Source organism: Varroa destructor, unplaced genomic scaffold (assembly GCF_002443255.2).
Source record: "Varroa destructor unplaced genomic scaffold, Vdes_3.0 BEIS01000004.1, whole genome shotgun sequence".
In the NCBI taxonomy this organism is placed as follows: Eukaryota; Metazoa; Arthropoda; class Arachnida; order Mesostigmata; family Varroidae; genus Varroa; species Varroa destructor.
In genome coordinates, this window is record NW_019211457.1 from 21,591,899 (window position 1) to 21,663,987 (window position 72,089).

At 36.7% G+C, this 72,089-nt stretch overlaps 2 protein-coding genes and 1 long non-coding RNA gene across 25 annotated transcripts in view; 1 reads left to right on the forward strand and 2 right to left on the reverse strand.

The window, feature by feature from the left end:
* Nucleotides 1-6,008: 6,008 nt before the first annotated feature.
* On the reverse strand, nt 6,009-29,227 carry LOC111249345 (lysosomal Pro-X carboxypeptidase-like). Of its 3 annotated transcripts, none has more exons than XM_086987366.1 (8): nt 28,647-29,227; nt 26,492-26,593; nt 16,781-16,962; nt 16,357-16,514; nt 16,034-16,203; nt 15,647-15,802; nt 12,434-12,624; nt 6,009-6,657 (listed from the first exon to the last, which is right to left on the reverse strand). In XM_086987366.1, the coding sequence occupies exons 1-8, from the start codon at nt 28,902-28,904 to the stop codon at nt 6,645-6,647; spliced, it is 1,230 nt and encodes a 409-aa protein (XP_086843492.1). In that variant the 5' UTR covers nt 28,905-29,227; the 3' UTR covers nt 6,009-6,644. The 3 variants fall into 3 exon arrangements, with proteins under 3 accessions (XP_086843492.1, XP_086843491.1, XP_022658838.1); XM_086987365.1 differs by lacking the exon at nt 6,009-6,657 and adding an exon at nt 10,131-10,912; XM_022803103.2 differs by lacking the exon at nt 6,009-6,657 and adding an exon at nt 10,131-10,960 and having other exon boundaries at nt 28,647-29,226.
* Nucleotides 29,228-39,238: 10,011 nt separating this feature from the next.
* The window catches only part of LOC111250261 (uncharacterized), a 47,912-nt gene continuing 15,061 nt past the window's right edge, over nt 39,239-72,089 (reverse strand). For 5 of the 21 annotated variants that reach the window (XM_086987550.1, XM_086987555.1, XM_086987554.1 and 2 more), the window contains 8 exons: nt 70,318-70,468; nt 63,738-63,914; nt 61,715-61,890; nt 51,340-51,595; nt 50,151-50,393; nt 44,967-45,118; nt 43,829-43,920; nt 43,165-43,527 (listed from right to left, as the gene is read on the reverse strand). In XM_086987550.1, coding sequence (XP_086843676.1) covers nt 43,449-43,527; nt 43,829-43,920; nt 44,967-45,118; nt 50,151-50,393; nt 51,340-51,595; nt 61,715-61,890; nt 63,738-63,914; nt 70,318-70,468 — 1,326 coding nt within the window. In that variant the 3' untranslated portion in view covers nt 43,165-43,448. Of the gene's footprint in view, nt 41,138-41,691; nt 41,895-42,352; nt 42,437-43,164; nt 43,528-43,828; nt 43,921-44,966; nt 45,119-45,878; nt 45,934-48,853; nt 48,993-50,150; nt 50,394-51,339; nt 51,596-61,714; nt 61,891-63,737; nt 63,915-70,317; nt 70,469-72,089 lie in introns of those variants that run through there. The other 16 variants (XR_015326752.1, XR_015326754.1, XR_015326750.1 and 13 more) reach the window with 16 other exon arrangements.
* LOC147755959 (uncharacterized) lies at nt 47,763-49,620 on the forward strand. The gene is made up of 2 exons (XR_015326759.1): nt 47,763-48,259; nt 48,806-49,620. It is a non-coding gene; the product is annotated as an uncharacterized LOC147755959 (long non-coding RNA).

The window sequence follows — 72,089 nt, forward strand, 5'->3', positions numbered from 1 at the left end:
TAGTTATTTTCTCTAGTAGTTTCGTTCCTCTGGTAAAATTTAAGAAGAATAATAGGTGACATCAAAATTATCAAAAAAGCCTTTTATCAGAGCCTTTTTTTCTATTCAAGTAATTGATAAATAAGCAAAAAATACATTAAACCTTAAAACAATTATGTACCAGTGTTATGGAATCGCTTGCGAAAATAGCTGAATTCGTACTGCCTCTATAAGCCTTATAAGCTACTATTCGTAAAAAAAGATTCACTTTCATTAATTTCAGCTTGTTCCATCGCTCATTTTATAAAGCAGTATGTTATGGAACGCTCTCTACAACATTAAATTCTCTGATCTTGTCAGGTAAGTAGGGTCAATGATAAGCTTTTAAAGCGCCATATTTTAAAAATATTTTATTTTCCGTTTTAGGAAAGATATCAATGCCATTCGCAATTAACCAACTGAGCTGAGGAAGTAAGTTACCAATCAGTATATTACCAGGAGTAAGATACCAATCAATATAACTGTTTAGGCACCGAGAATACAGATTCTGTGCGCCTATGTGATACCTTTTTGAGCTGACTAAACAAAAGGACATCTACTTCAAAAATTTAACGAAAAATATTGATAAAAAAATATAATGCGTATTTTCAAAGACAAAGTTCAGTACGATTAAAGCATCCAGCTCTATATACTTCATTTTAAAGATACATGAGGCTATTTTATCCTTGATTTGTTTATTTTAGTCGAATCTGCTCAGGCCGTACAAAATGATTTACCCGTATAAGAAGGTGTATAACTTCTTATTTGAATATCTTTTCCACATTCCACCCATACATTAAAAGCCTATTACCCGTGACACGATGGATATCTTTTTGAATGGATAGTTATCTGAAGCATAGTACGACTAACCCTGGACAAACTTTACTTCGCAATACATCGATATTAATAAGTCAGCCTTCTTTAATTGCTGCGTTTTCGTTGTAATGATTATTAGTCCGGCACATTACACAACGACACGACGAAACAAAAATAATTCAATTTACTGGATTTAATTAAAGGGGTAAACACCCACAGTAAAACCATCTGCACCATCCTAATAGCGCTAAAATAAATAGAATGATAAAAGAATAATTTTGCAATGAAAACATTAGGATGATGATATATGATTTCAGATAATGAAATTTTAACCTTTAAACACAAGCCAGGCAAACATATTATGCAGTCAGTCTGCTTGAACCCGCATTCGAGCCGCTTCTTACAAAAAGTATTATGTTCGGTGTATATTTTGAATAATTTTGTCAACTAAAGTCATCTTTTTTACACTCAAAAATGCACTGTATTATGTGATTCACTTACAATTGCAACTCATTCTTCTCTAGCAATATTTCTATCGAATCTGCATTGACAAGTTGTTTGTATTTCTTTAGCACAAATTACCACAAGAACGTTGCCTAAGATGTTATAAACAGGATTATTTAATGTTTATTGTAAGCCCATAGTAGTAGTTTGTATTCCCTTTTTATTAATTAAATAAGATTACCAAAATTGAGGAAGACATAGTTTGCAACAATCCTCTAGAAGCTGCTGATAATACTGGGGTACAGGTGGGCCTCTGCGAAAGATGGAATTAAACATTTTGAGTCTATTCGTTCGTAATCCAACTATACATGATATTGTAGAAACTCGTCGCCCGAGTCCTTTATGTTCGATGTCGTAGATAGCCATTGCTTTATATAGTGGGTTTCCGAAAACGGAGCGGCGTACTTACGCTCAGTTTCGAGTATAGCCTACCTCACATATCTTTAAGTTTAGTAGGCAAGCACATTACCATTACGCCATCACGGAATAAAGATGCTTTAATCGGAAACGGCCGAAGTGGGACTCTGGCTCACCGAAATATTTGCTGTACTATATACAAAGCATTTGAGAATTGTTTTGCCTATGGGCGATGCGGATATGACAGGTTAAGTTCTAGGTTTAATAATATTGGGGTTTTTTGTAATGGGCATAGTCTTGCATAATTTAACGTTACCTGCACGAATAGTAGGTTGAACACTTTAGGAAGAACATTTTTAAAGCCTATAATATAAATACGTGGTGCTTGGAGGACATGACAAAAGTAGTAGCACCCCCAGAACTACTGGTTAAATTACTAGATGTTCTATCCAATTTCATTTCATTCAATTTCATCATTATGGGAGAACTTTTCTGTCCCTAACGAAAAACAAGAAAATGCAAAAAAGTCGAGTGTGTAAGAGATCACCAAGTCACACGAATAATTATTACCTTCTTGACAATATTACTGGTAACTAGACACTGTGTCCTACTTCGAATTGCTCTTCAGCCTTTGGATGGCTCGTAAGCTTTGGATGACCGGAAATATCAACAGAGCTAAAACAAAGATATATATGCTTCCTTTAAAAGGCAATTTATTTTTCTTTTATTTATAAATTTATAATTTTTTTTTAGATTTAGAAGATTTATAATCTTATGGACGTTTATACATTTCGTTTTGGATTGCGCAATCTTGGTTGCATCTGTTAAGAAACTATGAGTTGGTTTTCAAAATAAGGCCGCCGAAAAAGTTCGTGCAGTTAATAAACTTGATAAAATGTGTCCTGCGTTTGTACTATCTTGAAACGGTTCCAAGCTAGCTAAAAAGTCATGCTGTTCTTCAGGTAGTGGCGCCACAAGAAAACTATTGCTGCGTATACCGATTCTGACGTGGCCAGAATATTTTTGTCGGGCGTCCACTGGCTCGCTCTGGTGTGAAATGGATGCCACTACTGGTACGAGCAAAGCAGCAACCAAAATACGTAAATGTGGCTATTTTGAATTTTGTTTGCGCGTCAGCATCCAGCGCTTCTTTTACTCGTGGTGAACTGACCATCACGATGTCTAGGTGGATGTGCTGGCTTAGTGGAAGGTCGACACTGCGAATGAAAGCTATTCTCGATGATGGTGCCGTTGCGTTCCCCAACACTGCCTGACTAAGAATGGAATGAAGAAGCAGCAGCGGGCATCTCTGACAGCATTATCGTGGTTGCGTTAATATTTGATTTAGTTCTACAGGGTGTTGGCGCATGAGCTAAGGTATATACAAGAATAAAGCTTACGTTAATTCATCCCTCTATACTTACAAAACAGGCCTACATATTGCTCTAGGAGAAGCGTCCATAACTTCAGCTATATTATTTAGTTTGACGTACAAATTGTCCTTTGAGTTGCGATGCTGGTTGTGCATGCAACAATTAATTAATAATTAACCTAAGTTGAAAAAGTTAGAGACGCCACACTCCCCAAATGATTACAATGTAAGGCCCGATATCCGCTGTTATACATAGCATCTTAGTGATTATAAGTCAAAACAAACTTCCATTTTATAATTGAAATAATATGAAAATGGCTTATCTGTTCAAAAACGTTCATGGAGGCTTCATCGAGGTAAACTACCACAGTCAATAGCTTGAATATTCAGTGTCATTGGACTACAACATCTGGTCTGTTACATGTCTAGTAACTTTAATTTGTATTCCTTGAGCCTCAAGATTTGGTAAAAATAGATGTTGCATGTCATGCAGAAACCTCGTACGACTTCTATCCATTTGTGCCGTAACCTACGTTTGCTAAGTTTTATTGTCGACTAGCCTATAAGTACAATTTGCAGGGTCGTATTAGAGTTACTTCAAGCTGTGCTATTTATTTGTATTTTAGCAACTTGATAAGGTCTCAATTACATGTTGTTAATCTCTTATCTTCGTTGAGTATAATTAGGAATAGCAAAAAAATGTTAAACTTTCTGAACAGTTTCAAATTGCTGTGCTAATGTGCATAATATATTTTATCAGTTTTGATTGCTGTTAAAAAATCGCTAAAAGATATTTGAATGAAAATCGTTTAACCCGATTTTTAGCTTAGTACTATTTACGTATTGGGAAACAAAAAAACGTTTTTGTTTCTCTTAACTTTAACTTTTACAGAACTAAATATACGGAAAAAATCTACAGTTCCGGTAGCTTGGGCCACAGCCCATACCTGGTTTAAATCGGTAGATCTAACTTGGCATTTGTATACGGCCATTATTTATTCTACACATACTGATATTTATTATAAATATAACCTTTTGGGACTTTAGACTTATTGTCATGTTTACAAATGTAGGATATCTAAGTAAATCTATCTCTACTTGCAGTTAGTGGTACAGTCTCCTTGGCGATATCAGAATCTTCACATAAAATGTGATGAGAAGGCACCAACTTATAGGTAAATGCTTGAAGTGAACAGATGGCCCAACTTAGAAGTACAATAATAGTGTTTTAGTCCAATAGAAAATGACAAAATCACGATTAAGTCGAAAATTGCGTGATGGATCCTATATATAGCAAAAGCTACTAAAAGATGCTAAGCAAAAATTAGATATACTAAAAAAACATATAGCATAGAACATAATCCTCGAAAAGAAAAAAGGCACCGTTTGCGATAATATAATTTAATCCTTTTGGCCAAACTCTGTAACAACTAAATATCGGTCGTCGGTATCCATCATAAGTTACTGAAAAAGAGAGCGCGTAAGTCAAACCTTTGAAAATATTTTCACATAGAATTGACAAAAATCACTTGAAATTTCGGTTTTCAGCCATGCAATGCTGATTTTTAAATTCAAATGATCAAAACAGGAGCAAAAATTCAATTGAGCTGGTTTTATTATGTATTAAAGAACTGTTGATACGACACGGACGTAGCGCGATTTACATAGGTCAGCTTAAAACTTAATTTCACGGCCGCTGTGGTGCACAACACGGGTTGTATTGAACTTTTTATTGCGCCCACGGGGTGCTCTTATAAAACGCTTGTATTCCATTTGATAAAACCCCTTTATTTGGTAAATCTGAAAACTTCAAGAAAATACATATTATTTCTATGCATGGTACATTTCCACTATCACTTGAGTGTTTGTTTTTTTGCTGGTCTATTTTTGACCATTATTACTCCAAACTGCATAATCCAAGGAACTTAGGGATTCTATAGTTTTTTTTTGTGTTGATGGAAAGCTGCACTCGATAGTTATTTACACGTTAATGATATCAGCTGCAGCAATATATTTCAGAATATTGAGTTCGAGTACTATATGTACAATAATATTTGGTCGTCATTACCATTCTCAATCACTACTACACTAGAATTCTTTGATTACGATCGAAAAGTAAAATTATGGAAATGTGTGATAATCTTTATATTGTAGTGATTTTAGGATGTCTGTCTCAGTTTAATAGGCATGCTAAATTAGTTGTACTACAGTATTTGTGTGTCACGTTTAGCAAACTTAGCAAGTTTGCTAGCAAGCAGGGAGTGAACTTAATATTTTTTTGCCCAATTTCTAAGCAAAAACGGAAACTATCATAGTTATGCATTTCGCGTCAGAAAAGCTCTTCCGAACATACCCCTTTACTTTGGGTTTGACACCGAAGATAATCTATTACACACCTTAACACGTTGTCTGGCCCCATTGGAAACGCAAATCGCTCACCTAAATACGTGGGTAGAAACGGCTCAGAACAGAACAAGCTGACTTTGTATCTATACGATAGAGCATAAAAGGAGGTTGCCAAAAGTTTGATAGGGAACCATAGAGGCAAAAGAACGCGTGGCACAAGGTCGGGTGTGCAGAATAGCGTAGGGAACTCTCCTTCTATCCAGGATCGGACTCGTTTATTGCGGTGGAGAGTCCAACAAAGGAAACGCTGGCCAACATATATGGTGGCTAACACGACTCTCTTTAACTAATGTGTATTACTAAATACTGATCAGCCGCGTCAGCTCGGAGTAATGCTTAATGGAGGAATCGAGAATTTGCGGGTAGTAATTTCGACGAAGCTAAGTCTACCTGTCAAAGCTGAGGCCCAAGCTTGGCCAGCAGAAAATAGGTTTTGTCTTGTTAATATTCTGTCGTACTTTCTAAAGCTATTTAAATTGCTAACAGGTGCGACACAAATGCGGTAATTCGAAACCGGATTTTTTATTGAAGAAATTGACACCCTTTAATTACATAAGAAAGCTACCGATGAACTCTAACATCTATCATATACAAATTTAGAATATGGGCCAGTAGCAGATAGTACCATCATTATCAAAGGTATATTGTAACTGCCCTGTGAGACTGTGTTTAAAAGTTCTTGTCTCTGTATAATAATGGTGTATCTTTGTTGTACTGGCGAGTTCGAATGTTGCATTCTAAACCTATTTATATATAGATTTTTATATACCTCGTAATAATAATTTAGTATTTTATTGAACATATGTATTCTGATTTCAGTGCATATTACATTTGCTCAAGCCATATAGCGGGTTGAAAAACTTTTAAACCAGGGTGTTTTGATATATGTTAGATGTACTTCCCTTTCTAGTTTACATATTGACAACTCTGTACTTATGTTTTACATTACCATACCTAATATCGTCATCAACGACATATTAGAGAGTCAAGAATAAAATGCGTTAGGCAACTTATCACCATCCTTAAAGCATGGGAGCAACCGAATCGTACGAATTCGAATTTGCAGAACATGAAGGATGAAGTTGTCGCTCGATCCTGTTCTTTCAATCCAGGCTGTGCATGGTTATGTGACTGTATGTTGTTGAGTTACCCCACTAAGTGTTGTTGGTTGCTACACCACACACCTGAAAGGATTTAAAATTCGAGATATCTGGTCGCAGTGGTTGTTCGAAGCCTCAAACTAATATTCTATAACAGTTTGTTGTTATAATTTACGACTTATCTCCAATGACATATTGACAATTACGCTTATATTAACCTTCTAGAACACAAACACATTCAAATAACTCTAAAAGGTAAAATTACACCACAAAGGCACAAATTCAAGAACAATCGCTCACAAAGTTGGAAATGCTGAAGTCCATACGGTCTTCATGCACGGTAAATTCTAATTACTGAACAACGGATAATTTTATAGAAGTAACATTTATTTTTCACGAACGTACGATAACAGTCAGCTCACTTGATATATATATATATGATCTAGGATCGATAAAGTAATAGCTTCATATGTATACGCTATAATGATGCACTCAACAATAATTAGTATTATATTATTAGGTAAATATGGTCCAGATTAGAAACATAAGGAGTCGCATAATATAAAGTAAATCGCGATAACCCAACGATAGCTTTTTTATTGGTAGAAGTTCATGGTAGATGGACAAGTTAAAACAAGTGAGCGAAATGTTTGCCGCCAGTTGCGGACTGGAATAGCGCTTCGCTGACCTTGCAGCAAGCGTCTAGACAGAAGCAGCAAGGACGTGCTTGAAGTAGGTGCCAAACTCAAAGTTCGTATTGTCTTTTTCTTTAAGAACGTCACTAATATTACCCTTTCGCTCGTTCCTGCACCCGATTTTTTTTACGGTTAGACTACGCCGCGCCAGGCAGACAGATTCTCCACTTATGATTTGTCGCAAATACGTCCAATCTCGATTTTACAACTTGTAAAAGCTTGGTGAGACTACATTCACAGAAACTCCACTTATCTAGGAATAACTCAACACTTTACCGTTTGAAGGATCCTTGAAGAAGACGACCTTCAGCCTGTCGGAGTGCTATGCTCCTGCAAGGCGCCAAGCCCTTTCGTACCTTCATCGGGGAGAATTTCTCAAAAGGCATGAAGTAAGCGTGCCAGAGATAACAATAGTGCCACAGGAAAGTCCTCTCCTACTGACTTTTAGTCACAATGCTCAAAACTTGTGCACTGTACCTTCCCTAGGAAGACGGTTTGCTATCCAAGCAGAGTAACCGATGATCCGTTCATGCTCGAGATTACTTTGTCTTGTAGAAAGATATTTGCCACACTCTACTCAAAGGAAGGCCAGTATAGTTTTCACCCGCCCAGGTTTTAAGATCCTCTTCGTTATTAAATGCATGGTTACTATTTCATATACTGATAATCAAGGAAGCTGATAATTTTATGTCTTGCAGAAAGGAGAGTTTGGAGAATATAGTGGATGCATAAGAACCCTTTACCCAAGTTCTTGCAAAGCAGCTTTCACATTTTGCTATATAGAGACTATCATTGTTGTGGAAAAAAATGAGTTTGCTTCTTCTGCTAGGTACTTTCTGTTGTACAGTTTCATTCGCTCGATGCGACTTGACCATGCACAGATTTGTATTGGCCGTTTTGTTCTTCTCAAACATTTTTAAATGCATAAAATCCATCTAGCCCCATGAAACGCAAATAGTCATCTTTTTGAGATAGAGGCCTAGTTTAATTCTGGGTTTGGGAGTATCTCGCAGAATTACCCATTTTATCCGCGCTAGGACGCCACTTCCCGTCATCGGTAAGTGTTCTGTGTAGAAACCTGTCATTCCGCCTGCGTGTACCTCGACGCCAGGAGAGATATTAAGAGGCAAAGAGAAGCCGTGTTTCTTTTGTTACACCCACTCAATTTATAGTGCTGTTCACCTTTCGAAGCACCTTTCAAGCATCCAATTTTTGAGTAAATCCTGTAGACCTAAAATGCCTTTTGCTTTAACACGACTACAATCAATTTTTTCGCCCGATTCACAATTATCTCCCGGCAATATATTTTTAAAAATGCCGTCACTTTGCTTTCAACGGCACTAGATGGCCAACCGACGCGCAGTGCATCCTACAAAAAATCCAAAAATCTATCCTTGGGCTTTGCAAACCAGTTTCGAGCAATCATCGAGTCCTCGCTGTACACACGACAAATATCCCGAGCTGCTTCGGCCGTTGTTTGACCTCGTAAAAAGACAAAAAGGAATAATTGTCGAAAGTACACTTTTATCTAGAAACTTCACTTTTGAACGCTGAACTCAACCTGTTCACTGCACAAAAAGATCACATCAGAGAGCACTCAACAGATTATTATTTAATGTAAAATATGAAACCTTCAATATTTTTTATAAACTTGTACGAGAACTTGATTTGACGTAGCAACCTTAAGTACTTCGAATACTTTTTGGCACTCATTGGATCACTTAAATGTTTTTTTCTTTAAAAATCCGTAAGATGATTTCGATGTGCCACCAAGTAGTGTTACACACCTCGAATCAAATTGTGTCATGTCGATGGTAAACCTTAATTTCAAGGCACTCTTTGAGGTAGGAACTTCTGTCATGGCTTGCGTATTACCCACACACTCAGAGATTTCAAAGAAGGGTGAAACTATAAGACAAGATGGTTTCATCATAAGAACAGGAATCTCACGATCATGATCTTGCTATTAAGTAATGTTGTCTTCGTATCCGACGTAACCTGAGATTTTCTGTTAAAACGGAATAGGTTGCCTTTTATCAATCGGAAATCAATCTAGAATATCTCATAAACATATGTTTGAACTTAAAGTTTCGCACGTGTATGAATTCCTAAATGCTTTAAGTATACCCCGTGAACAATTCATCGAACATATGCAGCCCGCTAATCAACCAATGAATAATATTTAGCAACGCTCAGTTTGTCTATTCTTCCTTTTTCACGTAACGCATAAGCGTCTTGCAATGACATCGCTTGATGTGTATATATGTAGCCTTAAGGTGTGTACATACGTATATCGTCACCTTTCTGTTTGATATATGAAAAACTTTATCGCTTGATTGGCTGGGACGCATGATGAGGACTTAGCTTAATTGGCAGCAGATGCATTGTTGTTAAATCACATATGTAACCATTCGGTCCTATATTGATTCTATTCATCACGAGCGTCATCAAATATCGATATATACAATATATGCTGTACATCTATATCAGTCCGCTTAGTTAAAAAGTAGCAGTGAACTAACCTGCGTTTTGAATCTGGTAAGCTCCTTGTCGCAATATTGTTGTCGGAAGACAAGACTCAGAACTTCATTGGCTTTATATAACGATATGTATTTCACTATAAGCGGTACCTATTTAATATCTATCAAAATCATAAGCTCCTCAAGCATAAAAGAAGAGGAAGTTCATATTAGGGTCTTCGCACATGTTGGAAAATAAACTGGGAAAGTATTTCATGGAAAAGGTTGTTAAGCAACTATGTCGTCGCTGCCTTGTCGTGACACAGCATCGTTGTTGATTTTAACTAACACTAGCGCTGTTTAAAAAACAATTCATGTAATAAAGATAATAAATAAAGAATGCTTTTTTTAATAAAAATATGGCTTTAGATTTATTTCCTTAGCCTCGTATTATTAGGTCTCGTACTTGAGACTTGTCGAATGGGCCGCTCGTATAAATAATCAAACACGACTCCAACTGAGAATAAACCAATTCTTTGGAGATCATGCGGTACTATAGCTTCAAGGGTCGACTGGTTTTAAGGTACATAGATTTTCTAAAGTTTCGTATTGAGCTCATTAATGTATTTATGCTTGTACGTGCAGGGTTAAGTGTAGATTTTGCTTGGTTCTGGCGAGAAAAGAACGTGAACGTTACAAGCTCATAAGCGGAGATTAAGTTATAATTTTAGTTATATATAGGTAACACTTAAGTTTATTTCACAACATGTTTATTCAACAATCGTGAGGCAATTTTGTAGCACTGTTTGTGATAAACTTTTGTTTATCTGAAATGCGTTCTGTCTCTAGCGACCATTTTACAGTACAAAAGTCAATATTTTGAAAAAACATTCTGATTAACGAGAGAAGATTTTCACTTCCTGATAGCTATCACTTTATAATTAATTGTTATTCCAGCGAAAAATTTCACAGCTACAATAGGCGCAAATAATTTTGTCAACACTGATTGATGTCCGGATCATGACTCATCCAAGAACGTAGTTGAGGAAAGGCGAAATTGATCGTCGCAAAACAGCTCGTACACGACTACGAGCCCAGGTTACCGATATAGGATCTTTATCGTGAGGTGTGCGCATATCGTGGCCGTGTGCTCCATTCCGAATTGAAATTACAGTAACGCCTTCACTGCCGGTTAAGATGCCGCCGTCAAACCATGGGTCACGTTGGTTATTACTGTACGTTGGCCAGTTTTATAGAAACATTTGAAGACAATTGAGACAGAAACATGACAAAAATAAGACTAACGGTGTGTAAAACTATGCGCCAAAAAACAAAAAAAGATACTATACATACTTCATTATTTACGGAAAATAAATTTTTTCAACTGGATTTTAATATAGACGATATATTACTTGGCAGGTGGCTCAATAGATAAAACAAATACGAAGATTTTTCTTGGCTAGAGAACGCAACCTGAAATTTCTTGAGAATACACTAAAAGTACTCTAGAATAAATGTCTTATAAGACCCAGACTTGTAATTATGTGATAAATAATAAATTTATCGAGACTATCAGGTGCAGTGTAGAAGCAAAACAAGAGATAAACACAGGCAGCTGAAATTTTCCTTTAGTGTAAAGAAGCCTTAACAAAATGATCACTTTGACGTAGCCCTATTTGCAATATTGTGTTAGCGTTAGTATGTATTAGTATTATTAATTGCATAAAATGTGTGGCCTACATTTGGGCCAATACATAGATTATAGGTATAAAGCTTTTATTGCTATACTAACAATATGTGACTTACTAACCTTGCATTGAATTTATTGTACCAAAGTAAAATTAGTCTAGACACAAACAAAAAGACAGAAGAAGAATATTGAAAGGACAAGAATAATTTGGCAAAACAATGGTTCAAAAGAAGTAATACTATATATGCCTGCCTAACAAAATGGTAATGAAGACATTTGTTAACTACTACATTAATAAAGAAGATCACTGTTAATCTCCCTATATAGCAGATACATAAAACCTACTGAGCACGTGTGATTCGCGGCGTCGCATGCGATATTGACAAATAAATCCTGATTTCTCCTTTAGCTTCTAATGCTGCGGACTCGTATGATTTGAATGATAGATTCCCACTTAAAAGTATAATAATTTGTTTGTGTGAGTATTCTACTCCCAAAACGCTCATAGCAGTCTGAGAATAACACCATTTGAAACAGTATAGATCAAAAGTATGTTCTCGTAGGTAGGCACATGTGCAAAAAGAGCACTAAAGAGGAAAATTCAAATATGTGCTGAATTTAATTTTTGGATCTGTGGCTTATGTTACATTATTCTTTGTGGAAACAACAGCAATGTGATTTAACCCGAATAACTATTACCAAATTATTTTTTTCCAGAGATACGAGCATATAATCTTAGAACACTTTTCACATCTCTGTAATAACTATCATGCCTAGAAATAAAGATTTACAGTTCTACGCCCGATATATCCGTTAAGCATCGTTTCAGATTATCGCCTCACAGCACGAAACGACGCCACTATATGCCCCTAAGTTTAGTGAAAGGACAGGTCCTTATTACATTATTGGAGGACAACTAATTGTCATACCCGTTTTTGCCTAACTAGCTACAGTTTCGTCTATTAGCTTTATTGGTCTTTTTCCTTAAAGAAGAAAAAGACACTAATGAAACTTACGTAACAACGATGTTTTCAACGTTGTTCAATCCTGACGCTCCCCCGAAAATGGTTTTCAGACGTTGTGGATCAGGCCAAACGCCAAATTTATTCATGCATTTACGCTGTACTCGCTTGAGATCCCATGCTTTAGGATTGAACATGTCTTCCATACCGTCAGAGCACACAGGCATGATGAGCTCTGTGCAAGCCTGTATAGGAAATTTACATACCCTTTTTTAAAATAGGTTTAAAATAGCTTAAAATTTAAAAAAAGAATATAAAAATTAGACGACACATGTCAGAAATTAATATTAGTAATATTATAATATGGGAAACGCTTCTCGAATACTCCAACAATAGAATTTAGAACAGTTTGATAAAAGTTCAGATGCATTTTCGTTTTGAACATAGAACTTGCATACCCAGTAAGTAATTTCTCACATAAGATACTTATAGTGTAGAAGTCTATGCATACATATTTGCTTAAAATGATGAAACGGTGAAGAGAGAACCATTCTAATTTATAAACACCTATCAGTATAAAAAAATAAAATTAACTCGTTTAATGGGAATCGACTGCCTCATCTTAAGCTCAGCACCAAGATATAATTGAGCTTCTAATGAGAAATGCATTGTCATCATTTATTTACGCATTTTTCAGGTCCGTAGATAAGTTAAATGTGAAAATATTATAGTAGTAGTATTAATTGGTAATCCCAAATATTTAAATACTGAACTTCGTTTATACATAGGTGTATCTTGCGCACATTGGGTATAAAAAGAAGGTTTATTAACGAACTAAGAGGATCGTAAGTAGACTTGTAACAGTAATTTGTGTAAAATAAAGGAAAATCCGTAATGAATTTAAAGCAAGTAATGCGCCTGAGTTACACAACAGAGTAAAGGTGAAAAAATAATAGAACCCAAATTAGTGAGGGTTAAGACTAGTGGTAGTTTCACTCAGGGCACCTAAAAGAGGCAGTTTGTGTCACTTCAATGTCATTAAGATGAAACGAGGCAAGTGTTCCAGTTACTCTCTCTATTTGCATGTGAAGCAACTGATAGGATTGTAAAGTAAAAGGTAAAAACCGCGCCCTAAATGCTCAAACTATGGTAAGTAGTGTTGGGGGACGTTTCTACATTTTATGGTGATGAGCGTCATTATCGTTGAGCTAAATAAGGATTAGTTAGCGAGAACATTGTGGCATATGTAAAGAAAGGTGAATAAGAGTAACATGAAAATTGTTTATAAAATTAAATTATACACAATAAAAGCGATGGTCTCAAGTTATTAGTATCGTTCTACATTATTTCTGTGAACAGTTTTGCTTACTGAACTTAAAGACAGATGACGTAGTTCAGATTAAAGTGCGGTCCCCGTTCCCCTACCACCTTGGTGTGGTGGTAACATGTTTACCTACTAGATCTAGTCTAGGTTCGAAACCGGAAGCAGACACAGTTAATCTTGTGCTTGGGGTAATGCATAACGGCAGTACCGGATTTGAAATCCGCAACATTTAATTGGGCTTGAGACCGAGCGTAGACACACTTCGTTTCATGCTAGGAAAGGCCAGTCGTCTGAAGCAAAGCTTGGCAACAATACAAGACGTAAAACTTGAAATATTCTAGTACTGTCTTGTATTAAGGGCCGTGAAGTTTGAAACGTGCATTAGAACTATCATCATAATTACGTATTGCTTAAATTAGGAATATAAATTGCTTTCATTCCTTGATTTAATTCGATTTTCGCCGTCCTCGGCAGGCCTTTAGCCATGTTTAGCGTTTTTCATATTGGTAAACGGCTGAGTATAGTCTTGGGTTTTTATCTTTTCTCACAGGTCGCAGTGGTATATGTGCAACCTTCTACTTAATTGCTGTGAATCAATTTAGCTGATTCAATCATTAAGAATTACTCAGTTTCTTGAACTCTACTCAATGAACACTGAATTAAATTATGTTTTATTTATTAAATTTTTTTAATTCCAAAAAAACACTGAGTTTTTTTTACAGATGCTTGAGAACTGATAAAATGTGTCGACGTGGACGTTGGGAAACATATAGTTCTCTATAATAAATGCACTAACGTATCGGTAGCACCAGCATGAACGGAATTCCCGGGATAGCCCAGTTGTGAAGCTGATGGATGTGTAACAGGTCGAATGATAAAAATATAATTTATTCAATTAACAAATTATAGCATATTCGCTTGGCTTCAGTTACTGTTTGCTAGCATAGCAAGGTATGATACTTTATTAGAAGTGACGTTCTTAATCATTTTACAAATTCTACGTCAGTTGAAGAATTGAAAAAATAAGCTTCCTCTACAAGACTCTAAAGTCACTCAATACACTTCTTTTAATAAAAGCGCGTTATTTTTCAAAAACCTATATTGTTTTTCAAAAAATAAAAAGGACTTATATCAAATTCATGTTAAAACTGATTTCTCACCCATTTTTATCCGCATGTGTAATATGCTACCACTGAATGGGCCAAATGTTAGCTTTTAGTGAAAAAGTAGGGTGCAATCTTAGTAGACCATTTAGGATAAGATTCGCCGTTTATAAATCGACTTAGAAAAAGGCGCTTTCACAGGAAGATGGCAAAGGATGCTGTACCATACGGTTACGAAAACAATAGGTTTACGAAGAGGAAGTAAGCCTACACTTGAACCTACTTTTCCTAAGTTGATGCTTAGGTGGAAATCTCAAGCCCTTTAAGCGAGGTTATTAAATCTAAATTGAAAAACATAACATGCTCACAAGGAAGGCTGACCAGATAAAGCTGCTAATAAGCGGGCGCCTCTGAGTTCTCTTCACGTAAGATTATAATGATTGTCATTTTCAAAGCTGTCTATAAAAACTCCGATAAATAGGGTCCCATCTATAATAAACTCCTTGTCTACCAGCTTGTTTACAACGCTTAAGCTTCTCGACTTCGAAAACGATTTTGCCTTCCCCTTTATAGCTTTGCTCATATATAAACATTCTTAAAAGCCTAAAAAGCTTATGATCAACTTATTTAAATTAATGCTCAGTTCGTCCCTATATAAACAATTTCTGAAGTTGCAACATAAGCTGGTAATATTTAATAACTGGCGATGTGTATTCACTCAGTGCATTCGACATTGCCTTTTAAACTAGCGTGGTCTAACATGCAAACTACCGTTTAATATATCTTTGTTTTATATTCTTTTAATTTTAATACCTGCTTCTACCCGCCTTGTTTACTAACCTGAAAACCCCACCCGGCGTTATTTCTAAGCGTATTGTCCAGCGAATAACAAACTACCTCTCCCGTATGGTTATAAAGGACAGATACGGCTTTATAAGTTGCTCTCATGAGGTCCCGTTCAGTTTGCTGATGATTCCACAGGTAATTGCATGCCTCCTAGAAAAAAAACACAGAATGAGAGAATATTACAGAGTCAACACGTATACATAATTATTTATAAAACGGATGGCTAGAAGTGATCCGTTTATAAAAATAAGGCGCTCTTTATACAACATAAGTAGCTTTTGAAGGAGTCTTCTAGGTTGCAGAAATCTTACGTGAGTTTAAAAGTACAGGATAATAGTTATAACCACTTTTGCATTCGATTTTAAATAAAGTTCCGTATACCTTTACGGGGTAAGCAGGTAGTTTGCCGAAAAGATCTGTTTCATACGGAAAATCCAGCATAGAAATTGTCCTGAAAGACTCTTTCAACCATCGAAAGAGATTTGATATATTATCTCCTCTTACAGGTTGGCATGTGTTGAAGGCCTCTCCAAGAAACGTCATGCCATCTCCTATAATATTTAAATAAATTGTCAGCGAGCAGCACGTAATAAAAGAGGAGACACCACAACTTACAAAGTGATACAATTTTAGTTAAATAAAAGAAAAGAAGCTAGATAATATTTCCCGTTTAAAAACATGCACTGTGCACATGTCGTACTTACTCGACGAGGCCATACTTTGAAGAACGTTCCAAATTCTTCGTATGCTCTGAGCGCAAGATTCCGATTCACTCTTAAATACTGCTGTGACAGATTTTAAAAATTTCCCGCATGGAACCTCGCCACTGTAATAGCCAATGGGAGCGCTTGAAGCGTACGCCCTACGTTCACATACAACAAAAAAAATTAAAAAGCACGAAGAAGCACTATGAAAAAAAGTTAAGTGCTGATTGTATGCGCAAATTGTACATGTTATGTATAGTAGCCTGTTATACGGCACGATTAGACATCCAGTTACTCTGATGTTCTTTATATAACTGATTTCCGTAGAACATAGACCGTGCCATAAGTTTCATAATTGCTATACGGCTAAATGCAGATGTAAAAATATATTTTTCTCAAGTTACAGTAAAACCAAACAACGTACAGCTTTGCTAGGTGAGGGTACTTCACGCGCATCCATACGGCGAGCATTCCAGAGTAGCCAGAGCCCCATGTAATGAGATCGCTCTTTGCTGCTCCTGTTCGGTTTGCTTTGAGGTGGGCTGCTAGAGTGGCATAGTCCGCTAATGCCTGTTCTGTTGTTAAATAACCTCGACGTTCTGAGCCCTGTTGCCCAACGCATACGTTAGTTCTTCTATCTTTGTACCAATATTATAGTTCCTCCAAAATTACACTAAAACGGTTAAGCTGCATATCAGGCTCCACATATAAACAGACAGATTTAACAGAATCCCTTTTCTCAATTTTTGTTTATATTTGTCAATTCGACTCCAATATGTCTAATCTTGTGTGTGACATACGGATACCACCTTTCATTTAGGCAGTAATTATTTCGCAAATGTAACAGCTCGACGATGTACGCGATCTTCAACAATTTCTTCAATCTTCGTGAAAATGTAGCTGAGTTGACACCGCTACATAAAGTTTCTTGCAAAATATAATTCGATTGCTCCGGAAGAGGCTTCTTTTACCGCGGTGATGATTTTGCCAAAACTTTCTTTACTTAAAAGAGTCTAAGATACCGGCTTCAATGGGTCCTAGAATTGAATGCAATTTGGAGGTCAAATCAAAACAAAAACCCGAAAAAAGAATCTTTAAATGGATCGTTTTCGCGGAATCGACAATGATATGCGTACAACATAAATAAAGAAACTACAAGATACACCCCCATCGACAAAGTTGTCAATGCTAACATTTACTGAATTTATGTATATATATACATAAGGGTACGGGTTTAAGTTGGGTTTTATTTTTCATGTTTTATTTCCAAGATTTTGTCCAAATAGAAATATTTTAATGAAATTTTTTGTCTGTGCTGGAAATGTTTTTCCTTACGTTCATGCTTACTTAATGTAACCACCATTCAAATTGATGACAGCTTTAATTCAGGTTCAAAAATGCTTACAGGCTCAAAGGTTCCCTTTAGAATTCTGTGGAAGCTTTCTTAACAGCATGAGTCAGCGGGTTGTCGTTTTCATGTTGAGACTTGTTGGAATCTTGCACAATAACGCTTCATACGCAGTAGTCCAACGAATTTAAATCTGGGCTGTCTGGCGGCCATGTGCGATCAGGTCAGAACAGGGTTGAATTCTCAAGCGATCAAACCTATGCTGATCGGGCTGTATAAACCCATGTACCAAGAACATCGATCAAATCTTTTGGTTGTACTTCCTTATAGGACATCTGCCTGACTTGTATGAAAAATAACAATTTATACAAAATTTCTTCACTAACGTCCCTAAGTGAAACAGAAAATTAGTTAGAAATGCATCTTTGGGAGGCAGCAGTTAACTTTAAGATCCGCACTGTTCTTTTTCTGTCATGAATTTTTTATTGTGCTGTGGCTTAACCCGTCTTCGCTTTTTTTGAAAGCCGCCTATTCATTTGGAACGTGGTACACTGTCGATTTCCGGTGTCTAGAATTTAAAAGTTTATAGTCTCGGTGTGGATTCGTCCTACGATTAAAGATTGGATAATAGGTGATCATCGCTCCAGTTCTAAAGACAACGCATTATAGTTTGACATAACAAGCTTGTTTCTTTGTTGCAGAAAGTCTCGTCTGATGTCAGGAGGACCGGATGAATGTATGCCCATTGCGGCAGTCAGTCCGGCAAAATTATATATATATTATTTAGATTTTTCGGTATAAAATGCGAGATTCGTTAATTTCATATCTACAAGAAATGCTATTTTATAACGGTGCAATTTTTCGCGATACTTTTTTTAATTTTCAAGATACACTCGTACTTTCTGGAAACTAAGACCGCACAGTCATATATCGTAACTTGAATTTTTAATAGGCAAGTTCCAGTGAGCAATAGGAAGTTAGAAATTTCGAATGACTTACAAATCTGAACATCATACTGTAGCCACAGCGACGGCGACTGCTCCCCATATTAATTTTATATTTTGTGAAAAAATGTATTACTAAAAGCATCGTGGTCCGTTACTTTTAAAAATTTTGAAATCAGAAACTTGTTTTGTAGAGACCTCTACACGAAGGCAAATAACCATGCGGAGTGATGATGGAGGTTGGTTGCTTAAGCACTTAAGTACTTATATATCTGTAAAGCCTAGATCTCTAAGACTGGAAGTCTTGGTAAAACTGGCCCTATCCTGTTTTATGATGTTTTGTTTGAGGGGTGAGAGTTCTATACGGTTCTAGGAAGTGAAAAACTGGTGCAAAACGAGGTTCATGCTTCAATTTACTAGATGCAGGTTTTTTCAGTTCTAATGTAGCAGCATTTCATCAAGTTCTCCATATATTTTAAGTATATACATTACCATACTCACGAACTATTATAATTGTTTATTATGTGGTGACGTTGTGATAGCTCTAGTGCGTTCCGTTCGGTTGGTTGTATAGTTAACCTTTTACTTGAGAGTACGCAAGAAAGCCAGTGCATGGTGAAGCTTCTTTTTCCTTTATTTAATAGCGTTTCCATTTTGTTATGCTGTTCTAGTTCGTCCATCGAGTTCTCCTTTTCAGCTTCGCCATACATAAATGTACCTTAAACATATCACGCTTGGGAGATTGTCACGAGGTAATTTCGCGTAAGACAGTGCCACAGGGTCGAATTCAGTGGAAATTCAAAGGGAGATTAGCCTCCGTATGAGACCAAGCTCGTCTGCAGAGATAGAATTAGGGAGACTACAGCCGATTGATCCGGCAGCACCTGATACTTCCTTGCGCCAATCCGTAGTACTTAACGACGATCGGCCGGAGTGAAGTATAAGAAGGAAACTGAGAATTAATGGGTAGTGGTCTCGGCGAAAAGAAGCCCTATATGGGCCGACCGTCGAGGCTGAGCCCTACATTCGGCCCATATAGAGTTGGTTTTGTCCTGGCAGTGTTCAGCGGTACATTTAAAATATTACTCAACTCTTTGTAAAAAAGTGTGACTAAAGCGTTTTCAATTTTCAAAAAAAAACCGTTCGTGGCACGTTATTGTCAATGAACTTGCTTGCCCCTCTTAGAGAAGTTTATCTTATCAAGCGAGTTTATAGCCAGTTTTTTAAATTATCTTGATCCTCAGCCGTCAGCGAGCTTTTACCCAACAGCTGGTAGTATTGTTTTTGCAGGTTTCCGACATCCAGGTTACTATTTTTCATTGGAACCAATATTTGCATGTTTTTAGATTAACTGAAGATTGTTTTTCTTCACGCAGCCAACTCTACTGTTGCTATTATTAACGCCAAATACACAATTTATCAAGTTACAATGCGTTTCACTATAGGCGTACTTAGACTTGTGCCCATTTTTAGCAGCGCACTTTTGAGGAAGATTTGATTGTTGCTTTGATTTACCGCGTCTAACAGTGCTTTCAGAAAGATTAACACCTCTGTTGGTTTTGCTTAAAACTGATCTTGTGATTCTTTATATCGTTAATTATCTCATTCATGTTCCTTTTCCGTCACTTTTTGTGCTTGACATTACCTGACGGAGGTGTTCCGTCGGTACTGCTTTTCCATTTTTTTCTGTCTCAAGCATGACTCATGTATATAAAATCAGTTAGGAAACATAAGAGTAATTAAATTAGGGCAGTGTATTTGGTGGTAGGTGCATCATTACTTGTCGTATAGTCTATACATGCAATTAACATTCTCTACGTGAGAGCTTCTTTTTTCACTAATTGCATATTTATATCCATAGTCTGCATAGGTAAAGCATAGAATGAGGTAATGGGTGGGTTACTGTATTATTTTTTAATATGGCGGTATTGATAAATATTCACATTAATATCTATCATATTCGTGTCCCAGTTTCATAAGTGTTTTTCATACGCAACTCTTGCAAGGATAAGTCTTTCGTTTTTTTTTTCGATTGAAAAGTCCTTGTTACCAAATAAACAGGTTTTAAAGTTTAAAGTAGCGAAAGCGATTCACGAATTCCCTATGTAATCCTAGCGTGTCAACTGAGGCAAGGCGTCCTCGTTTTCTAAATTTGATTATCTTCATCTTGAAAATACTTATTTATATAACATAGTTCTCTGATGCAATGGATACCAAAGGACGAAGGATTCGCAGATAACCTAGTGTTTCGTCTAGCTTTAATGTTGCTTGAACTCTAAAAGTGGTAGCAAATGCAGATTATAAATTAACAAATGCCGCAAATAAGGGTAACACGCCAGTATACTGGTTCAAACGATGACTTTAAATTAATCGTTTTAATATCGTCTATGAAAAGACATATCTGATTTTTACAAAACTGTCTTTTACAAGGGCCTCGAAATTTTTTCAAGTTTTTCTGAGTAATTTATATGGAAAATACAACTTTCGCGAGGCTTAATGCGAGCACCCAAGCACAGTTCTTGAAAATGCTGAATGAACATTAAGTATTGCCCGGAACAAGTTATCTTTCTATCCCCTTGATATAAGCACCTTTTTTTCTTTCTTTCCGTTCTAGATCAATATTACCTTTCATGTGCTTAGTAAGCTTGTCTCATTACCCGTAGCATTTTTATATACAGTTCGCTGGGGTTTGCTATAAAAAACAGTCATATGGTGCTTAATCAATGACAGTGTAAAGCTTATCTCATGCAGCATCGCGCCTTCTTCTGTACAGATCTGATCACCTTTGCCTTCGAAGCACGCCATGTGTAAGGACTGTTCTTAACGAATGAGTGTGCACTAGTGCACAGAGTCTCTGGCAGCGCTAACCAAGAGCAATCGGTTGAATGGACAACTTACACTCAAGGCATCACATAACCAACTACCCTGTTGACAGGCACACCACTTTACAGTACAGTTATCTGTGTTACTCACTATGGTTTCACGTACTGTTGAACTCTTTCGCCAGAGTTCTTTTCAACTTTTCCTCCTGGTACTTGCTCGCTATTAGTCCCCACATATATTTAGCCTTTGATGAAATTTACCACCACCTTTAAGTTGTACTCTCGAACAACTAGACTCCCAGTGCTTCACTTCAACAGATTAGTATATAAATTATGTGTTGGCGCGACAATGACATACCTAAGACGTAAGGTATTAACTCAATTTTGATGATAGTCATTTCGTCTTCTGCGAATCAATTATGGATTTTTACAAGTGCTGATTTTTCTACGCGCGGTCTACTTAGATCGTATAGCCATTGTGATGGTGATCGACAGGTAAGGCTTGAAGGCGAATGCAATGAAACTCTTTTACAGATCACAAGCAAGAAGGCGTACTTCGGTAAATTCGTACAAAAAATATTTGTAATGGATACTCTCACTGTCCTCAAAACGCGTATTCGTAACGCTTTTTGCCAATCCAAAATTGCCAAAATCTGACAAGATGTGCATACGTATAATCGTCCTCGATTTATTTGGTTGATCAGGGGAATAAGTAAGATCTTTAGTAATTATTATGGGGCTCCTATTAATTACTTTTTCAAGAAGTATACTAGATGCCCTAGTATATATTATTGCAATATATAGCAATTTTATTATCTTCATTGTCTTTAATACTAAAATCAGCATCAGAATGTTTAAATTAGGCATCTCGATTTTTGTAACCTTTCCGTAAGTTTGCAATACAATTTAGTACATGTAGTTCGAGCATTATTTATGATCTATTTATTTGGGTACCATCATTGGACAGTGTACTTGGGGTATACTGTCCATTTAGAAACTTCTTATCCGAATACATCCGTCTTAATGGGCAGTGACTTTTGTAGTGTTATTCCAAAAGCGCACTTGATTCTCGTCTCTTGCGTATAGTGTTGCAACGTAATGCATAGTCGACTTGGGCGTGAGATAGAAGTGTTCCTTCTACATCCAGCTGAAGCAATTAAGGAGTTAATTGAAGGTCGGTTTGAGTTATTATCGAAAAAATTCTTGACAGCTCATTTGAATTCGCCTTCGCTGATTTTGCTTACCTAAATCTTATTGTCGATTTGTTGTCAGCCACCCCCGCTCATGGTTCGATGGTCAGCCATTTTTCTTGAATGTTAGAAAAGAATTTCAAACACTAATCTTCAGTTACCAAATATGGGCTACGCTTTTCGGCATTAATAAAAAGTTTATATTAAGCTTCCTTCGAGCCAATAACTTTATTATTCTTTCAGAATGAGTCTGAAACCCTTTATCTCGTTAATGAGCTCCCGTCAGTGCCATTTAAATTTGCGCATGCTCCATAACAAAAAAATCATGTTTTTTTAGTATTATAAGTAACACGAAAAATTCAAAGGGATTTAGAAGTCTGCTAGCTTACTCATGGCTAATTTCAGTTCTTTGAATTCAAGTAGCCTCAAAGCAACTTTTAGAGAGAATTAGCGAAAATATTATACGTATATAATATCCAGTGCGGTTTAGTAGAACGAGAATTCCTTGGTTAAGTTTCAGAACTTCCGAATTGAAAAAAATATTTTGAACTATTGTAATAACTTATAATGTGTTCCTGGACATTGTTGTTTGCAGTTTTGTAGACGCAAAGACGCTACCTACCGAAGTAGTAGATGATTGACGCCTACCTAGCTGAAAATATCATGTGGAGAAAGGGAGGGGAGATTAATGGTTGCAGCAGAAATGGGAGGCTTTAAAGTTAACGTGGTTTATATGCAAAAAGATCTAGACATAACAGTTATTATTAAAATGTATTGATTATAGTACAACAATGGTGTCGCAGCAGAGTTTTTTTCTCGGTCACGTATCATTAATCATCGGTACTGGCGCAGAGCTTTTCTTTATTATTCATTCACTTACATGGGAAGCCAACTTTTGCTTACACTTCGTCAAGCATATTTTATCCTTTAATGTATAGCCATTGAAGTTGAGCTCGGCACAAAGCTTCAACAGCCAACTTACACGAAAGAAAAACAAGTGTAACATTTTGTCTAATATACAGGTCATATATCCTGGCATCTGCACTTTAACATTAAGTTGAGTCGATTTGTGCTCACAAATGATTCATTTTTTGCTCAACTAGCTTGTCAATGCTCTCGTTCCACTCCGCGCAAACGTTGTTGGCAAATATGCTAGCCGAAAGGTTTTAATTATTTTTCTTTTCGATACGGCCAGGTAGCTTAAATAAATAGTATTAGAAAAACTGTACGTGGCATGTCTGAGAAATTACAGGTGCTAATGCTTGCTCGAGGATTAAGAACGGTGGAAAAGCCCTGGCAGAATTACCGATGTACGCTCTCTGTGTATTAGACATAGAAAATATAGATTGTGTTCGACAAATATACTATACACAAGATAACCATGTTAAGAAGCTAATAACCTTAATAAAAACCTTCACTATCTATAAATTATTTTGCATTTTATTATCAAGTTTTTTGTTCTATTATTCATTGCATTTTTGTTATAAATTTGTATCGGACATTGCCCAATGTACATATTCTCAAGAATTCTCAAGAACCCTTTCTCTTGTCATCTAAATGTGCAATTGAATAAAATCTCGCGGTCATTGTTTTGCAATATTTGAATTAAGTTTACTTTCATAAACACGTACATTTTTTTATCGGTTAGGGTCCTCCTGTTCCACAAATCTTTTGAATACATGTATATGCGTATAATTCTTTTTTATCCGCGCTTCATGCCAACAACATCTCACTTAGTAAGTATCTTAAAGACACTATATATCTAAACCAGGAGGGTAGTAGTAATAAAAATAATAATATGATTAATATTAGTACTTAAAATCTCTAAAAGGTTAGAAAATCATATGTTCAGAAAAAGATATAAAAAATAAAAAATTTCACAACACTTTTCAACCTAGAACGTTTGCTATTTATGTCTCTGTCAAGAAAGTTATTAGGTTGTCCAGGTACAAGCTTTTTTTTGTCTGTAGCATGGGGGCTACCGTATAAGATCATAACATAAAATATTGCATATTCATAGTAAAAAAAAAAGACAGATTCGGGATAAGCAAATTTTGATGCAACATCGCATTTGTATTAACTCTAACGGGCCCATAAAGGTCCGTAAATGTAATTTTCTCTACCAATGGTAGGAAGCGACTCTTATGTTTCGAGTGTTACGACACATGTGGAATATATGCCATATATGGACACAAATCTTGTTTCCAAAAAAATTGCCTCTACATTATGCAGGTTAAGCATGTACTGGTGTAGCCACCAAATACCTTTCTTCTCGCAAATCTTAAACCTGTGTCCTAAGAAAAAAGTATATATATAGCAAATTTTGTAGCAAAAGTGTAAAATATTACATTTCTACTCTGTAAAAGAAGGCTAACATGAACGTGAGTGAAAAAAGAATTCATGGAATGAAACAAGTTTGGTCAGCCTGCGAAATAACGTCCGTACTATAGAGGCATAAGATATATGCAAATCGCGAACCTCACAAACATAAGAAGACCGATGATAAAAGGTAAGGCCAAAAAGTTCTGTATGGAAGTAGGTCTTTCAGAAAGCATATATTCTCTACCTGAAAAAGCTTAAGAAGTTGTTTATGTAAATGTATCCGACAAGTGTAGCCTGAGTTTTATAGCCGTTAAGCGTTGTTTTAAATGGCTAGTTCTCAACACCAAACGAAGGCTCCCTATATCCGGTTTCGCTAGGCTATCGCATGTGTTTCCAAGTTTAATAGGCAAACACGTTATTACAACACCATTACGGGGTCTCATGTGGATGGATTCAAAATACCAATTGTATTCATTAGACAGTATTCGTGACTAAATCTAGCATACTGCAAATACGTCTACATTAATATCTTCCAAGATAGTCCGGAATATTGGCCGCTAAAGTACCCCAACCCCACAAAACCTGAAAACGGTACGCTGATGAGAATTTTCTTTTATGTCCTAGAACTTCCAGAAATATATATAAAAATGATAAAGTCGTATTCGGCAGCAAATTAGGTGTTGAGAGCTGGAGCGCTACAATTACTATCATTCGCCAATTGTAAAGTTTACTGTTGGTTTTACAGCAGAGCGTCCCAGTTAACTTATTTTCTAGTTTGGAAACAGATGTGGCGACAGTGAGCTACCTTCAGTAGCTTGTTTAAATTCATGTGTCACTTTAAACTGCTTACAGATAGGAGGTTAGACCTAGTCATAATGAGAGTATCCTCGGGGCTGTTCCACCGACTAACTTTGCATAAAGGATAAGGTTATTTTATTACACAAACGAAAAAAACATAGATAGCAGATAGACGCATTGTACTTAGAAGTATCTAAAAGGCCAAAATAACAAATACATCTTTTTGCTTTAATATCTCCAAAGACAGTCCGCGTGAGGTTTATGATAAGCAGAGGTAACTGGGGAATGGTAAACTATGTGACAGGCGCTTTTGCGAAAAATGAACGTTGAACCCTAAACGAAGATACGATTAATATTAAGCACACATCGTAATTTCTTTTATATATCCTTAGAATCTTTCAAGCCTGTTCTTATATATTTTACATTTGTACATGAAGCTACATAACTATAATGATGGACTGTCGATATCGGTTAAGCTAGTTTATCATCGAGGAGCCTTTCTATGTATCTAATTTCGAGCCGTACGTCAAACACGATATTTCTATTTTTCATCGGTGGCACTAATACGGTTTTATTATGGGCAAAACACGTTTTAGGGTCGTGCATCACCTGAAGGCATTATGGTAAAGCTAAATTCTCAATTTGTTCAGCTAATTATCAAATTGTTTCATATCTTCCTGGCACACCCTGTACATTACAAGCGTAACTTACATAGAAAGATGTTTCTCCATATGGCATCGAATCGCCATAGTATCGATGCTCAGCGAACACCAGTAGTGCTTTGAATTCTCTTGCCCACGTAAACATTAAGCCCTGAAAAGTAAATAGAAACAAAGATGGTTTTACATTGGAAATCTTCAACTATCTTGGCAACTATCTTGGGAAACCTTAGCTGATAATTGTTGGCTCCTATGTAATAGGAGAAAGCATTTTCGTTCAAGTATAGGGTATATAAGAAATTGCCAGCCCATTTTGCCTCTCCTTCGTTGTATGTACATAAACAAGGGCTAACGGACCATCGAGCGATAAATTTAGCAGTGTGTGCACTTTGTAGTGATGAAGCGCTACGGTTTATTTTTCGTAAAAACCTACTATTTAATAGAAGCCAATTACGAACAGATCAAGAAGTACGGACAGACTGGCTTCCTCGCAAATAGAGTGAGGCCATGAAGATCATGAACCAAACGAATATGCAATGAGCAGTACTATATATATACGTTTCCAAGTACACGTTGTTTGTTGGGTCATAATTGCCCTTCATTTTCGGAATGTAATTAATTTGAAAGAAAGGATAACTAAGATTAACTTTTGAACAAAAAATGTTTTAAAGGGCTATTGAAAGTATGAAAATTCTAGGAGAAGTACAAGGATAATATATGAGGGAAGTTGAGATAAGTCTACCTAGGCGACTTAAAATTAATCGGATAAAAGATTAAGTTGAAACGGTATTGCTCAGGATGTTCACGGACAATGTTTCGGAAGACCAAGGATATCAACAAACTTTACGAGCTAACAACTTGGGAGCTAAAGCGAAGTATTTCGAAAATTTATAAGACGATCAAGTAGTATTTTTGGAATAAGCAAATCAAGTGTTCCTTGCATTTTAAGATACTGTAAATAAAAAAAGTTTCGTTTTTACAATGGTATGTGGCATCAATGAAGAATGGAACGGAATAAACAGTCTTCGGAGAAAGTTGTTAAAACGATAAAAATACATTCAAAAGATTATCTAAACCGTTCTTTTTTTAACAATACAGTGATTAAAGTTAAGTACTTGAGTTTACTGCAAGAATTTGTTTTACTATACATTTAGAAGAACCTTAGTGAAGATGGCAAATTTTATTTCCAACAGGTCCGAGCATCTGCACTCTACCATCATGATGCATAATCAAGATTGATTAGAATCTTTCAAAAATATAGGGTCGAAAATAATCTAATGCCAAGGTCTTTTATTGCGACAACCTAAAGATAAAGAAAATCGACAATGCTGGAAGGAATAGAAATTGCAACTCAGCAAAAATGAGCTGCAATATTAAATTAAAAAATAATAAGATGTCTGTTAAAGTTTGTGAATTAATAGTCTGTGTTATCAGCAGTTTCTTGACCAAAGCAATAATAATTTGGAACATGCACATTCTTTACTACACATAACTAAAAATTGAAGTTATAACCGCTCAAACTGTGTATACATTTTAAGGTACCCTAATATATATGTATATATATATATATATAATGTTCGAATCGTCAGATTTATTTTAGACAACGAAGCTTTTATTCGATATGAGGTTATATCCGACTTTGTTGAATTAGTTCATAATTTAGAGCTCATCTAAAAAATAAAACCATACAAATGTGTTTATTTGTAAAGATCTAAATTTCCTTGCAAAATGAATATGAACAACCAGCAGTTGACATAAGTATAAAAATCATGAGCTGCAGATGTCTTTAAATGAAATTAAGTGGCTGACATTATGAAATAAAGTTTTCGATTCAATTTAGAATCTAATCCCCTATAAAATCATTTTTATAACGTTCTTAGATCGATTTAATCGAGATATGAATATGGATAATCGGACTTTCGAGTCGAATAAAGAATTTTCAGTATGCCATTTCTAAATATAAATATATATATATATATAAAATAAATATATATATAAGAAATATTCGAAGCATCTTTAGTAATCATATTGTACAATGTATCTAACTTAAAGAGAACCAGAGTACTCTACAAAAATAACCTCAGAACTTATTGCTTAGTCAATGATTAAACTATTAGATTTATTTGCCATATACATTAATGACATTAAAAACAAAGAAAATTACTTAAAGATGGCTTTGCCTTTTGCAACGAAGTATCAATACTTACCGTTTGTTTGGCGTGTAACTCGACATGCATTTCGCCTCCACAATAGAAAAAAATTGGTCCTCTTTCAACGAACTCCTTATCATAAATGAGATATTTCTGACGGAAGGTGTCTCTTTTGTGGAAACCAAAATGATCCACCCGTTGATCGAAATAGTGCACAGTATATTCCGGAAGCTCGTCGCAGAGTTTCATAGGTACCAGCATAGCACCAATAAGGCATAACATGGTGGACTCTGTTACTAAAGGAGAATTTAACATCCTGAGTGATACCTGTAAAGCTTTCTATCGAATTTATTACTTTTTTCACATTAGAGCCCGTCTGTCATACTCAAAACTTGTTATTGCGCTCGGAGTTCAAAGCACGGCATAAAAGTCTCCATAAAGCTCCTACACAGGTAAGAGGTCAAGAAAGAAGCGGCTTTTCATAGGTAGATCGCATTAAAATTCAGTGAAATTTTTCTGGTCTTGCTACCATTTCTTTTTTACACAGATAAACGGTACAGTTAAAAACGTCTGCCTATCAGGGAGACAAGCGGCAGAAGCGTGGTACTCGTAATGGCATTAGTTCAAAACGTTTTGCTGTTCCACCTCCGCATTGCAAGCGAAGAAAGTAAAGGCGACGGCGAGGAGGTCCGTCTACGAAAAGGGCCGAGGGAGGTATTCAAAAGCGAATCCTAACAATTTAATAGCATATATTGTTTGATTCTGTTGTCTTCTTATCTTGGCTAGAAATTGCAACAGAGCATGACGACAGAAGCAAGACAAAAACAGACAGAGATAGCAGCGGAAATACTTGAGGAAAAATTGAAAATCTCCCTTGCGGGCCATGTGGAAGCGTCAGCCGACATTCTTCGGGAATAAAGCAGCGGTTAGTCGAGCATGCGATCCGGGCAAGCAGTCATCAAGCAGCCGAAAATAATGTCAGGTACCGACAGCTACCGGGGCAACAAATGCTAAGCGGGTATAGAAATGTTAAAATACATATTCAATAAACATGCGTTGCGAAAATATTTACCGGGAACGATTATAAGAATTTACTGTATTACTTATGTTATTTTCAGACTTGACTGAGCTAGCATGTGTGCTTTTCTATGCAGCTTTTTTTTTTAAGATTTTTGAGCCTATGTTTGAAGAACCAAGTATGTAAGTACTTACTGACATGTGTTTACAAAAGTTAAGCCACCAAACTTGTATGTATATACAAATAGGGCTTTAAGAAGGAATAGAAAGAGTGCAAACGTCTGTTGAAGACTCCAGTGCTTTGGTGCTTAGTGTAGCAGCGTATACAATACGCAGATCAACATGAGGATGAATAGAACAATAACAAATTAACGTATTAGCGGGTACAACGTTTCAAGTTATTCGCGAAAAACTTAAGTACTAACTTCAAAATGAGTTCTATAACAAGGCCAAAGAAACCCGAATAATATTATTTGCTTCCAAGTGTTCTCAAGCAAAAAGCAACGGTGAACAAATATTTATTATAGAAACAGCAACCAATAGAAGGACCGACCGCTGTCACAAGTCCTTGAATCTATGCTCAACAGAGTTATAGACGTCTGTCGTAGAAATGACAACAAAAAAAACAACAAAACAGATACCGAAAAAGTTCCCAAACCAACCTCGTGCTTACCGATGATTCAGATAAAATCTCCATTATGGGCAAAATCAAATCTCCATCGCAGCGCTTATGCTCTGACTATTAATTCCACTACTAGAAGCATCATGCTGCTCTTTTTTTTCAGAAAAAGCCCATTCGTACGGTAAATGAAGTGTTATAAGACTATAAAACCATGTAAAGCTTTTGTATCGAATGGTTAGTCATACGTTTTTTAGCAATATGATGCACTAGCCCATGTGAACGAATTAATATAGGGTCTGTTAAACATCTGAGTATGTTCAATAAGGGCACATGGTCGCCCTGCAACAAAGATCTGAAACTGTAGGACCGCTGTGCATAATGTACTGTAGGTCTAACATATCACAATATAACAATGTCAACTTGTTTACTGTTGTTATTAAAAAGGCGTTCAAAAATATAAAATACTTTAAAAAGTTCCTATGAGCGGTTCACACCCTAAATTATAATCATGATCCGAGCGAATGACAGTCACGTTGAGCAGACTCACATACTAACACACGTATTTAAGAAATCGGTTTTCATAAGTATGCTATTCACAAAGAGGCGACATCTTTTTTGTGCCAATTTACCTCGAACTTCCAATATATAGGAAGAGAGTAGGGCTATGTGGTATGACAAAAACGTTCTTGAAAACAATCTGTGCCACTCGAAAGGAAAATATACCAGTACATTTGTTAGAGACTCTTCTATTATGTAGCTTAAATTCGTTTACATTTTATAAAAAATATTAATTGCAGACATTAAGGTCATTGGCCAATAGAGCCGCATAAGCTAGGGTTATAACGGTCGAAGAAGTCAGGCTGTCTGTAACTATAGCGAAAATAAACATTACCTTATGATTGTTTACTGTCAAAATAGCAGGTTAAAGATTATGATTACTATAGGTCCACATGAAGTCTTGCTGCACATTATGAAACCAGATTTCAAAGCGAAAAGAGGTAAGCATCTCTACGTTTTTGATTTCCGCTTAAACTATGCTGTTTCCATTCGTCCAATTTGTTACCTTATTAATTTGATAGAGGTAAGCAAGTTTGGTAAGTATATATACCAAATTCGAGCGCTGTTCTTCGAGGTGGGTCGGCCTTCACCACAGCTGTTAATATATATATTTCATAATTCACCTGTCCTCTACGAGACTTATTTTCGAATTAAAAGTCTTCTTCCAGAATTTTTAAACGTAAGACCGACTTTCCAGTAGTACATCCTTCACCGAATACAAGGTTTATACGACGAGCTACCATGAACGACTCGAATTCTCCAGGCTTTTATTGCGCATTGCATCTCGTTTGCTATGAGTGGCCACGTTCGGGTTAATCGCCTTAGATTGCAAAAAGCGCAAACGCTTCTCGAAAGGAAAAGTGTCGCATCGGTACAAAATAGTGCCATTTAGAAATAAACGTATTTTGCATTTCATACTAAACCACATAACATATATACACACAGTGGTCCATCTAAAGACTTTATTTTTTGACGACTGTTTCTTATAGCTTACTTTAAGACTGTATCTGAATAAAAACAGATTTCTTAACGTTTTTTTTTTTGCACGGAGTAAAATCCCATTCATGATGCTTAGGTTAATTCAAAATAGTCGTTATTTACTGTAATTACAGCTTTTGTTTCGCAATTGCAGCGACATCGAAGCCTAGCCTTTTACTATTCATTTTTCAATGCTCCTTCTTTATTCCATAAACAGTTGGTCGATCTCAAACCCTTTATGTACAAATCCCGTTGAAGATTCTTTGGTTTGCCTCAAAAAAGTCTTGTTTGAATTTTTTAGAAACCCCATGAAAACAGGCAATGGCATAAACCGTCGATCTCAGACAAAAAGGAAGTTATTATGTCTTGGTGGGAGTTTTGTTTTGCATATATATATTGCATAATAAGTGATCTTAGTTAAAATTTCAAAAAAAGACGCATTGTGTTTCATCATGACTAGTTTGTTATTTTATTTTAGAAAGAGCTGGTTTTCTTTTAGAACTAAAAATACTCACTTTCTAAGTATAGAAATATTATATTATCTGCTGACAGCTGTTGATCTCAGACAAAAAATAAGATAATATCTCTGCTATTATAGCTAATAACATGCTTGAGATTAGGCCGTTATGTGGTCGGTTGACTTATATTTCCTGTTTTGAGATCATGTTAAGCTCTGTCTGTAATACCTACAAAGAAAATCCTTGTGTGCCACCGCTTTTACCCAGCTGGCATCTGTTTACTTAACACCAGCAGAAGCAACAAGTAACGAAGGTTACCGACTTGACATGTGAGACGGTTTGGCAGCGCAAGGTCAAGTCTGAAGGCAGGAATATACATATAGAAGCTGACTTTTAGTGTAGGTTAAATAGCAACCAACGTCTATTAAAATAACCGCCAAAAAGCGCCGTACAACGATCGATATAGGCACTCAAGGATAATGTGTACATTTCTACTTAAAACTGTGTAGATGTCACATTTGACTGACAATAAATTGATTCGCCCACTGGCTGTTTTCAAATGAGATGCACTGTTTTTATTTCTAAACATTGTAGTTCTATCTGCTAGATAGTTATCGATAGGTTTAGATCAAAATGTGATCTAAACCTATCGGTAGTTCATCGATACCTCAGTTCAACCTAAAATTCAAAAACAAACTTCAATTTGCTTTTGAATTTTACTGACGCTCATCTGTCGATCTTTCCACGTCATCTATCTCGTCAAACGTTGATTTCATTAGATCGACAGTCGTTAAGATCAAATTTGTGGAATTCGCTGGACGTTTAGAGGTCCCAGATTTAGCTATTTGATTACTTAACACACGCCAATTAACAAAAATGCTGATAGTGACTCTAAACAAAAATGGTAAAACTATGCTTCTTGGGAATTTAATGCAATTGATACTGTTCTGTCACGAGACGATAGTTCATATGCTCCAGTCGTGCTGACGACGTTCAACAATTGCGACCTCTTTGGATTTTTAACTTTAAATTAACAATGCTCTTTTTCTCTTAAGAGAAAAAATTATCTTATTTTGAAGTGTGCGTTGAATTCCGTAATCATAACCAGCGAACAAGTGAAAAACTTTTTCAGCATGAAAAATGTTCACTGAAGCTATTTGAAAGCAATCTATAAGCCCTAGCTGAACCTTTTCTCGTTCTAAAATTATGTATCTGAAATACAGGTTGTTGTGAAAAAGGTTATATAAAAATCCTTTCGTAGCTGGTGAATATTTCTTAAAAAGTGAGCATTATTGATAAATGCCCGCAGTTTAGAACAACGGAACGTTTGACTGTGACTTCTATGAGGCGCTAACAGAACTACGTAAAAATGAACGTTAAACTGTAACCTCTTAACATAAAAGCACGTATGCCGGATGCATACCTCTGTTTATTAGTAGAGCCGTTTTACTAAATGTATTCCTAAGAATGCACCATTACTGTAGTAAAATGCGAATGCTAATGTCATATACGCGTGTAATATTGCAAACATGAAATCGCTCGAAGAGCCTAGGCATGGCCTTTAAGTTTGGAAGGAGAACTGTAAATATTATATATTTGCAAAAAATATTTGTATAATGTATGTGCTGTTAATAAGAGCCGTTTAGAAAAAGCGCAGTGGGCTGGCTCTCCGAATAAGCAATTATGTCTGAACCAACTCAGCTTTTCCCACCATGGTTAAAGAGCGGCAAGAAATATTTTGCAATCAGAGCCTTACATGAGAGCAGGCAAAAGAGAGTGCACCCTTGAAAGTTGTAACAGGGGTGGGAAAGCACAATAGGAGTCGTTGTTTAGACTAGAAAATGAATACGAGAAACAAAAAAGTAATGTGACGGGCTTTCAAGGGAGTAACGTACTGTCCATTCCAGGTCTTCACTGGCCACGAATATTTCCAAATGTACTTTTATAGGAAGGAAAAGTCACCAAGTTACCCGTGGATCACATGCAACGTTGGCATGTACTACGGCATAACTAACAAATTAGATCACAGTATAATCTTTGAGGAGAAAAGGACCCAAGTTCAACAAACGGCCGTTTCGGACAACCATCAATGTGAACTAGATGTTTCAGAGCAAAAAAGGTAATTTTAGAGCAAAGAAAACACTTGAAGAACAAACGCGAGCAAGAAACAGCAGAAAGACAAACCTGTTTGGGTTCTGTGTTGAAAACCGTATAAAACCGTGGCGTGTTCGTAAAAAGAGGCACGGTGTTTGTATGCAGTGCGTACTTACTGCATTAGAATTAATAGAAAAACAAGCCACGCGATGATTGAATTCACAGTATGATCTCATCAAGCGTGTATCTTTAAGTGAGGTCATAATTTAATTCAATCATCACATTAATAATAGTTTTGCGGCACAGTTGTTCTTCGAATTAATTCCTTTGAATTCATGTGTGACAAACTCCACAGACAGTGCTCCAAAAATGAGTGTTATTTAGCCCCTCAGTTCGGATTGCTCTTATTGATATAGTCATCTCTCGTCGCGGTTTTCTTGATTATAAATTATGTATGACATTCTACCGGATCAAAATAGCTTCTAGAACATGTTATGGTCGATTCAAGAGTACAATACGGATCTGAGCTTAAAAGATGTTTAGCTCTATTCACAACAAATATGAAGGTGAATGTGCTAAAAAAGGGACTCGTTACAGAGAGTCTATAATTTCCCCAATAAGCTTACCATACATCAGAATGAGTTAGAAATATGATAACTACAAGATTTTTGTATTTGTAAAGTTGGATTTTTAATTATTACACGAAGCATTTGAAGTTAATACCAACGGTGAGTAATGCTGATTTAATGATATGATTTATATGAAAATCAAAAGCTTGTTCTGGCGTGATTGTAATTCCTAAATCTTTCGGCGCGCTGACTACAGGCATCATTTGAAGTAAATTTAATAGATTGTTTGTAAAGAAATAATATCATGCATTTTCTGAGAGAGATGATCATGTTCTTGGCGACACATTACATAAACGCAATGTCGAACGTCCGCTGAATTAATGGGCGGTTGCCGCTGCTAGAAAAGCCACATAGTTTCAAGGAATCTGCATAGGGTTTATGCTGAACTCCAGCTGGAAAACCACTTTAAACATCTAAAAAAAAGTATCAAAAAGGCATCGAAACTAAATTGTTAGGTGTTTACAAGGCAAACCCTTCTAAAGCCGAATTTTGGGAGATCGACGTATATATAACCAAATTTCTTGTGGCGATATTGATATAATGCCCAGACCTGGATCATTGTAATATGCTACACTTGAATTACCCTGTATAGACTCATGTTGGTTGGAATCAAAAAGCTATCACTCTATTGGGTTGACATCAATGCAGTCGACTAATTTCTTTCTTGAAATAAGCAAGCTATGAACTCTTGAGCTATCAGGCTGTAGTTGTCCACTAAAAACTTGACATTCTTGTCGTGGACTGGTGCGACTAATGAAACCTTGACGAGATCATCCATACCAATCATTATAGAATAGGGTTATTATCATGCAGGGGGACCCGACATACGCGTATGTAAGGCCTCCTGAGAAGTAGATCGAAGGTCTGATCACTATAAAATCACATTTAGCAGGAAGTTTTCTAGTGGTTCACAAGTGAAATGCCCTCCTCCCTTGGAACGCCACAAGAATTAAAGAAGAACCCAATGAAGTACTTAAGTTTTTGACCAGATCCTCGGCAATTGGAAACTATCAATTTTCAAAAATGCAATTTTCAATCTTTTATTTATTAGTTTGCATACCGAAAGACAACCCGCGAAAAAGTGAAGCTACCATTTTTCGGCAATTCGAGGTCAACAGAAGAAGTTCATCGGTTTAGACTCGAAGTGAGAAGTGGTATTCAACTAGTATCTTAAAGTATGAATGTGCTTATGCAGCTTTATGTGAAGAGATTTATTCATATAAATATGGTTAGAAGCTGGGATCAGATGTCGCACCTTCTCAATAATATCATTGAACGTACTGTTGGCATCCCAACTAAATCCAAAGAGTTTAGTCTAGTCTCGATTGAAACTATGGACTAACACAACAAGCATTAGACACCAACAGTCGTTAGAGTGAAATTGGCTGAATAATTGAAGTTGTCTCATTTTGGGCTCGTGTCAGATCTTACATAGAAAAAAAGTACATAGAGAAACAAAAAAGAGTACAGAAATGTACCGAACAGAACTTTTTTGTAAACTAATTGCAAATCGTTTGTTGTATCAAGAAGACACAACATTCACGGAGAGAACTGAGTTGCGAATTTGTTAGAAAAATCTGTATATATACGTTGATCAATGCATAAATGGTTTTTGGCATTGATATTTGTCAATATTTGTCCCTGAATTTCACTTTAAGCATCTTAGGTCACAATGTCCGAAGCTTTGTAGTCGATAGCATAACGAGAAAACCTATAACATTATTCAAGCTTACGTTAACTAATGACACGCACCAACGAACCGAGCTCATTTACTGAATGCATCACTGCAGATTTGTAACAGATGTTTGTAATAGGAAGGTATACTAATTACCTGTTTTACTAACTGCACCACTCATCAAGTCCAATAGTTACCAAGAGCGTACTTGTCTTATATTCAAACAGCACTAAAATACAAATTGCGAATTCTTACTATAAGAAATGCATTACGTCTAAAGTTAAAATTATATGTTTCGGCACAAAGTGAATAATAAAAATGGAGGAGGGTCAAAATATGTTTGCGTTGTGTACAGTATACGGGTTAAGCTTAACCGGAAAGATAAGAAGGCAATACGATTCTACGTAGAAGCATAGATTTAGCTTGTAATTCTTAACTAACCGGCTAATTAACTGACGCAAGACAGCCGTGTGATACAGATATACTCATTATGAATGTTGATACTGTTTATGTAAGCTTGGGTAATCAAAACCATCACAGTTTGAGCTTGAACCTAAAACCAACCTGTCCTATAACACCTTACATGCGCTCATAGTTACAAAATGAGTCAGGCTATTAATTATTTCGACATTGTTGGAAGTTTAGTGTGTCTGTGAATGACCTATTAGTTTTAAATGAAAATAACAAAATAGAAATTATTTTTTTTTCTTTAATTAATTCTTGAGAAACATACAAGCGCTGTCCTAATAAAACCATTAAAACCATGGAAGTCAAAAAACATGAATGTAACTAGCGATCACAAAACGCAGCACAGGTACAATGAAAGATCTACTTAAAGAACTTGACTTATGTCTGCGGAAGAAATCGCCCCTGTGGAAGACACTCGACGATAAACTATGCAATAGAACCGTGAGCCCTTTGTATAAAGTAGTCACATTCCTCCAAAGAAAATATCACGTGATGTTCGTACTCCAAAGGGTCACCACTTACTACTGCGCTAATTGTCAACTCAACCGGTTTCTAACATTCAGACTCAACAAACGTACGTTGCGTTGATTGAGTTGTATCGGACGTGCAAGCATGTGTAAATAATTTCTTTAAATATATAAATTAATTAAATGTTTAAGATTGGATTTGAAGCACTTAGTATAAGAAGTTCAAGACCACTAATAACATGCAGATTGCAATAAAGGAACACAATAATTTTTGCTTGCCGATATCATTGATTCTAAACTTAAAAAGTTAGATGAATATTTAGTGCCATTTAATTCCAGGTTAAATTTTTTCAAAGACATAAAACTTTTTTTTCTCACATTTCTAATTTCATTAGCGTATTGATTCTGCATCGAAACCAGACTGCGTAGCGAACTACAGCGTTTTTCGTATTTTTTTGAATTACTATAATTTAACTTAGAGACTATTACCCTGTAAACCAGCGCTACGGCCAATAGACTCCAGCTTTTAGTATGGGACTACAAATCTGCTTTTTTCCGTTACTGGAAACATATTTTGGCTTATTCCTTTCTGTATCGAAATTCAAATAAATCGGTCCCAAAACGTGTAAAAAACCTCCATCGTAATATCGGAAAGGCTTCGTCAGCTATTTAACTATAATATAAATCCGTGTTTGAACACGATAATGGGTGATTGTTTAGAAATTACTAAATATGCTAAAAGAACTACACTGCTCGTTTCTACACCTGCTGCTATTACATGCAAACATTACATACTGATATGTAGATTTGCATCACAAGCATTGCGGGCAAACACACGCTCCTTGCTGCCATACACATGTCGTCCATATATTGCCGAAACCTTACATGGAAGTGGATGCAAACCCCAATGAAAAATAGCAATAACAGAGAACAAATTCCTTGTGATGGTATAAGGTTATCTGTCTATTTGAACGACATTCGTTTTCCTTACTCCAATGCCTTCGCCTGGGAAGTAACAGAATTCGTGAAAGCTCTCGATATCATTTAGTGCCTTCTTCTGGTTAAACGCTGCTTTACCCCTATTGGATTTCTGTTTTTTTTCTTGCACTCTGTCATACGTTCGTGTGAGAAAGAAAAAGAGGTAATGCATCACAGTTGTCTTTGCACTGCAGTGCTGCCGATTTCCTAACCGGCAGGTACATGGCGGTTTTGTTGAGAATATTTATTCCATAAATACTTGAAAATATTTTCTTCCTGGAGCTTTTCTTGGAAGCCTGTTAGATTTTTCTTCTTACCAAACTATTAACATATTATTCTAGATTGAGAAATTAGTTGGTTTCTCTTATTGGTTGAATTTAACGTACTAATTACCCGTGACGAGCTCGTTAAATGACAGTCCTTCGTTTAAACGCAGCAGAAAATGACCGATCGTATAATTAGTTAAATTGCGCAGCTAGCTTTTTCGTCAACTAGTAGTCAGTCTGAGAAAAAAGGATGAAACTTATTTGTCAATAATACAATCGAATCAGCGTCAACCAGATAGCCCTTCAAACACGGCAATAGCATCTATATATTAGCCGTTATCTGGATAGGAACGCTGGATCGTCAACTAGTACTCGGTTAGAAATAAATTTCCAATTTCATGCGCTTAACTACACTAACTTTCATTGAACACTTAAAGAAAACATTGTGAAATCGATTAGTTTATTTCTCAAAGTCTACTCAAGCAGATTAACAGGGAAGAAATGAAGAATAACCACTGAGATCATAATTTCTAGAATACCTTTAGGAAAGTAAGGTCAAGAATGCATACGCGATACAAGACGATAAAATTATATCATCTGAACGTTTGATATCTTATGTATTGCACTGCAGTAATTAAAGATGTCTAAAAAAAATTGCATTAGGTAGTTCCTAGATATGGAGATTAAGAATAACAATGAACTTTTTTTAATATTAAATAAAAGCATAAACAAGCCACGGAAAAGTGATATTCTTTCCGTGAAGGCCTATCATATTTCTCTGAATATATAGCTATTACGACTGCTCTGCTTTTTTTAGCACATTACGAAAAAGTAAGCTGGATCAGTCAGCAAGCATGCATCAAGTGTCTGCATATACTAATCGCATATGTATTCCCGATAGGTGATAGGTTCATGTCGATTGGTATGTACGCCGAAGAACGAAATGCACACCCGCATTGGTTTGTTTCGTGATGGCAAAGGTCAGTACTCTGAAATAATGTTCATTGGAAGTACCGGTTGTAAAACTGGAAATAATAATCTATATGTGTGTCTTGGTTGTAATTTTCTCAGAAGCTAGCTACTGTGCTATTTACCGACATTCTAGAATATATTTTGTGTAGACAAAAACTATGAGATATTATTTCTACAAATTTTATCTAAAGAGAGTAATCCAGCGCAATAGTGTAATTGATTAAAACCTGAAGAAGCTCGAGTAGTACAATTTAGATTCTACGTTTTATAAATATTTTATACGTTTTCATTGTTAAATTTATAAATTATATTGGCTACTGTTTGCATAATTGCGTCATATATAGCTTCTTATCTATGTCTTTTGAAAACATTTGTCTGGAAGCCTATCCAAACACTTAGTTTTGCATGTCAGGAACAATGAAAGCATTTTCTCCAGAGTATGCTTCTCTGGTAGAGCTACCATCTTTACGCGAATTACAAATCACAATCTATTTCAATCAGATGCATGGCAACTACGGCTGCCGCTATATTGTTGTTAGTTTTGACACACCTTTGATGAATTGGATTTAAGAAATTTAAATTTTTATGACTTGTGGTTAGTCAGTTGGAATGATGACAGGCTTTGCGAATGACATGTGATTTTTCTGGTCACCTTTGGTATTACATTTTTTTCCCAGAACTTTCTCATAACTTACTTAATAATTTGCAGCATTATCCATCTCAAAAACGAATTCGTCAACGATGCGAGATAAAATATACATGAACGTCGGTCTCTAAGCTACTTGGTTTGTTAGGACCTCGAATACGGCCTTAGTAAAAAGTGACGTACTAGCACGCTTTGTAGAAACATTACGAGATACTTTGCTTGACCGCGTCTCTCTGAGTGTCATTATTATGTTGAAGAAGTTTGCAGTCATAGGCCAAATTCAGAATATGTGCCATCTTTTTTATCTGATCGCAGTCGACTTCGGAAGAGTAAATTCCCAATTATACTTTTTGAAAACTTCCGCAAAAATTAGAACAAATTATTAAATCTTTCTTAGATGTTCATTCCACCCGGCAACAAGAGCTAGAAGAAGTGAAAGCTTTTTTCCGAGTATCCAATGAATTTTCAAGAACTCATCCATTGCGTTACAGCGGAGAGCGTCGCCTTCGGAAACGAAGAATGCGGTCGATAACCGTTTGTCATAGTCGCCGTAAAAATTAACTGACATATCTTTTGGAAATATCCTTAAGACCAAGTCGACGTTTTCTAGTTGGTTCTCACTCTTACCAAACTCCTCAGCTTCTTCGATGCAAAGCTACTCCGCTTTATCCATAACTGTTTCTTCTGCGACCAGATGATGCTTGCCAAAACCGTCCGACACTGCAAGATGCACAGCGTGTGCCATGCGTAAACCTCTATGGTAGTATCTTTCGAGCTTTTGGCTAGTTTTAGTCTAAGTTCTTGTCATACTAACGCTTCTTCAGTGAAGGTACCGAAAAAGTTTTTAATAGCTAACGCAGTTTTGCAAGAGCATGACTGCCCTCTCTATAAAATTCGCGACGGTCCCCTTTCCATAAATTAAAATAATACAAACTTAAGCCCAAATTTCTGCGTCGTACGCCAAGTGCACAAGCTTAACCTTTTCACAGTAAGACAGTATTAATGTTTTATCACTGTAACAATATCCTTACATTCGATCAAGAGGATAAGGCTTTTCGATAACTTAGACGAAAAACTGTCACTACCTCATTGAAACTTTGTGGCTTGTACCCGGTCGATGACTTGTATATAATAATGTCTTCCCTTACTTAGTGTAACAATAGTGTTTGAGAACTTTAAAGATTAAAAACAGCGTATTATATCAATTGTAGTAAGAGTTAGGCAGCACATATTTGTATCAGACCGAAAATTCTGTTTGGTAATGTTATATTTACCATTTGGACGTATGGGAAGCCTATTCATTAATAGATGTACCCCCCAACAGAAGCTACAGTTGAAATAATACAAGTAACGAAGCAAGAAGATCCCGGAGGTCCAGCGAAATGGCCGTCCGTGCTCTTTACTAGACTGCTTTAAATATGGTGTGCTAATGTGCATGGTTACATTGTTTTTTTTTTTCGCGGTTATCATGTTCTTCCTGTAACAGACATTGTGAGGTTCTTTTAACCTACCGGTCGACAACAAAATAAAATTTGGCACTAGGTATTTCTTAAATATAGAAGAACATTCGTATGTCATGTGGTTGCAATATAGATATAATATATTCAGTTACAGGGTTAAAGAAATAAGATATTTATCCTCAATCTCACAATGGATCTTTTACGTGTCCAATGGAAACGAAAATGGAGTGTCTAAAATTGGAAGTAGTCAGGCTAGTCAGTTTCAATTCGTCCTAAAGTACTATGAAGGATCTAAATGAGCCAAGTAAACAATGACTTGCCATTTTTATGGTGATAAAAATTAAAGTCAGTGGTAGGCCGATTTTTGTCCAGTAGCCCAACTGCCTGGTTATACTTGTGTCCGCTAAGCGCCAATAAATCCGCATAACAAAACAATCGTATGATGAGTTACCTCTACAATGCAGGTAATACTCACCTAAACCAGCCATAGCTGCACACTACCGGTTAACCCAGTAAATAGCGTTACTTACTGTGAACTTCGAACTTAACCATGTTCTATCTGTAAAACAGAAGAACAAACGAAAGTTGGAGAAGTTCAGTTTAAACAAAATGTTTAAGTTTGTTTAAATATTATGTGGTTATAATATTTTGCAGAGACAACAATAACCAGACCATTTCTTATTTGAAATATTTTTTACAAGAGATTATTCAAATTGGATTAAGTTATCTTAATACCACTAAGATATGTCTCTGTTGCAGAAGAATGCACCATTGTTTTCTAAATGCAACTGTATTGAAGAAACCTATTGACGAACATTTAGGAGGTTGCTGCATTTAAGGTCCTACTAGTAACGAATAGAATAGGCTAGAATTATAAAAAAACTTCTCGACGAATTGTGCAATAGAATTTATTACTTAAAATTGGTATCTCTCGAAGCACATCTAATAAAGCGTTATGATTCCGTTGCCTTGGTCGGGCATCCGAGGTCGACGAAGACTACGTAAAGGCACCTTTCAAGGAAAATGGTCGGCAAATAATTCGCGAATTGGTTGAGAAAACGAGCTTCAATAATCTGACCATTGGAATCTATGGGATTTACTGAAAAATCAGGAGCCTGGATGTCTTACTGAGTGATGAGCATTGAAAAATATGGTTTCTCATTGTTTCTCAGTAGCTCGTTCAACAACCGACAACAGACAAGCACAATGACAAGATTCTACACAGAATTCTATTTCTAGAAATCAAAAGTACTATCTCCACTAAAACGGTCTTAGACGGACTATAGCTTCTGCGTGGGAAGAACAAGCATCCTTTATTTGCACAATGCCAAGCTGCACATGACAAGAGTTGGCAATACTATTTTCCAAGACCCAGAGTAGAAGGTTTTTTGCGCAACGTGTACTATTCACCTTGTTTCTCATAAGAGAAAAAAGTAAAATGTTTTTTTTTTACTGAAAATTGTTTTTTTTTTTTCAAAATATTTGAGTGATTGAAATTATTGTGGAAATATACTGCATACAGAAACTATGATTTGATGGTTAAATATTGATTTTACGGTTAGAAGTCTCTTTTACGGTGTATTGGAATTCACGGTGGAATGTCTCTGATGAGCGACGTAACTTCTACTTCTGGTTACTGAATAGATGTACCTGAAATTAAACAAAGTAAAGTTTGTTTCTAGCTAGTTATTATGCTGCTCGCTGTTTTTTGACTTTTCGTAGTTAATCACCTAGCTTCTATTATCAATAGAAACATAGATAAATCATAAATATTGTGGTTGTTATCTAGAGTTAAGTTGCGACTTGCTCCTCATTTTTAGCTGTGTTAAGATCTCATGAATCAAACTACTGTGAAATAGAGACAGCTCTTGGAAAGTGCGTTTATACATATCCAGCATGTAATGTGCATGGTTCACGTTTAGTTTTGTAATAAAAAAGTTAAAATTCATACAATGAGGTAAAAGTAGGCACGATGAAAATCCCTGCCAAAATCAAAAAGATCGAAAATGGACAGGAGCTGAACATTGCAGAGGTGACAAACATCTGAAATAAAAAATTAACTCTATAAACGTTACGAATATACAAGTGCCATACGTACACTCATTATATGCTTAGTGTAGTTGCCATAAAAGGACATGCCTTATTAATGAAGTAAGATGTGTCAGAATAAATACATATGCGTCAAAATGGTCTATTATATTATGCGATAAGTTGACATATATTTAGAACGCCACTTCCACCTTTGAGACGGCGCGGTGAGTTTAATATTAGTGCGTGACATGAAACTCTTCAAGGTCTCGGATGATAGTAAACTCTTTTGGATATATGGTATCAGAAGTAAGTTAGAAAAATAAAATTAATGTTTCGGTCGCAAGTCAATGAAATGCTTAAAGGGTTCATGTATGTATTTTCAATTTATGGGTTTTTATTTCATTAAACGCGTCTGTTAAGCGAAATACTTCAATTTGACTAGTTGTATTTCTAAGGATACTTAACATTATGGATAGTGCCAGAATTGACGAATTAGAATCACAAATGCGTGCTCGTACGCATACGTCATTTTACCATAACTAATCTCTATTTTACACGAAACGACAAGACACAAATTAGCTCACAAAAAAATTCGTGAATATACAGTGTTATACCTTGTTACAAAAATAAGCACTACTGATTGATCGCCAGTACTTTACGCTCTGGCTAACCACAGAGACTTTATACCATTCATTTGATTACAAATTGTGTATTTAAGAGAAATTGGTAATATTTCTCAGAGCCTAGTAAATCACTGTGTTTATCTATAGTAAAAGTGTGTGCAAATAATCATTAGTAATTATTACATAAATGGTTCTAGAACTTTTGCATAGGGAGAAGAGTAAGAAGAACATACTAAACGTTTACTTTAACTGTCAACTCTTTGCGATTAAGACGTATATCAGCTTATGACGACGAAAATCGTAATCACAGTCTTTCTCCATTTGTCCAAATCATGGCAACAATGGTAAGTAAAAAGTTTGTAATCTAATATCTAACATTCAACTAGTTTCAAGTCGTCTCCACAAGAAATATTACAAACGTAAATTCTCTTGTACCTTTAATAGGCTATTTGCCAAAAGCGGTAGAGCCCGTTGTATAATACAGATGGCAGAAAACACAGGCGCGAATTCGAAACTTTCCAAGAGTAGGCATAGGTGCGATCGCAAATATACGGAACCAATCACGGGTGCTAGTTGCAAACTCAGAGCTATAAAGAAACAGAAATAATGATGATGCCAGTTCATGCATATGCATTACTTTATTTAATATATATTATGTTTAACTATTTTATTTACGCAACTAGTACTTATTTCAATTTACTTCAGACAAGAAAGCATTGTGAATGAATATATTGATTGACTAGTGAACTAGTAGTTTGTCTATCATATCTAATCTTAACTCAATTCGGCAATATAGGTATTGTACTTTTTTGTACAGCACAAGTACGTATTAAAGTTGATTTATGTCCACATGCACCGAACGTTTAAGCTTTCTTCGAAATGTTCTATATCAAAACTGTTTGTGATTTTTTACATATTGTGAGATGGAGTATTTTCCTCCATACCATCCAAAATTTAATTTTTAAATTACGCACCTTTTTAGCTAATTTCAGGGCTAATATAGTGGATTCGGTCAAGTCACGTATACCAAAAAGGCAAATCTAGAAAAATGTAACATATAACTAAAAATCAATAAACACTGACATAGAGCTGTTTACATAAAAGAGCTTCAGTTAGTGAAGAGAAATGATAAGACAGATCAAAAATAATATTTAACGCAAAAATAAAGTGGACCTTGTTTTTATAGCTAAAACTTATTTTAATACACAGATATTTGTTTATATTTTTGCAGAATTTGTTTGCAGTAATACCCTTCACGGAGGCTGTTGTTTCACACCAGGAATTTGTTCTGATTATTGTATGAAAGTAATTTGATTACCTAGTATGCAGCCCGAAATTAGTACGTACGTCATAGCCAACGGGATCGATGTTCTTGCAATTTACTTCCAGAGCAATGAAGTTCCTTTGCAGTATAATATAAAAGCAATAAAAATTTAAATGTTAACCATATCACTTACAAAAAAAGACCTACTATTTGTGACTATCGGGTGTTTGAAGACTACTTTGTTTCCACTTTCCACGGAGGAGTGGTTCCCGATACCAGAGCGATTTACATTCGTATAAGCGTTCCATGATAGAAACCAGGCCAAGCAATCATGTCACCATTGGCCATCGATCATTTGATAAAGCCTATTTGAGCCTCAAGAAAGCTAAGATTGAAAATAAAAAACGCGTTTCGCCTTGAATAAACGGTAGTTCGGTTTAATAGCTTTTCGTACTGTGTATTTGCTACAACAGTTTAAAATAATCCTCTTAGCTCTTCTCATCAGCTTGGGAAGACATTCAGTCAAAATTATACACCGTATATTAACTAGACGAACTCAGTATGAACATAAAACTAACCCTTCTCAAATCTGTTTGCTTTTGATTTTTGCAAACTTGATTAAGTTTGCACCTGACAGTAGAAAAATTTATTTTCCTTCACACAAACCGAATCGCAGCTTTAGCTGCTAAGTTAGAGGATTAGTTTAAATTTACGGGGCAGGTCATTACCTAGACTAAAATTTTCATTGGCATTTTTTTCTGTTGATACGCAGGTAGCTCAATTATCGGGCTATAAACAACCCTGATATACTTACCCCTCACTCTATGGGACCCCTATCATTCTAAAAAATGTCGATGATTGTAGCGCCATATTTTCGTTGTTGAAAATAATGATGTTTGCTCATTTAGTCCTCTGAAACATCCATTCTTTAGCAAAGCCTCTGCTGCTTTGTAGGTGAAACTTGGCCTAATCGTCTATCGAATACAGTCAACGTAAGTTCTTTAAGGCACATGTACTCCTTTCTTTATTTTTTTTTAAATTTAAAATTTAGTGCCGCAAAAGGAAAACGTAGAAAACAAGCCAGAAAATCCAAGTCCTGCATGTAGATGTCAGGGTACATTATTTGTCTACCGTGAAATACACGCCTAGCCTCGTAGTCACGCAATCCTTATATATCTAAAGTTAATCTCTATATAGCTAAAGTTGAAGTCTATTTCTGGTCTGTCTTTATCAAGCACATGTGTTCCATGTAATGCATAACAGGATGTGGGGACTCAAAACTATGGGCGTCTAAACTAAAATTATTAGAAACGAGGAGCAAGAACCAGGTTTATGATGCATTCTATATATTAACTAAATCAACCCGTGATGCATTCTGGGGTTCAAGCTAGATAGCGTCATAAAAGGTAGAGACAAAATACGACCAAATGCGATGTAATCGATACCAGTGAAATCAATGAAAATTCCTACCCAGAGTTGGACATTGCAGCTGTGTTAGACCCTTTATAAATTGATTGTTCACTAGGTGTATCCTAACACTAGTTTCTAAATCGCGGGCAAGTTTCGATTCGTCAGTTAAGATATTATTGCATAAGTTGACGACCACAGCCACAGTAAGACAGAATCTTACTGTTCAGGGATCTACAGTACCACACGTGCATCGAAACTCCATGGTGCTCTGCTTTTTAGTGGAACTCGGAATATAGAATAGACTGAAGCACAAAGCGTTAATGTGACTAGGCTATCAAAAAACAGGTGCCAAGTCACATGGAGATTTAACCTTGTGTCCTTTACCTTTTACGTATTAAAATTTATGAGCGGTTTAATAGGTCTAACTAAGCAATCTAATTAATAAAGTTAGACTCATCTATGGCTTGATATGGTAATATAGATGTAGGTCTCCTTAGCAATAGCTTAGTGGGTAATGCATTTGCCTACTAATCTTAGGGACTCATTGTGGTTTGGGTTTGAACCTAGATATAAATACACTTCGTTTCGTGCTAGGATTTAGCCGTCTGATGAAACGTCTGACGACGATACCCGACATAAAATCCGAAACACAGAAGCCTCCTTAGAATAACTGCTATAGACTCCGCTTTTGATGAATGTGATGCAATACCCGCGTAAATACATAGAGATTTTCTGATGATGTTGTTTGTAGCGGAAGCACTAAACCAACTACGGGCCGTGAGCAAAGGGCTGAAAGTTCCTGATCTTCCTGTGGTATATTACCCGGAAAAGCGATAAAAAGGATCAGGTCATCACAACTATCAGGGTTTTCGCAATGTTACTTCCTGAAGCATGCTAGTAAGATTAACGCGGTCCACTTCTGGACTGCGTATTTTGCTTGACACAACTAGCAACTAGCATACACCACTTAAATTTCGGCTGGAACATAACAGCTGTAACAACAAGCTGCAATAGTTCTACAACTGCAGGACTACAGTAATGCATGTCAACTCATGTGGGTTTTTTGAAAATCAACCAGCTAACACACTTGTCAAATACGATATACACAAAGTCATTACCGGGCACAATTAAATCAAAGCTAAAGTAAGCAGCTTATGTGATATATGGAATATATTTTACGCGATGATGTGTAAGGAAGATAACGCGAAGAGTGAGTTAAATATATATGGCAACCACAGTTACTACAAGCCCCGCTCAGGAATTTAGCCAAAAATCACAAAATCTATAATGTTAATTAGAAAGGTATAAGACATTGCCGGTTATGGGCCACCCGAGCTCACCGGGTAATCAAGATAAACTTCACTGCAGCATAATTTTCCGACATGACAGACAAGATGTCAGATATGACCAGTAGAAAGAGTCTCACTGAATTTCTAGAGCCACACTGTATAAACAACCCTACAAAGGGTCACAAGAGGACATGCTGAATGTTATATTGCTTTGATGACGCGCAATACTACTCATAGTCCACCTAGGGATTGTGCCTGCAACCACTACACCAGATACGTACTTGGTTTTACAGCATCTTTAGCTTTTACAGGTAATGACACCAAGCGGTTATTCAACTCGATCCGCAATCTACTAGCAAGCGACCTGGCGTTGCGTTACTGACACAGCGCATTTTTAGTGAATCGTTGAAGAGGCATTGCTCGCACATCTTAGAAGGCTTTCAAAAAATCGTATTCGAGAGTGACGCCTGCTTGGTCAAAGGCTACAATCTTCTATAGCTGAAATTGGATTCGGTGCGCATTAGTGATTGGTATCTATAGGGACACAGCGATTTAAATGCAATAGTAATATTTTCCGTTGACCATGTGGCAAATCGTGCGACTGAAGAGCTATGCTCACTTGAAGTTGCCTTAAGTTCTCCAATGGCATCAATCTATGGCAACAGTAATTAAACTTCAATATAGAAAAATAATAATCTAACTGCATAATTGTCTAATATAGCATCCGGTATATCTCCGGAACAGATTGCTGTGCAATGCCTTCAGATTATAGCGAAAAGTTCGTGTACTAATGTAAATTCGTGTAAAACTGTACTACCAAACTTCGACTAGGTATGCGACCTTTAAGGAAACGACACATTGAATGATGATACTAATGCTCGAAGTCAAGTTAAATCATGTAATGAAATGTAGATGCAAAATAATTACGAGAAATTACACAGAAACATTGCATTGCCCAGCACATCAACGTTTTTATGTAATAACGAAAAGCCTGTGTTAAATGAATATATCGAATTTCGACTACTTATGCAACCCTCAAAAACAGAACAAATTGACTAATAATACTGGCGTAAGGAAGTTCACGTTGTAATAATGCTGATGCAATAAAGTTTACGTTACAGCCATAGTGGTATAACACGTTTTATATTATGGTCGCAATGGTGAAATAGGCTGAGATCGAGAACCTTTTAAAAATGCTTGCAATTAGAACAGGTCAAATACTAGTAAATACTCCCTGAGCTTACCAGTAATTTACATTCTAGCGCGCTTCTCACAAAATGTCTTCGTCTTCTAGACTCATAATTACTTTTATATTTATAATTTCGACAGCATTACGGAAACTTATTCATAATTCCTTCACTATAATATTATAAAGTTATTAATTCTCGTTTGATTTTTTCACCGTATATCGCGTTCTAGAATCGTTTCACTATCCTTGGATAAGTTGAGCGACATTTGATGCCAAAGTTTGTTTCTGAATATGTTTATTATTATCTACTTTGAACTTCCAGCATTAGGTATTTCTATCTAGTTCTGACTTTTTCTGATTTTATTTCCTGCATGTACCACTTGCCATTGTCACTTATGTCAGTTTATGCTAATTACTAGCGTATAAGCAAGCGTAATAGACATAATTCCAACTACTACCATACATACCAGCATAGTAGGCGAAGATGTTGAACTGACTCAGTGCAATAGCAACGTAGCTTAGAGTTAAACACGCGTATCCGACAAAAACTACCAACAGATCAAACAATCGAGTCCTTCGTGTGAGCACAGCCATAACTAGCGTGCCCACTATAAAGCACCCTCCCATGGCTGTCGAAGAGACGGATGTAAACATATATGCGTCCCATCCATAGACTTGGCCCAGAAAGTACATTCGAAGAGAGCTGAAAACTGCAGAATTCCAGAAAGATACCCCGCATTCAATTATGAAATTATTTTTCTGTTTACTCAGTGACTGCACTTGACCTAAAGGAAATATGATTACAAAACTATATATTTTTACGCTTCGAGGTATTTTTTTGAGTGAAAATATTTGGTATTACCTAGAAGTTTCTTAGAGTTAGGCGGGCCTCTTGCTGAGGTCGAACCCCCGCAAAAACTGTTTGCTTTTTTATTTACCCGGACGCCTTAACACTTTACAGGTGACTCCATTAATTGAAAAGAGTACCGATAATATAACCATTTTCTAGAACATTTTAGACAGCGTGGCTTCAATAATCAGAAAACATAACCCTGCAACCAAAATTGCTTCTGGCTTGAGATTTTAACGTCTGAAAGTGGCAGATTAGATTCAATTCGAGTAGCGCTACTAAGTAGATTTCTACGGATCTCAAGGATTTGAGAAACGTGAATGATATAGCAGCTGGGCAATGTACGTTTGCAGCCAAGCTGAATTCTTTGCAATGAATTTGAGGAAACTAGCCAGATATGATAGAAGGTTAATCGCTCTGCTGCGCCGTTGGTAATCCTCTACTGTTTTAATCAAACCTGAAAATAACCTAAGAGCAGATACGTTATCCGTTAAAAATAGCCATTTTCAGAATTCTCGAACTCAAAGACCTCGGACCAAGACCGGCAGTAACTACGAAGGCTATATGGCTACCCCTTTCCATTTCTTAAGATAAAAATGCCAATGACCAAAAGAATCCGATAGCCAACTTGTAAAACTCTCCTTATACCAAATTTTAAAATTAACTTCAATCGTTTCTAGGCGTTTATATGGTATGTGTAAACAATACTGGTGTAAGATTCTCTCAGCAACGGTCAATTCTTGAACAATGATCCCCAACTGACATAGTAGTTCTAGTTATGTAGCTGCGTCATTGTTTATACTGACCACCGATATAAGTTGACGGTGTTGCGAACATGAAGATAATCATTATTAATTGGCGCCGTCCCTTGCATTCGCGTTGCCTTGTAAAGCACATAAGGGTTTGTTGAAGGCCCACGAGGCCGAATGCACATCGCACTCGTTGAATCATCGTATGTTCGTTAAATTTAGCAGGAAAGTCCTTTAACGGAAGCGTCGACGAAATCAGAATTGCTATCATAATGAGGCAAGTCGGCGCCGCATTGAGCTCGACCTCGAACACCTAAATGGGAACCACATCTATTAATGTAGAAATATATTCACATATGCTATGTTTTTCAAAACTGTCAAGTCTTTTTAGCATAAAATGTACGTAGTTTACGGCTTATACATCAGCATGGAACAAGCAATTTCTAAAAAAAAACTACCTATAATATTTTTTTAGCTTATTTTTTGAAATAATTTAATGTACAAATTGATTGCAACATATTCATGTGACGAAAAAATCTGCCAAAACCTTTCTAATTCCTTGTTTTGCTAAAAGAAATCATAATGACATGTGGTGTTGACTGTAATATTTCTCGCGTAGGCCCGAAGTTTTAATTTCTTAGATTTAACTAATAATGTGGACGAGCCTCTTAATATCCAACAAGCACATTTCAGGTAAGTCTAGTTGCTTCTAGATGTTAGCAACCCGTACTCATTTTTAAAAATAACAGTCTATGCAGGCCGAGGTCTGCGCAGTTATCAAGAAATAATACAAATGAGCATAGCAATTCGCTATATATTGAGTACTGCGTCACATTTAAATCACTTTGGATAGGTTTTCCGCACGTTGTCTACCTAGTGTCGCAAATACCGCAATGGTAGCAGTAAAAAAAGACCGATAGCAGAAAAATCTGGGTAATCAAGTATCGAAATGTAAGAAGTATTTTAGCAGACAAACTGAAAAAAATTTAAAGGAAAGAAAACGCAACCTGTTTAAATTTTGATGCATGCAGAAAGAGGATACACATATGTTCGCCGCAAACCGTGGGAAACCTACCCACCACAATATATACGATTCCAACGTTACTGGAAGGGCCGCGTAGAACACATAATGTAAAAGCGTTGCATCATACATTATACTTGTTCATTTCATATTGTTAATTCTATTGGATCATTTTAATTAGAAGCGAATATAATAAACTATCTGCACGGATCAGGCTAACCCATATATGTAATATAATACATATGTAATATATACATATGTATGTAATATATGTACATATGTAATATAATACATGTGCAACGCGAACATTAGGAATATTTATATTATTAATATAAACTAATATTATTATATTTTAGGTAAATGTGGCCGAGATCTGCATAAAAGGGACTGCATAAAATCAAATAAATAGCAGTTTGCCAGCAGCAGATTATTTGTTATCCATGGCATTTTTGAGGCAGCGACAGTTGATAGAATTCGGAATAATAATGTTAGCCAGATGGATGACAATATTCGGCGTTAACTACGGACGAGGTCAGCGCGTTGATCAGCTAGTGGTAACCACCTCAACGTAAGCGACTAGGACATAGCGAAAGCTAGCTCCATGCTTGTGACTTTTATCGTCTACATGTCAGTGGTTGTCATCAACTTTGCTTTACTGTTGGTTCGTCTTCACCACTTGCCGCAGTAAAACCGCTGGGCGCCCAGCAAATGAATTCTGTCGATGCCCAAGGGTAGCCTTCTCACCAGCTTCTGAGAGCAACCTTAGGGTTGCTTCCAAAGTCGACAAGGCCATGGTTCGAGACGGTCATAGCGTATGCAATGCAAGCAGCGTATGCTTGAAAACGAAGCTGTTTGAAAAATTTCCAGAAGAGGTGGCCCCCGATTCATCTCAGTACTATGTTTGTAGGAGACGACGGGGGAATGCTTTTATACCGTTATCCAAAAAAAACGCTTCCCGATGGGCCTGTTAGAATTACCATACGCCCTAAAAGACGCCTTAAGAGACATCAAAGAATAATAACAAAATGATAGTTTCGAGCTACTATCCAGACTTTCAAGTGCGATTCTCCTTCGAATACTAAAACTCGGAAACGTAAGGGATTAGGTTCCAATCGGCACTTAATAGCCGGCGCGACGCAGTAGAGAGATGAACTTCCAGCAACCGAGTGCGAATGCTTTAACTGTGAGGAGCGGGGTCACTTTAAGGACCAATGCCTGAAGTTTCTGTCAAAACTTAAGTTGCACAAACGACGAAAAGACGGCCCGTTCGTGCTCGCGGTTAAACATCATTACGAAAATCTAGGTGCAGTAGTCGACTTCGAGATGGACATGAACGCAGTCTTTTCCGGTTCGTGGATAAGTTGCGTTCCCCATATATTGCACGGTCTTCGAAACTCGTGTGTTCGTACGATGCTCAGCGTCCGCTGTTAACGATTTTAAGGATGAATAATTTTGCAGTCGATAACAGGCTTGGAGAAGCCTTCCTCACCGTTGGCAAGCTCACGAAGGATCTGATTCTATTTGTTAAGAAGAAAGCTTATTCAGAAACATAATTCACCTTGTAATAACTAGTGTAGGACCACTGGGAGGTCCAATATAGTACAGCAGTGTGCGTAGCAGCCCAAACAAACCACCGTGGTACTATACTGCAAGTGGAAAGTTAGCGCGGTCCTAAGCTATCATTCAGGGCGCTCGTATGCTTCACCATACAATGCTGTAAGCGTGGATGCGCTAGGCCAGTAACTGACGGTACTCGCAAACTTAACAGAGGACCACCAACCAAAATAAAAACTCGCATCACCTGGGTTAAATATAGCAACTCTAAAGTGATTCTTGGGGCAAACGGGGTCCCATTTGCTCGCTTGATCATATAGGATTTTTTAGGGGAAGTATAGGGTGTACAGCAAAGTAACATGGCCGCCTGGTAGAGATTCTCATAGGTCAATATGACCACCTCTTTGGGCCATCTCACCGACACCAATCTTGTTCAGCACACGATCAACTCTTAGCCGCGACAGGTCGTACCCGACGAATAGCAGGCTATAAGCGTTCAGTCTGTGCTGCGCAACAGCATTATCGAATCACCATCTCGGTGATTCTCTCCTGCAATCCTGGTGAACAGAAAAAGATGGGATGTACATCTCCGCGTTGACTATTCAGCCTCGCCAGCGCATCCATGACCTTTCCAAAAATGGTGGGCAAAGTCGTTGGCGTTTTGAAGTGCTTTCGCTTTTCTCGACAATGTTATAGCCTATTCATCTGACTTCGACATCTATATGATTTTAAAGGCCAGCCTTGGTCGGCGTTTTTTCGCGTTAACCACGACGTAAAGCTAGCTCGCAATCTGTGCAAAATTTCATATAAACCGCCAGTGAGAGCAAACTAGGCTTGGAAGGAGAGGAAACACTGCCCATACTCTACCAGATGAAAGAAGCTTTTACTTACTATCACGCGAGACAGAAATGGTAGGGCATGTTGGCACCCGAAAGGCGTTGCAACCCGTTAAAAAAAGCGTTTTTTTTTTTTATCAGGGTCGGGGCTTTCAATGCAGGCTCAGAAGGTGTCGATTTCATCTGCGAGCAGCGTAATGAAAATCCAAGACAACGCAATACGTTCCAACCTGTCTTAGCATTTAAAGGTGCCTTGAACGGGTGATATGAGAGTCCATGAGCTCTTTGCGACCCATGCGGTAAAGTTTTTCAGACTTTGGTATTGGTCCACTATTGCCCGTTTTGTCCAGTTTGGGTTAATACGAAGAGGCGTTATCGGGTTCCATGATTTGGGTGTTGAAAGCCGTGCAGCGCTCCTTCGAAAACTTAGAGGCCATTTTGACGGACCAAACGACGTGCTTCACATCGCGATGATACGCAAGCTACGCGGCTACGCAGGGCGACACCACATTAAACGTATCAACGTCACTGTCGGACACACGCGATGCGATGGACTGGTCGACTGCATTGTTCGAATGATTCCAAAGGCGTTCCTGGGTTTCCTGGTGGCTAAAACACACAACTCGCTTTAAGAGCTGCTGTCTCGGGTAACGTTTCCGCTTAACACATACACCAACGCGAACTTCAAAGGAACACCATTCGAATCACTTTCCAGCCGTCAGACTGTATTGCCCGAAGAGCCTTCTAGTTGTAAAAATGCTGAGAGACGATGTGCCAATGAATAGCATCGGAGAGCACATTCAACACTTCGGCACATAAAGTTACGGCTCAAGCGGGGAAAGTCTACCCCGCGAGAATTCAAGGACGAAACGAGGGTACTGGTAAAGGTTGAATGGGCACCACCAATACTCTCCAAGTTGTTGCAGCTGCGTTACCACAGGCCTCTTGCTATAGTGAGCTGAGTTGTTTTCTACAGCTAAGGGGTCGCCACGTTACGCGGCCGTGACCGGAAAAGGTATACAGCGCTATATTGGGAAACATACTCCAGTATAACGGCCAAATGTAGAAATGTGTTTCACGTGCCTCCGACGTGGAGTTTGCCGAATCTGTGTTTGAGAAGGATCTGGAATAACAATTTTGTTATAGCATATTTTTGTTCAAGAAAGAAATCCATCTTTGCAGTTGAAATCGCGCCATATTTCTGGTCAAAAATCTTCACTGGTTAATTTAGTTTTCTGCTTCACCGTTTCTGTTGATAAACGGTATCATACAAAAAAAAAACATACATTATTTTTAGCAAGTGGTCAAGAGAAGTACGGCGTTTTTAAGGGCCTAGTAAAAATGCTCTGTAAAAGTGACATTACCTTAACCTCAAATGATAACCGACTGAATCAAGAGCTCTCTTAGTGACGCCCACCTTTAACCACGATTTGAAGATATGCTTTGATTAGATATATTTACGAAAGTCATACATCTTTGTTTAGTCAACCGAAAATATCTTCTGCAGTATGCAAAATCTCAGCTGCGGCTTGCCCATGTAAATATTTCAATTTTTGTGTTCTGTCACGACATGTCTACGCTGAATCAGCGGTAGTTCTCCCAGACTTACATCTGGCAAGTCGTACCGTTAGTTCTTGCTGTTTATTAGGGATCCTGCAGTCGAATTATATATTGCCGTTATATATTGCTTAACTAGCACTACATAATCTTACTTTGTTGGCTGATGTAGTAAACCGTGTGTTCTACTGTTCTCTACTTTCCGCTTTTCACAACAAACTCCTTTTAGGTAATTTCCCTTACTTTAATATGACCACTTAGGATTTTTTGGGGCCAGTGAAGATCTCCGCATTTCAGACAGAGGGTGGGCGGTTTCCTGAAATGCTCTGGCCTATGAGGACCTGCAACAACGTTGAGCTTAGGTCTCGTTATAAGCTACCTAATATATTTTACACTTTTGAGAAGGCCGATGTGGGATTGTTTTGATTTTGCCTTCCCTTAAGCCTGTTTTGCCTCATTAAATCTTAACTTTTACAAGTCACATGCCGTCTTTTATTTAACCTGTATTGTTGTTGATCATGTTAATCACTTGTAACGGCTATATCAGCGAAATTGTCAGGTACCACTAATATGGACTTATTTCACTGTATTCGGAAATACCAGCGGACGAAGTAACTGGTCAAATGATTGCAAAAATTTGTTGTTATCTTTTTGAGTTCATCTAAAAAAAGTTCCGAGAACTGGCGCACTTCTTGACGAGCATCGAAATGTGCGAAAGCTTTTGCGTGCCGTTTGGACACGATTAATTTGGAGTGTTCAGCGTCCGTCAAATGTATGATTTCTAGGATCAAAATCCCCACTGAATCAATGTTTTTTTTCGCGTAGCGTTGATGTTTATCTGAAATTTACTTTAATCACATTTTGTTCCGCATACATATTGTTTCCTTGCGAAAGTAACAACGATTATTCTTCCCCAAACGTACGAACCAACTGTTAATCTACTTGACGGTCTAATCTGATATTCATTCATGGTGAATGTGTTGAATTTTCAAACTCCCTGGCATTTCTTTTTTGACCAAATTATTTTTACTGAGTGTAAGTAGTACTGAGTAAGTGAAGTAAGTACTGAGTAGTAAGAAAACTGACCGAGTCAAAGCAACAACTTGAATGGATAACTACGCGCTATTAGAGGTGCAAAAAAGTCAAAAACGCTTTTTTAAGAACATTACTCAGCATCCTAGTAGACGAGTTGTTCATAAAGAGCAAGGGTTACATATATATATTTATATATATATATAACGGTGCTCATTACTCTTGTATTATATATTGTAGCTGCTTCTCAAATTAGCTTCTCAAAAATTTAAAACAGTATTTTAAGAAAAACAATATGTTTATCAAGTGTATTAGATAAACTGTTTAATGAAAGTATTAGGGGAATTAATAACTTGATAGGAAATTATCTCTAAGAAAACTTTGGTTTACTGTATTTTTTCATTAGAGATGGTCATCCTTGATTAATGTAAACATAAACAAGCCTTCAGATCCTTTTAAGCAACGGCTGCGAATATATTGAAGTATTCTACAGTCACAGCTGAGCATAAGCCTGCAGAAGTTGCACAAACATTGGAATTAAATTAGGATGGCCAAGACCAGCTATTATTCTAAACAATTTTTATTCAAAAATATAATAGTCTAGTAATATTGCATTTAATTGAATCAATTGATAGAATCAATAAGTAGATAAAATTAACAAGATCTTCAATGCGCAAAAGCCTTGACAGTCGCTAATTTGCAAATTAAAAACATAGTACACAGCTTGTATAACTAGAACATTTAGTTAACTAAAAAATTTTTGGGATTGAATAGAGACACTGCCGCAAAACTATGTACGACTCGCATAGACAAACGAATGTCAGTGATATTTCAATCAGGATAAATAACTTTTGAGTTGTTATTAACGAGTTGGAATCCTTAGTCGCCTATCATTGGTGCTAGCTATCATGACTCAGGTGAATATAGTTGCCGAAGAGCTATCCGTTATGCAACTCTATCCTTAATAAACAGCAAATAGAAGTAGAAAAAGAACTTCTTCTCTTAGTCCAAGAAAGACTAAATGATAAAAAATTTATTTGACGTACCGATCACAAACGTTTAGTAATAATATTTAGCATTTTTTACACGGAAATGAGAGTTCAAAATTACCCAATAAAGGTGCGAGTTTAAGATTCTTAGATAGAATGTAAGAGAACAGGCAGATTTAGAAATGCTAATTCACAGTAACGTTCTTTTTTGACGGAGAACCCGAAAATAATGTCGGAACTGAAATTGAATATGGCGCCCACAGTAACAAACGACTTATTGTTTACCAGCAACAATTATTGAGCTAAGGGAAAAGCACATCGAAAGATTCTACATTTCAAAACGTAATGAAGCTTATTAGGAACGGAAAATAATTTTCAAAAGTAGCGACTGATAACACATTATGCTACCTCGGCAATCGTTGAGAGTCTCAATACATAAAGGCTGTATACAAAACCAATGTCGTATTTCAAAACCATTACAGGTTTGAGTATTACAAATAGTGTGTCAAGGTCAAATGGGTTATCTTAGAACAAAACAATTGATCCTTATATATAAATAGAGATATACCATGGATCAACTAAAAACTTGATAATTTAATACGAATATGTGTCAACGAAGCGTGGATTTTTATAAAAGTATCTGTTAAGCTATAGCTAGAATCTGTACACGTATTTAAACAAATATATAAATTTTACGTTGCCAAGCCAACAGATGGTCTGATGTATTTATTGTTGTAAATGCATATTCACGATAGCCTGAACGACGTACCATGCAATCATCAACTATAAACACAGTAAACGCACTACTAGTTTTTTCGCTAAAGTAACCCATTTACGATAGTTTTAAGCAGTACTATTCAATACACATTAGTACAATTTTCCAATTCTCAAGGAAAACCAATTAAAGCATACGAGCACAATAGCTGCGTTTTATCGATAATCCAATGGTTTAGCCAAATTATTTGTTGGTATATTTAAGCTATCGCAAGTTTAGACAGATGACCCAGTAACTTCTAAAAAAAGGATTCAATCTTATAGATCCACAACCAAAGTAGCTGCTAAATCTCCTGCAGAATCATTTTCGGGAAGGAAAATTCGTGTTCAGTTCGATCTCGTTTCTAAAAAAAATTCCAGCAACAAAACGAACCTAAAAAGTCACGAGACAGATATTATTTTCACCATTATCACAGTCTTAAGAAACTAGAAGACGAATATATTTTTTCTATTCTAAGAGGGATTGATCGAGTAATCTAAAAGGCCAAAATAAATAATTGGAAATCGATACGTCAGACTAATCGATTTAAGCGTAGAACAGGTTTGCCTTTATTCCACAGACTGGGGAAAACTTCATTACCGACCATGTCGGTCAAAGCCCTTAGAGACATTTACCTCAACCAAAACAGGTTTTTTAATCGCAGATACCACACTCGGACTAAGGCAGAGCCCGATAGTAGTGACAAAGATTAAAAAAGGCTATGCAACTACACAAAAGTATTTCTTATGAACAAAAAAGGGATGTCATGAATACTATATAAGTACCAATATTTAAAACAACGAGGCAGTAGTTTTATCGATGAAAAGATAACAACGAGTCTTTGTTGTATATTTTAACGCTCACTGTATATAGACACTTCAGTTGTGTCAAAGATAAGCCTAGCAAGGCCACACATACAGGTTAGCCAATAACCAACGGAAAAAAGCACGGGATGTTGTATCTCACATCAAGTTTGAGACGGCGCAATGCAAGCCAGCCCTTCACGGGTTTCGGCGGAAGATTGAAATAGGCGATGCTATTAGCCCCCTCCGAGATTACCCTTGTAATAATACTTTACGGTTCAGATCTGGAGGGTTTTAGCGTACAAGAAGTAGAGGCTAAGTGTCAGTCATGGCTCGAAAACCTTTTATCAAGCCGTATTCAGCAACTCTCTCCAGAACTCAGGTGTTACTATTGCACGCTAACAATCTTACCAACTTCTCCTTATAAATGATATAAATGATGATAATGATAAAATGTTCAACGGAAGCAAAGCCTACAACTTAGGGTATTATAATCGATTCGATATCTCTGTGAGATAACGCATCGCTTTCAATAGTTTCCAAGAGTGTTAATAAGCGCAGCATAAACTGTGATTACTTGCAATAATAGTTTGGCTTAGTATGGGAGATCAATCAAGAAATTGGGTATTAAAGCTACGTTTCGGTTCGTAGGGACTAAACGGTAAACACAGGCATTCGCTCTTACTTAAAAGTGTAATGACGTACATGTTCCAGCATTAATTGTAGCCGGACGGCAGTGGCAGTGACCGGCCAGTTACGCAGGGAACTGTTTATTTTCAGCAGCACAAGAACCTAACTAACTGGTTGCAGAGTTTGACTTCCTGTTCAATTATAATTGAATAACAAGGACGATTGTAGACGTATTTTACAATCACTCACTGTTAAATACAGTCTACCAAGGCAGTGCGGGAATTATTTCATAATTAAACACACTCCGTACTTTTATGCCGTCAAAAAGAGGAAGAGAAATACCATGACAGTTTTCTTACATCTCTAAACCCCTGTCTGAGATTGGATGGCATCGTTGGGGTGGCACCAGCAATGTCGAACAAAAACAACTTAAACCCCAGTATCTGCGGCAGCAGTTGAGTTTAACAGTACGAAAAACGGCGACGGGGTGATTGCTAGTTAAAACTACACGATATTGCTCTACACATATGATGTCCCACAGATAGTTCAAAAAACAGAAATTCGGTATATAATGAAAACTATATTCCATTCCTATTATGTAAGCATTGCGTGCTTCACTTATTAGCTTTTTCGTTACTTGTCTTTTTCATGAAGGAAGAATTTTTCATGCATGGATAAGCGGTAAAAAGAGGTAAAAAGACTGGCATTCTTCCTTCACGAAAATGGAGAAAAAGATCGCTTGCCATTTTGTTTAAAAGCTTTTTTCGTTACATGTTTAACACACCCGGCTCTCAGAACATTAAAATTTGAAGAACGCGACAAATTAGCTTCGCACTGGCTTCTGCATAAATACAAACTACCAGTCATGTTTTAAATCCACATTATGCCCGTGGACACTACCTATATATAAGGACACAAGATTTAACGTAGTGAAACATCGGTAAGAATCCAATAACCAATTGAAACACACCGGCAATCTATGTACATATCTAGTTAAATGTAGTACATCAAATGAGTTTGGTTTGTTTAGCACCTTTAATAAAGTTGTCTGCTATGCAACAGCTAATCGATTACGTGGCGACTAGCAAACCAGCGAACTAGAAGAAGTGCATTGAACTTTCTAAAGTATTCGGAAGAGTCTAGCTAAGCAGTAACTTTTGCCTCTAATGTAGCTAAGCGGCAACTCTCATTTACGTGTGACATAAGTCTCGTTTGTTCTTCACATAGGGGCGCACTTATATGATTATAACACGTACAGTGTACGATAAGGAGATACATACAGTTGGGAGCACATATAGATCGAGAAGCTTCGGGAAGAGTTCGGAAACAAACACTATGAACTCATAGATGAAAAACCTCCAGCACAAACGATTTCCGGTTGAAGAAGTAGCAATTTCAACTGATGTCAAGGTCATCATCACGATATCACCTCCTATAGTGACAGTTATCAGACAAACGGAATAACAAATAGGTTAAGATCGGCATCGAGAATAGATAATAAATAAGGAGATAGGGGTATTCGGTGTTTTTAAATCTGGTAATAAATAGGTCTCCAATTATTTATAAGAATCATAGTACCATGAGAATAGAGTTAAATGTATACAAGAAGACAAACATTTAGGAGAAAAACTGTGGTCCATAGGAGAAAAAGCAATATTATGAAATGAGCAAGGTGCAGGTACATAGAGCTAGCAACAAAGCCTCGTAATTGAGGCAATGGAAAACAGTAACGTAAGTAATCGTAAGGAATCGTAAGTACTAATAAAAATATACTCACGGATTCTATAAAGATTTGTGCAGCACTAAAAAAATAAATTTATTTTTTGCGAAACATATATATATATATATATATATATAGGAAAAATTTCCAAATGGCCACCTAGACCACATCTAAACTAACTTTTTTTGCATATGCTACAAATTCTTCCCGATGATCATCATTATTTGATATCATTGCCACTCACCACGATTACATGCTCAATTTAGGGCTGAAGCCACTTACTAGTTGTCAAAATGCTCTTTTTTTAATGCGTAAATGTGTTTTTTTAATAGTAACCCGTGTGTCAAGCAATATTGATAGGTATGAAGTCGTTAAATTGTCACTTAGATACGCTTAGAATACGAAAGATTTTCAGCGAGGGTAAATTTTTGGGTAATAGCAGGGCAGAGTTCCAAAAAATACAATAGGTCAAGTCGGCCAATAAGAAGATGAGATGCGAAGAGGTGAAGAGAATCTTAAACGGAATAACTGCTGGAGCTTATCTAGACGATCTAATTGATAATTAAAATTCTGACGTTCAAAACGGCCGCTAATTTCTATCCTAAGAAATCCAGCTGTATATTTTTTGATGACCTTTGAGCACTTAAAATCTAAACCTAAAAAAAAAGTCTTCTAATTTGCTTCCTGGAAACTTCCTCAGATTCTTCAGAAGCCATATGAAAACAGGAAATAACGTAGACCGTTGATATCGGATAAAAGAAGAAATTGATGATCTTAGTAGAGGTTCTTCCTGTATGAATACCATGGATAAAAGCTGACCTTCGATCAGATTTCAAAAACAACGGACTATTTTTTGTCATGATGAGTTAGTTACTTTGTTGTAGAAAGCACTGTTTTTTTAATAAAAAAAAAAAATGGAATGAACGCATGTCTGCTACGAAGCACAGCCCACCAAGGTCTGTTTGGATTTAGGTGCCACATTTTGTATGCATCTATTTCAGTATAATGAGAATTGCGAAGTATGAGTGGCCTGTGAATCCACGTATCTCATTAGTTTAGCTAACTTCTCCCGTAACTACGTGTATATAAGAGGCTAAAGTATTAGTAACCATGTCATCTCATATCAGCGGTCTATACCACTAAAAAAGCTCAATGCTACCGAAAATTATTATCAGAAATGAATAATCAGGAAAACAATGAATTAAGGAAAACGACAAGTTGTTTTTAATAAATAGTTACTTGTATGGTTGCCACCTTGGAGGAACCTTAGGTTGAGTCCAGCAAGACATACATAGTACAGGTTCCTAGTAGGAACAAGTTCCTGATGCTATACATAAAAAATGACAACCTGTCCGCATAAAAAGAAATAACTGGAAGTGCTAAAGAAAATCTTACTTTTGTTACCTTTTGTATTCTATTAAGAAAACGTACAGTTTAAAATCCTTCATTCGATTTCTTTTGTGATGACTCTATATCTTTATTGCTTCACATTTTCTTAATTTGATATTGTAGTATACATTTACTTTGTTGTAAAGAAGATATTAACAGTAGCCACTCACCTGATAGCACAGCTGGTAATATCGCAAGAAATGAAAAGTATATTTGAGTCCCGGGAAGGAAGAAGCTCATTAACGCCAATACAGTTGTCAACCACGTTCCAAGCAGACACGCATAAAGAAGATGCCTAAGACCATACTTATTCATGTATTGACAACAAAGAAACGCCAAAATCGCGCCTAAAAGATTAAGATGACAAAACGAATTTGCTAGTCAATATAGGTCTTAAACATATTTTAGTTATACCAACGAAATTTATAAATCATCTCGTTTAATATTAAATGCCAAATATAAAATCCCAGCTTCTGTGCTCTATACTTATTCGTTGATGCATTGGAAATTTCAAATTATTTCGTTGTGCCGTTGTAACTCATTAGTTGACTAAAGTGATATAGATCAAGCATTGGGGTCAAGATAACTACTAAAGATATTTGTGCCATTATTAAGCTTCCATGAAACGCTTAACTGTAAAGGTTAAAAAAAAATTAAAAAGTAAAGGTGAAATTAACCTTAGTCGGCCCTTCTTCATCGTTGACCACATTTATGACTCGAATCGCATATCAAAATGTGTGGCTGAGTTGGCATCATACGATTCATTTCGATCTATCTTCGAAAAATGGTTTTATTCAAATTTTGTGTTAAATTATGGATAAACATCTGGGAAAATAGCCTCCGTGCTCTGCTAAAGAGTCCAAAAAATGCTTTAAAGCATGGGCCACTATTGTATGGGCTCTATATAATTGACTTTCTCTTCTAAACAGAAATAACATTGAGCTACTTCTACACTTCTAAGGTTAAGAAGCAATTAATACGAATGCGCAGCACAGGAATCTTTAGAAGACAAAATCTTCAACCAAGGTAAAAGCGACTGCATAGTACAATAACGTCGTGAAGACTATATTTTTAAATGTGCCTAAAATATCTGTGATTGGTTATTTGAATAATAAATTCACAGTCTGCTGTTTACCTTTGAACCATCTAAAATTGGCTATTGAGATGAGACGCCCATAAAAGTGGTTAAGATGAGACTGCAATAGTTTCCGAATATTGTAAAATAAAAGGGTTTTTTCGTCAAATAAATATAATTTAACTCAGAAAAGGTTTTTGTTATCATGTATTGTAAGTCGTACGAAACAAAAATGAAGATCCTGAAGTTGCATATAGTTAGCGTGCACTGACAACCTCAGTTTAGGTGAGTGTAGTATATGCGATGCGCGCAAACAACAACAGCCAGCACGAGTCATGCTTTTCGGAAAAAGAGAGAGTCGAGATTGGCGCCCCCAAGACATACATAAAGAGTTTCCGTGTCCCTCAGACAGTTGAATTTTAGTTATGGCCAATTGAGGATGTGTCGGTGACCTGTGAAACTATTCTGGGAATCAATTCACTGTCTTCTGAGACTTCAGGTAGCTCTTCAGGCCAGAATATTACGTAATACAACCATAGTATTAGGCTGTAAAAAAGTTCCCGCGATTTTTTTGTGATAGTCTTACGTCATTGTTCACGGCTGTTTCCCGTCCGTCTTATTATGCCGTCTCATCAGAGGATAATGGGTTCCGTTTTAAAGGAGTTTTTCAACCACGTTTTGAATTCTTGATCAATGCCGAAAGAAGGCCACGAAAATGATTGCCTATTGTACAGAAAAGGTGGAAATCCGTCGACGGAGAGTCTGTAGAATATAGAGGGTGCAACAAAACCTCCCATGGAAGGTACACGAGGGCATCTTTGATGATGTTTGTTGTGCGTGGCCTTGTATTGGCATAGAGCGTGACCACTTGACTTTACCCATTGAGTCCTTTTTTTTTGGATAACCTTGTTGACTTTATGCAACTGGGCCAACTACACCTGTCGAGATACTAGCTGGTTTGTAGGAAGCCATTTCTAGTAAACCAAATTCGCGCAATTCCACCAAACGCAAAGCATAACCTTTTTTTGATCAAAATTTGATTGGACTCTGAAGCCGCCAAGCGCACAATGCAGCCAGCCATTTTAAGCTTTACTTTATGTTGATATACAGATATTACTTCTCATCACAGGTAACGATTCTATGCAAAGATCTTTGTGGCTGCGTGACATTTGACACCTAACTAGATGTTGAAATACAACGCTAGGCAGTAATTCCTCATTGGATTCAGAGAGTTCATGGGGTGCCTAAGCTTCAAGTTTTTGCATAAGCCTAAGGAACTTGAAGTAGTTCACGATGGTTATGTGGCTGCAGCTTATCCTTTCTGCCGATTTCCGAGTTGCTTGTCGGCCGTCTTTTTTCAAAGGTGCCTTCATATGGTTGTAATCAAACTCAGCCGGCCGGCCAGGTCACGACGATACTTTAGGCTTCGGAGATCGTTTCTAAACTTACCAAATCATTTTTGAGCAGTTGTTTTAGCGATAGCATCGTTACTGTATATAAGTTCTCACATTTTGGTCTTAACTAATTATGTGGTATAGGTGTCGAAAATGCATTTTTTTATTTAAAACATCCACCATTGCAAAGTTTTCTCTAGTTGAACTTTTTACGATACGCCACTGTTACGGTACGTTGATGGCGCAAGAAGAGTGCTTTTTAACGGTATACCAGGAAACGTTACACGCGGAAACTTTAATTTAACTGAATATAATACGATTTATTCATCATATAAACATCTTATAATTTGTGTTTCAGTATTCTTCTAGCAGTGTGTTGCATCATTAGTGCATCATTCACGGTTTCACAGTTTTGTTGTTGTAAGAGTAATAATAAGGTTTCGCCACTTTATGTGCGTTCATTAGCAAGCGGAGGTTCTTTACAGCTTTTGGTGAACTCCAAAGTCCACTCAAAAAATCGCAGATATGAAATGCAGATCGCGTAGCATATTGTATCAACATATAATACCATAACAAAAGACAACTGAGCGCATCCAGGTATGCCAAGCCTGGAAGGAAAAGTTTTGGTTGATTTAATACCTATGTATGTATAGTAAGTCCCGAAACTTAAACCCCGATTATAGAACAGACACGATAGGCACATCACTTTACATGGCAACGTCATGTCTGCAGTCTTGTCTGGCGCATCAACGCACATTTCGCCGAATGGCCAGCCTGTGTTTTCTAAATCCCAATAAAAATGCCTACACAAATAGTTTCCAGATACTTAGTAGCTAGCGTTCTGTAATTCTTGATATCAGTGCTCCAATAATACTACAGGAAAGTTAGGTTATTTTCGGCGATGGTGTCCCCGAATCCAAGCCATTCAGTCGAACAATGAACGCTGTGAGTAGGCGTGGGGCGGCATTTTTAGCCCACATATTTTCGTCATTGCCGTCAACCATTGCAGGTAATTTGGAGCTGAAAGGTAAGGTGCTAGGATGTATGAACTCTTTTAAGCAAATAATATTAAGTGGCATTTAGCATGCCTATAACCAAGCACAAGTATAATTGAGAAATACAAGCTCTCAATGTAGAGGACGCTGACATTCTTTAACTTAAAGGTAGCGTCCACGGCATCGTTCATCGCAGTAAAGCAGATAACCTAGTTCGATTAACCTACTTAAAGAGTGTTCTTGAACCCCCCAACCTTGCCGAAAATCAACTTGCCTCTGCTATGCGAAGCTCCTTTATTATGTTATGAGAAGCGCAATTGTGCCGCCAGTTTTTTTTTACTATGAGTGCTTTCTGGTATGTAGAGAGTCAGCTAATAAAACCTGGACCGACATAACACACAACCGGCCGTGTTCTTTTATACATAGATTTCATAAACATATGCTCTAAAGAGCAGACCCGAAGCAGAAGGATGTGAGGAATCTGCAATGTTGTCGTATACCTAATCCATCTCACATAAATACAGTTGAAAACGGGCGTAAAAGCTTCGTTTTTTGTAGATCTACGCTGGAAGTCACCAATCTAGAAATCATGTTATGAAAGTTCAATACAATAGCTTTCAAAAAAGTAGGTGCTGTATATGGTTTCGTTTAAAAATGAGAAAAAAAATAGGAAATCTTTGTTAGCATAAAGTGCTTTTTTTTGACGCCTTTTGTAAAAACATTGGAATCGCCTTAGAAGTGTATCATAAATATCGAAATATTATTGTCAAAACAAGCGTTAGGTATTTCTTTCATATTTTCACATGAGCTTCCTTGAAAGCCGCGGACATGCCAATAGGAGTATAACCGATGGTGCGAGTACATTCTTTGTAGTCCCATGCGATGGGAAAATTAGCAGCTTCTGTTAAAATTGGAACTCAGATTTATTTATATTTACAAAAGTATTAAGTAAAATAAGTTAATAAGTATGCATTTTAGCGTCCTATATGTTAAATGTAAACAACTTGTTGCAAAATAATAATGTCGGGAATAGAAAAAAATTCAGTGATCTGGATTATATTCTAATAATTTGTCTATAATAACATAACGTACTTCAAGAGGAATTCATGCGCAACGAACATTATGTTCTGTAGATGGTACATTTAGATTTTATAGAAGGTGATCGAAATATTGGATAAAGTGTAGAAACCATGTATTATTATATCTAAAAATGATCTTTTATGTATTAAGGATTAACCTACCTGTGACGCCACACTGGCCTACGTGTCTACTCAGGGTAAGCTAAATCTGAGAATACTGGACCGTTTGTTTTGTATTTAGCGAACGCTTTAAAGTAAATGATTCTCGGCTTTGTTTCGTTCTCCTGAAGAACAAAAGGGAAGTACTAAACTTATGTACATCATGGTCTGCGCTGAAAACGAAGTTATGTGCTCACAGGTGGAAGGTTTTGGAAATTAGGCTATAATTCAAACCAATATGTATAAGTAGTATCAACGAATTTTCCACAAACGAGAAAGCCTTGGAGACAAACCTTGTTATTGATTTGGTTATAACAACAAATAGGGACTGAACGTCAAAAAAAAACCAAACAACTTGTTGAAAAGATCATCAGATCAGGGTCTAGGAGCTCAGAAAAGAACTAGATTCTCTATAGAGGTCAAATCTGTTTCTTCCGAAAGAAAAAAAATAGTTGGTTTTATGACGGTTAGTCTCAAGCCACATATTTATTAAGTTTAACATAACTTTCCGTTATGAAAAGTCTTAAAGGAAGGATATTTGAGAAAATCGTGGAAATACAAAATACGGCTTGATGTTTGTTTCCACGATAAAATTTGGAAACTGTTTTAGAAACTGGAGAAAACTGTTGCATACGTACATTGAATTTAATGGGGATTACTTCAAACTAATAATTGGGATTGGAGCGATTGAGTCACAGTGTAGCCGATACAGAGCCACATTATTAATATCCTTATGATACAGTTGCACGCGTAGTTCAACCCTACAACCCTTCCTAAGATACACATTTTCGGCGTAAAGGAACTCGATATGTTGTTAAAGCCACAAAAGGCTCGTCTGAAGAAATTATCTTTTGTTTTCTTAACGTTTCCCTCACGAACTGCAAGTGTCGGTCAAACCATATATTTTATACTATTTTTACGAAGACAAGAGCACATGTCTAATAAATAAAATTATTTTTTCTTTGTATGTGACGTTCAAATATATCATCGAGATACGATTATATAGATAAAACCATGTATCTTCTAGTGCACTCTTAGGCTGTCTTTAGAAAAATCTCAATAGAACTGCTGCAATACCTTCCTACTCCTTACAAAATTGTGTAGACAGTAACTGTAGCAAGCAATGCTAGATATCACATGACGAGGTATGTCATTTGGCTGGCTTGCAATTACTCGAGCTTTTACGTACTGCCTTTAAGCACTACTTCAGAGTCAGTCAGTCTAAACCCAACTTTATAGGTTTAGCCTCAACAATAGGCCTACCTTATAAGCATAACAAAGTCCAAGAGCTGAAGTGTTATCATCTAGAAGCAAGTGCCGTTTGTGCCACTTTGTGCCACCAGACAAGTCGCAAAGCTAAGTAAAAACCTTTCTTCTAATATCGTTGTTGACATGAGTCACGTCAATTGCATGTGTTCTACGCAAGGTGGGGACTAAAAAGTACTTTTTAAAATGATACTTATACTTCATACTGCCGCTTACGGCAGTTGTTCCCACATTATTATCAGATCTAAGCTCGTAGAACCTTCTTAATAGTAGCGAAAGTGTTAGTTCTTTAGTACTAAATATAGTTTCAAAACTGGCGAAGTGCGCTCGGGAAGATGTATATAAAATATATACATTTAGCGCCCCCTAAGGCGCCATAAGCTTTATTTAGGACTTATCTTAACTAACTGTCACCGTGGCAATCAGTAGGAAACAACCCGAAGAAAAGTATGAGCCAACTTGACACCCAATTTGAAAGTGTTTTCAATTTAAAAATATTTGTGAATACTGCAAATATCTAGGCATGTTAGATTCGTATTTCTGAAAATGTAAGCCGGCTTAACTACGTATGCTTATTTTTATTAGTTTCGTATTCGCAGAAAAGCATAACCTTTACGAGTAGAACGCTAAAATAATCCAATTCCAACAAAAGTTGGTAACACCGCTGACGATCAATTTAATGACTACTATGCACCGATTACACAGATTACGATCTCGAAAAGATTCGTCCCAAGCAAAAAAAACAGCTAAATTTTTCTCATGTACAGAACAAAAGTACTAACCGAAAGTGTAGTGTAGGACATCTCTAATCAATAGCATATCATTGGCCCAAGCGTTAATTTGTCCTTGCCGTAGAAAGCCTTCTCTTTGGAACTCCTCACAATCATCCAACTTAACCCAGCCGTCCTCAAGACACTCCTTGATACGGAACACCTGAGTACAAATAATGAAGATGGTCACGCATGTAGCACTGCTGCCTAATCTACTGTACGCTCTTGATACAAATAAAAAGCAGGATATCTAAGTCTGGGGCTTTCTTTATGAGTTGTTTCTAGAACTGTATCTAAGAAAGCAGATTGTTTAACAACATTTTTTGCACGTACCAGGGGTATGTATATTTAAGGTCATCGTCACTTATTGCAATTGTAACTTTAATTTGGGATTTAAAATCTTAGCGAGACATTTTTGAAATAACCCTTTCTCAATCCGCAAGTAACTTTTTATAGTAAAGGTGCGTCAAACAATATTGGTACGTGTAGACCCTTTAAAGTGTTGCTTAAATAATGTACATACGAATAATTAGAGCAGAATTAAAGTTTGGATCGATAGCAAATTAAAAGATCAAAGGATTCAGTTGAATGCAAGGGCTCAAAACAATCAAAGTTGCAAACAGTTTTTAAAATATTAACGTTTTAAACCGATGCTAACAGTCTAGTTGACGGATAATTTTCCTCCTCCTAAAACGGCCGTTAATTTTTGTGTCGAAAGCCTAGGGCTATTAAAAATGACTTTTTGAGTCATATTGATGAATATATAAGCTCTTCAAATCTAAATCATATTAAAAAAATCCAGTTTGCCTCAGGAAAGTATTCGTCGATTTTTCAAGCGCCGCATGAAAACTGAAAATAATATCAACCATCGATTTCGAACCAAAAAAAAAGTATTTATTCTTAATGGAAGTTCGCGTGGTACGAAAATATTATAAAATAGGCGATTGGCAGTTGAATCCCGAAAATAACGCACTATTTTTCGCTTTTATGAGTATAAATTATGTTATATAAGAATAGAGTAAAATCTGTGAAACCAAAATAAGTCGTACAAGTTAGAACAAACGAACCTTTACTTCTTCTGATTAATTAAGCTCATTTTAGATCCACAAATTCCATTGCATTCAGCCACGCTGCCAAACGGTGTACTCTTATCCCGCCTTTTAGCGCCGCTCTATACCCAGAGATTAACCGTATCGTTCTCGCGGCTTACGAAAACACTGAGACGCAACTTGTTGTTCTATACTTCATGTTGGTTGAAACCATGGCACAAACTTCTATGATGTCCCAGATTGTTGGCGTGAACTCCATGATAAAATTGTCTCCCACGACCGAAAAGCTGTTCAGCACGTGACAGTAACCTCATCGTTATGAAGTATATAAGTGTTTTGTCTAATATATATAGGACGCTGTTCTAGCAGAATAAGAAGTAGGAACAAATCACACACAGTCCCAGGATAAGTACGACTCTGACAATTTATAAGGATTCTAACAACGGTGATACGAAAAAGAACTGTAAGTCGGCGGCTAAGCACATGCGCTATGGCACTTGAAAAACCAAATACGTCAATCAAAAACAGACTTTTTATAGTTTTCTTTACGCTTGGTGTTACCTCCTCAGTTTTAAGTACAGGACTCGCATCAAACCTACGACAGCACGCCATCGCAGTATTCGATAATAGGCAGCCCAGGCGTGTAAAACCTGGCTGACTTGACCTGCCCAATGAAAAGGCAAATTACATTTGAAAATATTTAAGCATTATGAAGCATATAATAGGCAGCTGGTT

What these genes read in the sequence shown, in the direction of transcription:
- LOC111249345 (XM_022803103.2), bottom strand. Translation starts at nt 28,904, where the DNA reads ATGTTAAATTCTCCTTTAGTAACAGAGTCCACCATGTTATGCCTTATT. An exon ending in TCAAAGTATGGCCTCGTCGA is followed by an intron (nt 16,204 to 16,356) that starts GTAAGTACGACA and finishes TAAATATTATAG; the next exon opens with GAGATGGCATGACGTTTCTT. An exon ending in GTTGAAAACATCGTTGTTAC is followed by an intron (nt 10,961 to 12,433) that starts GTAAGTTTCATT and finishes GCCAACGTACAG; the next exon opens with TAATAACCAACGTGACCCAT.